The sequence below is a fragment of the Panthera uncia genome, assembly GCF_023721935.1.
Source record: "Panthera uncia isolate 11264 chromosome B2 unlocalized genomic scaffold, Puncia_PCG_1.0 HiC_scaffold_24, whole genome shotgun sequence".
Taxonomy (NCBI): Eukaryota; Metazoa; Chordata; class Mammalia; order Carnivora; family Felidae; genus Panthera; species Panthera uncia.
In genome coordinates this window covers 87,289,856-87,350,803 of record NW_026057580.1, presented here as the reverse complement: position 1 = coordinate 87,350,803, position 60,948 = coordinate 87,289,856, and the positions used below count along the sequence as shown (strand labels likewise).

Genomic DNA, 60,948 nt, shown 5'->3' with positions numbered 1-60,948 from the left:
AGGTGACAGACATCATGTTCACCTAGGTTGCAGGAGGAGCATTTCTCGCTGGCTGCCGTTCCCTGGGCTCCAAGCTTTTTTCCTTCCCAGGAGCCAAAAGCACTAGCCCTGAGCCGGAAGCATCTCCCGCTCCAGCCGGGAGGTGGCGACCTGCAGCCGACGACGCCTCGGGGTACTTAGGTTCAAAGCTCCACTTGGGGGCGCTCTCGTCTGGCTCGCAGGCCGGCCTTCTCCACCGGCGGAACATTTGGCTGGGTCTCTGGTTTCTGCAGGTTTCATAACCCGCACGCACCCGGCACTTCCGGGCTTCCGGGCAGACTCCTGCGGTTTGCTGGGCCTCGAAAGGGGATCCTTTCCGCTGAGCGCTAGAGAAAGCGACTCCTGAGAGCCCAGGTTTCCGGCGGGCGTCTCCGCCCCTCTGCCCCTCAATTCCCGGAGCTCGGGTCAACCCGGGCCGCTCGCTGGGCGTCCTAGGAAGGCAGGGGCGATGGTCCAAATGGAGACGCAACTGCAGAGCATTTTTGAGGACGTGGTGGTGAGTGGAGCCACCAGGGATAAAGGGCAGTGGCCGGGCGAGGGGGACACTCGGTGGCTGACTCAAGGAACCCGGCCCAGGCAACCTGTCCCCTTCCTCTCCTTTGTTGTGACACCGTGCAGGTCCGCAAGGGTTTAGGAATCTCCAACAGCTGTCAACTTCAAAGTCGCCTTTGAAATCCACAATACCCTTCGTGACAGACCAGGCCGGGATTGTTATTTTGTGTGTGTCTCTGATTGAGTTGATTTGTCCTATGTTACATTGTAGTGTTTTTCTCGAGGAGGTCCCTCCTTTTTTCTTCTTCTTTTGTTTGTTTTACATCGTTTACTTTTTGTTTTTTACAGAAAACGGAAATTATAGAAGAGGCTTTTCCTGGGTGAGTATATATGCATGGCAGATTTTTGTGTTTTCACATGAGTGTATTTTTGTAAGATTTTACTTTGGTTTGTCTTGGAGATATGTAAGATCCATAAGATTCTGGTTATGTTGAATTACTGTTTTAGAACTAGTAGCAAATAATCTGACTTTTGTGTTTTAGAATGTTTATGGACACCCCTGAAGATGAAAAAACAAAACTAATTAGCTGTTTGGGGGCCTTCAGACAGTTTTGGGGTGGTCTTTCTCAGGTGAGCACTGCATTTTTACGACATTCAGCTGATGATTTTTGATGCCTTCTTTTTTACATTATTTTGTTGTTGCTGTTAAGGTATTTCTGGAAAGGGAGAAATAAGTTTGTCAATACTTTTTATTTGTATATTCGGGCTTCCATTTGTTTCCATTTGTATTCTTCTAGTGGAGAACCAGTACTGAGAAGTCAAGTTGATAACAGCACAGTGTGAGATGTCTTTAAAAATCTACCCCATGTTAGATTATATAAAACCATTTTCATCCTATTTTGATTTATTTGGTGCAAGGGAAAAGAGCTGTGGTAGAAGTGTAAAAGATACAAATTTCATTCATTTTCTCAACAAAGGAGCTACAAAGCATTGATACAAAGGTACTATGATCAAAGATACTAAAGTAAAGGTACAAAAAAATGCCACAATAAGGATACTATAATAAAGATACTAAGATATTACAATAAAAATGAGGAAAGGAGCAGCAAAACTTAGTAACAAAGAACAGTCACCAGAAAATATGTTCATGAAAAAGACAAAATGTGTGATCCTTAAAGAGCTGCTGTTCCAGTAGTGTATTATCTTCTCATGGTGAATTATTTGTAGGAAAATGAGAACCGTTCCCATTTAAGCCACTGGTGATAAGACTTGCTGCTCAAACATGGGTTACATAATGGCATATATTCTCTTTTTTTTAATTTTTTTTTTTTTTTATTAGAGACCCTGAGAGGAGGAGAGGGGCAGAGGGACAGAGGGGGAGAAAGAGACAGAGAGAGAGTGTCTTAAGCAGGCTCCGTGCTCAGCACACAGCCCGATGCTAAACTTGATTACTTGACCCTGAGATCATGACCTGAGCCAAAATCAAGAGTCGGATGCTCAACTGACTGAGCCACCCAGGCGCCCCGGCATATATTCATTTAAAAAAAAATGTTTTAATTACTTTCTAATAGGTAATATATTCATATGACTCCAAATGCAAAAGGTACCAAAAAGGGGGACCCTACGAATAGTCTGCCTTCTATCTTTCTTAACTTAATCACCTACTTTTTCATGTCAGCAGCCAGTATCCCCAGTTTGTTGCCTTCTGGAAGTATTTTACACATGTAGAATCAATTTTTATAAAACATTCATATAATGTGTACACTGTTCATTAGCACCTTTTTTCCTCTTACTATTAAATTCCGAAAGTAATTCTACATTAATCCATTGAAAGTTACTTCTGCCTTTCATACAGTAGCATAATCCATTATATGACTATACCTTCCTTTATTTAACCAGTCTCCTACTGAGTGACATTTAGGTTATTTCTTAGGTTATTTAAACAATACTAAATGAATAACAATACTTTAAACAGTACTAAAATGAATAATATTCTGCATAGGACACTGTGCAGAATAAATTCCTGAAAGTAGTATTGGTAGGCTAGAGGGTATGTCTATTTATAATTTTTATACAGATTGCCTAATAGCTTTTCCTAAGGGTCATACCAGGCAAGGGGAGAATAAGCGTACCTGTTCCCAGCCTCACAGGAGGGTGTTAATGAATGTTTCTTGATGTTTACCAATCTAAAACAGGAGAAATTATATCTCATCATGGTTTATTTTGCATTTCTCTAATATCGAACATCTTTTCAACATATTTTAATTTTTAAATAATTTATTAAACATTTTATTTTAATTTGGGTTAAGGATGGCCTGTGTGTTCAAGAAGTTTATATTCTAATGGGGGAGCCAGGAAGAAAATAGATATTTCTTTTTTTTTTTTTTTAACGTTTTTTTTATTTATTTATTTATTTTTGAGACAGAGACAGAGCATGAACGGGGGAGGGTCAGAGAGAGGGAGACACAGAATCTGAAACAGGCTCCAGGCTCTGAGCTGTCAGCACAGAGCCCGACGCGGGGCTCGAACTCATGGACTGCGAGATCGTGACCTGAGCCGAAGTCGGCCGCTTAACCAACTGAGCCACCCAGGCGCCCCAGAAAATAGATATTTCTAAATCATCATTATATTTTCAACAATAGAAGTGTGTTTGAGGGACAGTAGTAGTGCAGAAGAGGAGGACATGTAGGTCCCTCTTGAGGGTATCCTAGAAGACAAACTGATATGGGTACTACATTTTGGTATCAGGTTATACAAGTCTAGAAATTTGATATGTCATTGGATTCATAATTAGGCTCTTAGGGATTAGATTTCACACAATTCTCATGAGGCTGATATACTGACTCACAGTGGATCCCCACCCCACCCCCCTCCCCCAGCCCAATGACAGGAATGTTTATATCTGCCATTAAGGGCATTGCTTACAATTTCTTACACAGTACACAGTCTTTGTTAGCGCTTTCTACTGACCATGAAAATACTAAGAAAATCTTACTCCCTCTGGCAGTCTCATGTAATAAAAATAGTGGGAATTTAATCTATAGAATTGTATTGATTTTAAGTTTAATATGACTGAAATACTAAATCTGAATTTTTTCATTTTGTCTTTTTTTTTTAATTGTTTTCATTCATGAATGTTTATAGTGGAGTATTTCATTCATAGTCTTGATATACTCCCAGGTATATTAGCTATTTGTTAGCTCTGTATATGGCTATATATAAAATATCACTTTGGACCTAAAATATAATCATTTTTTAATTTTCCAGGAATCTCATGAACAGTGCATCCAGTGGATTGTTAAATTTATTCATGGCCAGCATAGTCCTAAAAGAATTTCTTTTCTTTATGACTGCTTAGCGATGGCAGTGGAGACTGGTCTCCTTCCACCCAGGTATGTTCACTGATAGAGCAATCCAAAGAGTTTTTTTTTATTAATATTTGGAAATTGATCCAGGTTGTTATAATAGAGTAAAAGAATGAAAAAGGAGGTTAGGCTCAACAAGTAATCCTTCATAAAACGTCAGGTTTTAGTTTCTAGCATATAGTATTCTTAGAATTGTGTACATAAAAGCTCAAAACCAGGCGGGCTTTGCCTTTCAACTCAGGAGCTAGGATCACTTAACTTTTCCTGCACAATGAACTACATGAACACATTGTGACTTAAAACAATAATAATCCTCTTATTAACACTCATGGTTGCAGTGATTGACTGAGTTCAGTAGGCAGTTTTTCTCAGGATCTTGAGATTGCAGTCGGATGGTAGCTATGGCTATAGTTATCACAAAGGTTTCCCCATTCATGTCTGGTGGTTGATGCCTGGCTGTTATCTGAGACTCTAGCTGGGGCTATCATCTGGAATCTACACATGCCCTCTCCTTGTGATCTGGACTTTCTCACAGCATGATGGCACCCAACACAAGCATTCAAAAGAAGGCTAGACAGAAGCTACATTACCTTGCCTTGGATGTCATAAGCGCCCCTTTTGCCATAATCTTAGGCCTGCCCAGATTTTAGGGAAGAGAGTGTAGACCCTTCTCCCACCTCTTCATGGGAGTAGTGTCAGTGTCACACTTTAAAAGAGCGTGTGGGATTGAAAATCTTGTTTCAGTCATCTTGGAAAAATACAATCTACCGCAAACTGATAGATGGTAAGCATTTCATCTATAGTTTCTGGTAGATTTCTGTCTAGCAAGAATATACACAATATTATCGTGTTCAGTTTTGTGTTCTGTCTTTCACTTAAGTGAAAAAAATGTACATAATTTTTTAAAGTACGTTTGAAAAGTAATGTTCCTTTCGCAGAAACGCTATGATAAATACACAGAATACACAGACCTTGGCTGTTAGAGAATTTGAAAAATTCTGTTATGTAACTGGAATGGGTATTCTTATTTTCTAGGATGGTTTGTGAATCCCTGATAAACTCTGACACACTGGAATGGGAAAGAACGCAGCTTTGGGCCTTAACATTTAAACTAGTTCGGAAAATAATTGGGGGAGTGGATTACAAGGTATTTTTTCCTAATTATAAAAAGTAATCACTTTCAGACATGATTGATTTTTAGTGTGTAGATCTTAATTTCAGATGGAATAAATGAAATGGAAGCATTTATTTTTTGTTGTATTTCCTAAAGGAACTTAAAATTGCTCAGTGTTTCCCATAGCTTCTCTGCTCTCCTCCCAACATTCTTTTTATTTTTAAATTAAAAAAAAAATTTTTTTTAATGTTTATTTATTTTTGACAGAGAGAGAGACAGAGCATGAGCAGGGGAGGGCCAGAGAGAGAGAGGGAGACACAGAATCCGAAGCAGGCTCCAGGCTCTGAGCTGTCAGCACAGAGCTCGACGCGGGGCTCGAACTCACGGACCGCGAGATCATGACCTGAGCCGAAGTCGGCCGCTTAACCGACTGAGCCACCCAGGCAGCCCTCTCCTCCCAACATTCTTAAAAATTCCAGTCCTAATATATATGATGAGTAGGGAAGTCACCAGCAGATTCTGTTGCCTTTTCATGTCACAGATCTTACAATGTTGCGCCCCTTTCAAATGAAAGAGCACAGAGCAGGGGCATGTGAAACCATGAAGGGATGTAGTCATCAGCTGCTAAAGGGAGCAAGCCCTGTTTCACCTCTGCTTTGACCTCCTTTGACCATATATGCTTCAGCGCTCTTCTCTTGACCCAGAATAACAGCACACACTCTCACTGTGTCTCGTAATACAACTCAGGGTCTCCCTTGCTGCAAACACCATTCTCCTCCATTCAGACTACCTTTGTTATTGTCCTTTTTGAAAGGATTGCCATTGTCTGACCCTAGGCTTTATCTGTATTATCTGTATTTTCTCTAATCAGAAATGACTTAAACTGCCTAATTATTGATCTGCATCATGATTTCATACAAAATTAATTCTAAGAAACTTTTTTATTTCTTTCTTTCTTTTTTTAATTTTCTCTTTACTTACACTTCACTTTCCTTAGCAGGTTTACTTGGAGTTTTTGCTTTCTTCACTTGATCTTAGCCAAAAAGCCGAGAAACAATGGAGTTTTTGCTTTCTAATTTGTAGGATGCCTTATAATTTTTTTTCTAATTTCTTTCATGTGTATGTTTTGTCTCTTTTTTGCAAGACTGATCACACAGTTTATACTCAATAAGTGCATGTTAAATGAAATTTTTTCTCTATATATCTGATTCTGCTCTGAAATAAGGCAACTAGTAATAGATAGGAGATGACCAATTAACAGAATAGCCTTATTGGATAAGTTTGAGTGATTAGGTATGTGATAGATGAGAAGGGGGAGTAAAGTTAGAATACGACAAAGCGAGTAAGCAGAAGGGATCACCTGCCAGAAAATTTAATATTATGGCCCATGTCTCAGAGTGTTTTCGAGTTCTATTTAAATATATTTTTGTAAGCTCAAATTAAACTTTTTGGACTCTCATAATAATAGAAAGTGTAGTAATGTTGTGAGGGTCCGAAAAACTTAGCAGAGTGTGGACTGATTTTTATTTGTAAGTGACTTTCTTTGTTCATTCATATTGTAGGACATTCTTTAGAATTCTGTTTTGCAACATGACTCTTCTCTTGGGTTAATGTTAGGGACTTAAATGTTAGCTCTGATTCAGAAAAATTGAAAATGTGACATTGAAGGTAACATTTTTTTCTGATTATGTGATGTTGAAATTTTTAGGTGTTTTAACCTAGCACGGGGGGCACTACTTAGTTTTAACCTATGAGTTTTTTCTTATATCAGGGTGTTCGAGATCTCTTAAAAGTGATTTTGGAGAAAATCTTGACAATTCCCAATACAGTGAGCTCAGCTGTTGTACAGCAGCTTCTAGCAGCAAGAGAGGTAATTTAGGACATGTTTGCAATTCATTGATCATAATCTCAAAAAAGTCTATTTTTATATAGATCTGTGCCTTTAAAACATATGGTAGTTTGTGAACTGTTCCATTTGGGTACTTCTACAAAAATCACTTCTAGTTTTACTGTTTATTATATTTTTATGATATGATTAAAATGTATGTTACTTTTATTGTATTTCTAATGAAAATTTTAATTAAGTCATAGCTTTTAATTATGAAAACAATATAGACTTAAAGTATTTTCAGCTGTTACAAGACCATAGCCTGTGGACCACTGAAAGATCTTTGTGCTTAGTGACTAATGTTGCAAGAGTTGTTACTTTGATCTGTTGCTTTCCTCTTAGAGGCTACCAATATTTAAAGCAAGGTTATTTACTAACATCCATTTCATTGTCCATTAATCTTCATTTTTAGAGATTCTTCACGTATAAATGAATTCTTTTATGCTATAGTGTAAGCCCATTAAACCCATAATATCATATCCTTGCTTTTAATATCTTTGTTCTTGTTGCCACTGTTGCATATAAAGGGCTTATCTGTGGAACTAATCAAGAACAATAACATTGTTCTTTTATTTTTCTTAGGTTATAGCATATATCTTGGAAAGAAATGCCTGTCTATTACCAGCCTATTTTGCAGTCACAGAGATCAGGAAACTATATCCTGAGGGAAAACTTCCACACTGGGTAAATCTGATATTTTCTATATTTTTTAATAGAAATTTTGATCAAAAATAGTTATATTAATCTAATTTTTGTGGGTTTTTTTACTTATTTTTTTAAAAATTTACATCCAAATTAGTTAGCATATAGTGCAACAATGATTTCAAGAGTAGATTCCTTAGTGCCCTTACCCATTTAGCCCATCCCCCCTCCCACAACCCCTCCCGTTATATTAATCTAATTTTTGTGTGCTTATTTTCAAAATGGTCACTTTTTTCCTGAGATAAAATGTGCTTTTTTTTTTATCATTATAATGTATTTGTTTTATTTTTCTGCTATCTTCTTGAGACAGTTTCTATATCATGTGTTAAAATATACCAGCTTCATCAAATAGCTAAGGACATGGTGGTATGATTTGGCTTAATTCAGGGACAGATGAACTGGGAAGTAATTCTTTGTAAGGAAGTATAAGAGGACTAACTTTTGAGTCATTTTTATATGCTAGGTATTGTATTAAATCTTAACATATTGTCTCATTTTATATAAATGATGGTTATATTCAGAGCAGTCTTGATTTTATTTTTGTACTTGTTTTTGTTTTGTTTTTAGTTACTTGGAAACTTGGTATCAGACTTTGTGGATACCTTCAGGCCCACAGCAAGGATAAACTCCATTTGTGGTAGGATTATAATTTAAACTACACTAAATAATACCTGGTTTTTAGTCAGCTACTGAACAAAATTTGCAGATGTACCTTACACATGTCCTAGTGGTTTGTTATTTTGATAATTCTGTAGAAGCTTAATAATAGCCATTTCCTTGTTTTCAGGTACTTTTTGTGTTGAGTGTAGGGAGGAAAACACAGGTGTCTGGACTAGGTCTAAGCTTCAGGTGGAATCATTCTAGAAGATGTTTTTCCTGGTGAAAAGAGGGAACTTTTATTAGAGCTAGTAAAGCCCCATGGAATCTCCAGGCAACTAGAAGTCTCATCCGATCTGTCCCTCTGAGGCCATAGTACACAAGACTATCAGGTTCTTTCAGCCCATTCCAATTCACACTTTTGTTCTATACTTCATTTCTTTTGTTTTTCATTTTTTCATGTTTTGTTAGACTCTCGGAATTTTTTTATTTATTTTTTCCTTAGATTGTTCTTTTTGAGAAAAAGAGAGAGAGCAGGGGAGGGGCAGAGAAAGAGAATCTGAAGCAGTCTCCACTATCAGCACTGAGCCTGATGCAGGACTTGATCTCACAACCCTGAGATCATGACCTAACCTGAAACCAAGAGTAGGACATTTAACTGACTTAGCCACCCAGGCACCCCTCAGAATTTTCTTTTAAAAATAATCATGTGATTTGGCAATTTGTGTAGTCCGCAGCAGTGTTTGGGTATATAGACCATTATTTAGTTGATGACCAAATTTTCAGCACTTCTTGTGAGTCAGGTGCTATTCTAGATTGGAAATACAAAAATAAAGCAAACAGACACTAGACAGGTAGTTCTCAGACGTCTAGCTTTTGTAACTGAGTGGATATTGGTACCATTTAATGAATTCTAGAAGTGGTGCAGATTTGAGAAGCATGATGAGTTCAACTTAAGATGTGTTAAGCTTGAGGTGCCTGTGGGACATCCAAGTGACAATATTCATTAGGCAGTCGGGTATCTGAGTTGATGGTCATATGCTACATCTAAGGCCTCTAGGAACATCATGTGTAAAGTGAATCATGTTGACCCTAGACTAGAGATCTGTAAACTTTTTCTATAAATGGTGATATAGTAAATATTTTAGGCTTTAGGAACCATTCAGTCTGTTGGAACTCCTCGGCTCTGTCATTGTGGTGCAAAAGCATCAGTGTTCCAGTAAGACTTTACAAAAACAGGCGGCAAGCTGCATCTGGCCCACGGATTATAGTTTGCTATCTCTAACCTAGATACTTGGACAAATGTAACATTTTTGAATTTGGAATGTCTGTACAATTGGTCTTTGACCATCTGGACTAAAAATAATCAAAGAAAATTCCCGAAATTTAACTACAAGCTTTTTACAATCAGTGTCTGATTCAGCCCAGATATTTATTAAATATTCACAGAATGATCAAAGGACCAGGCATTTCTGTGTTCATGTTTACTTAAAAACATTTTTTTTGTAATACATACAGGCCGCTGCAGCCTTCTGCCAGTTGTAAATAACTCGGGAGCCATTTGTAACTCGTGGAAATTGGATCCTGCAACTCTTCGTTTTCCTTTGAAAGGCCTCTTGCCATATGATAAGGTATGTAGATAAATATAATGGAATTTTCGATCCATCTAACAGCCTTCATCCTGGATTATTTGATGTGTTGTGCTAAATTATCTCTTCATAGGCTGAAGAAGTACATATTTAATGAAAAATTGTGGTTTATCATGTGATTCTAGTATCCAATTATTCCCTGTGGTTTTTGATATTGTGGATGTTTATGCTCCAGTGGACAAAGCACATAGACTAAGAAAACTGAATCTTTAAGTAGAATCCTTGTTTTTATTCTTCCTTTACAAAGTGAGGACCAAAAATGAATTTGTGTGGTTCTTAAAATTCGAAGAGTGAGCCTCTCCTTTGTTAGATTTTTTATTTTTATTTTTTTAAGTTTCTTTAAGTAATCTCTACACCCAACATGGGGCTTGAACTCACAACCCTAAGATCAAGAGTCAGATGCTCTTCTGACTGAGCCAGCCAGGTGCCCTGACTTTTGTTAGATTTTTTAAAGAGGGGATGGAAAGGACAAAAGTGAAATAGAGTATTCTCAAAGGAAAAAAATCTATAAGTATCAATAAAATGAAGCATGACATACAGATACAACACTATACTGAAATTTGATAGATTCATTATAGTATGGTTGAAATGGTTATAGAGCAGGGTATGGGGAAGACTAGATATTTTTCATGTAAATGTTTCGTGTCAAAAATGATGTACAGAGCGATTAGGAAACTTGCTCAGAAGTGAGGAGAGTGAATAGTGAAACTAAGGTCACAATTCTGAGTTCTCGGCATATTATTAGTCAGCAAACTTTGGAATGTGAAAGAGTGGTAAACTACATGGAATTTATAGTTACCATGAGAGCAATGATATTGAAAATAGATAAATAACTTATGCACTTACTGTATGCCCAGCACTAAGAACTTTTTTGCAATAACCCTTATTCTTGACTATCGTCTTAGTGTCTCCATTATACATATGATGCAACTGAGACAGAGTGGGGTAGCAGTTTGGCTAAGGCCCCTTGTTTAGGAAATGGTAGAGTCAGTATTTGAACTCAGACAATCTGATTCCAGAATCTACACTCTTAACCCCTTTACTATCAAGTCATTTTCCTCCAAATTTGGAAGTAGTGTTTATATTAACACTATGAAAGTGATTGGAAACTGCCTCCATTCCTTTGGTTAGATTTCTGAGCAGAAGATTCTTTCCTTACAGTGATGCTTAAGACTTTCATGTGACTGTAACTGAAGTCATTTCAAAATTTAGCCTCTGTATGACCTTGGGCAAGTCCCTTCATCTCAGTTTTATCACCTATGAAATGAGGGGTGGGGTCAGATTAACTGTAAGCACTAAAATCCTATGATTTTTTTCCACTAGATACTGCCTACTGTATGAAGGTAACAAGTGCCTTTAGTGGATTTTTTTTATCCCAATTTCAAATTATTTGAATTAACATTTACTTTGATCTTGAAGCAATAATTTTTTTTATTTTCTTTAAAGGATCTGTTTGAACCACAGACTGCTTTGTTGAGATATGTATTGGAGCAGCCTTATTCCAGGGATATGGTCTGCAATATGCTAGGTTTAAATAAGCAGGTACTGTACTATGCTGGAAACCTAGTAAATTCTGCATAGAATCTGCACTATTCTTTTCTCTTTTCTTTGCTAGAGCTAACTGAGCAAAACAGTTAAGAACTATTTGGTGATTTTTTTTTTTTTTAATATGTGGTTTATTAAACAATGAATTGTTCCTATCATTTATATATTGCTTTAAAAATGTTTAAATTAAAAAGGAGATATTTTAAAAGTTGGTTTATTTTGCATTGCTTTTTTTTCTATAAGGCCAGTTTCAAGTATACCTTTTGCCAGAGAAACCTACACATGACTTAACCATAATTTTTGACTTTTTTGTTGTTTGGGTGCCTATTTTTATAACCCTTGGTATCTTCAGCGTGGCCTGGCTGCTGATTTTTTCCCCCCTTTTTGGTGTATGTTTGTTTTTGGTGGTTTAACATGTGGGAGGGTTTGTGCTGACTCTGGGTTCCTTGAGGCTGGCCTCATAGTCACTGTTTTGTCTTTTCTTTTTTTCTTCCTTTATTTTTGTTCTGTCCTGTCTTGTCCTGCCCATCCTCCAATGCTCTAGACCTTGAACATTGCTCAGGTATGTTCACAACCTTACTGTTGTATTGTGACTAACGATACGCTGGCCGCTTTGTAGCCACTGATTCCATTTAGAGAATACATGTATGGTCGGGGCTTGAAATTGGCAGGACCATGCTGAGACCAAGGCCACTAAAACGAATTTCTTCTTGGGATATGAGAGTTGTTTTTGGTGGATTGTTTTTGGTTTTGGTTTTTGGTGTTTGTTTTTTTATATTCTTTTTTTTTCTTTTTTCTTTTTTCCTTTTTTTTTTTTTTTTTAACAAAAAGAGACAACACCTGGCACACAATAACACCTGTCACTTTTTGATGGGTGGTTTTTCCTTCCCACTCCATTTTCCTTTTTTTTTTTTTTTTTCTTTTTTTATACTTTAGGGCTAAAGCTCGCCTTGTGGAATTTTCAGACATGGAAAGATTTGTGGTGGCCTTTATCTTTCCGGATTATTAAAACATAAATAAATAACATCTATAAAACTATTTACATTGCTTTGCCTTAAAACAAAAACAAATTAAAAACAAAACAAAAAAGAGGGAAAAGCACTTTACTAGAGATACGTTATTTTAAAAGTTGGAGTGGTAAACTTTATGCAGGGAAGGTTTTTTTGGAAACATGGGGATTGACTAAGAAATGTCACACTCTTAGGTGACCCCACACCTGCTTGACAAACACCCTTCTTTGTCAGTCTTTGCCAGAAGTGTCCTCCTCCTAGAGTGGGCTCCTTGCAATTGAAGCTCACCTGTGGTGGGAGAAAAACACTATGGCCAAACTTTACGAACCAAACTCTTATACAGTCCCAAGTCTGTTCCAGGACTTTTCACCTTTGAGATTTTAAGCAAAATAGTGGTTCCAATTATTTTTGTTAAAAATTTTTGAGCCCAACATATTAAAATAGACCAGCTTTTTGATTTTAAAAAGACGTTCTTGTCTAGGTTACATAAAATAGCGTTACTGTTTGCAATACTATAGTGAAGGTTGTGCCAGTGCTTCCATTTATAAAGCCCTATTTTTAAGGACATATAGCTTGGCCATAAAACTTGCTCAGTGTTGAAACTTTGCATGCCAAACCTCACCCTAGTAGCAGTATCTCTTTTATTATTTTAAGTTTTTTCTTCTGAAAAATTTACCAAGTTTCCTTGTTTGGACAAGCCTATGTTCATGTGAAACTGAACTGCCTCACACTACAGTACCTGACAGTCACTTCACACAATCTGTCAATTTAACATCTTAAATAGCAAGTCATTATTTCTGATCAGCTTTCACTTGAGTTAGAGGTAAGTATTCAGCCAACTTTGAAAGAATGCTTCATGCTATGTCTTAAAACTAATTTTTGCAATGAACTTTAAGTCATACTTGACTCAATTTTTTTTTTTACAGTTTGGTGGATAAATGTACCCATGGTCATTTGAGCTGCGAGTACCTTCCCCCAGATAGCCTTGGCTATCATTAGCTTTTTTCTCTTGGGATGCAGCTCTTCTCAGACTAGAAATTGACAAAACAATTCATAGAAGAGTATTTCTGATTTGATTATTTTAATAACAAGTTTCAACCTAAAAAAAGTTTATGACTAAGACATAAATCCGTAAAAAATAAAGTTTATAATGGAAATGCTGACAGAACATTATTAGTATTGGTCCCACTGTAAACATTGTCAAAAGTTCACAATTCATCAGTAATTGTTTGGTACAAAACTCTGTAGTGAATGGACTTGTAGATGGAAGATATATGCTGAACTGACTTGATATATTAATTTTACCACCTGGAAAGTAGAGTAGAAAGTGAGAATACAAAGTATAAGGCATATGATTAAAAATAAACAAGTTATCTTATCACATCTTTTATCATTACAGAACTATATCCTGCACTATACTTTCTTGTCCTTTCTCTAGCAATGCAATAATTTACTCAAAGCTTGAAACTTTTTAAGAGCTGTCCATATTGCATTTTCCAGTAGGAATTGGGCTATATTTTATCCTAAAGTTGGTCACATTCAAAAAGTCGTAAATAGCCCAGTTCTGTGACCAGCAAGGTGGAGTGTTCCCAGTGGAAGAATCCTGTTTTATATGTTCACACAGCTTCATGTTCTTTCTGCCCAAGAAGAACATCATATAACAGATACACCCCTCAAGCTCTTATGTGGTGGTGTGTGAACTCTGGCCACCCTGAGACAGTGATAGACCAATCACTCAATTATCTTTGAAAGGCACCATTGAAAGTGGTATTAACTGGCATAGGGCTGATTGGCAGAGAATATGATAAATAACGTACAAAGGGATTTTTCTTCCCAACTTGTCCTGAATAGGTATTGCTCTAAAATTGATTTCTAGCACTGAAATAATGGTTTGAAATTAACTTAAGCCCACCTAAGTACAATATGTTAAAATTTTGCCACAAAAGCAGTACCAGAACTGTTACATCAAAAGGGTCAGGGGCCACTTAATCTAGGATATGGTTACTTGGACTGAAAAGCATTATCATTTTCCACTTGAAATAGTGGTGGGAAAGAATCAGGGGCATGAGTGGAGGTCAATGTTAGTATTTCTATTAATGCCTTGTGCCTCCTTTTTAGCTTTTACCAAAGCTGAACATTTTAAATAAGTTTCCAATACAGTTTGAACTATCATGCAGAAATTGAAATGGTAAAATATTGAACTTAGATTCTTAATGTTAAAACAAGTTTTAACTAAATATTCATGTAAATATATAAACTAGCTAATTCAACTAAATGCCTAGATCTCGAAGGATTAAATTTACATAAGCTTTCAGAAAGCATGTTGTGAACAGCCATAGAGCATCCATTGGCTTACAGAAGTATCATAGCCTAGTGATTGATAATCTTTATCAGATCATTAAACTGCTTTACAAATTTTCATTTGTTCCACTTTGTAAAATAATATACATGGTGGAGAGTATTAATTTTAATGTACTTATTTTTTAGTAATGAAAACTAAAGCCAAACTTACTATTCTAAAGTAGTTAGTGTAGATCATTTTATATTTCAACAGGGGTTTTTTTTTTTTTTTTTTTTTTTTTTTTTTTGTATTAATAAAATTGGCAAATAAACAGAGGAACTAACCTATCTTGAAACTTGGTTTGAGAAATATCCTTGGCTTTCATCAAAACACCTGGGAAACACAGAGTTAATCCTGATAAATGTTCTGGCACACTCAGACGCCAGGGCATTAGATGTCATAGAGATTCCAGGCTGATTTAATTCTTAACAGAAAACTTAGAGGGAATTTGAATTGTGGTATGTATTGAAAGATCGTCAGCTTTAACTGTAAATTTCCTAGTTGTTCTTACTTTGTCAAAATCTTAATATTTTTGGTTTTCCTCTTTAAGTCATTAACTGTATGACTATTACTACACCCTAAAAATATGTAGGTAAAAGTCTGGTTTTTTAAAGACACACAGCTAATACTAAAAAGGGAAACTCCAAAATGACTCAGGTGCTAAAAACCAATTTTATTTAGTTTGCTCTTTTTTCCCCGAAGCAGACTGATGGAAGACCATCATGGATGGAGGAGTAGATGACAAATTGGTTAGTTTCCAAACTAGAAGGAAATTCCCATCAGTAATGAAAAATTCCTACTGGAAATCCTGGCTTTACTTCTTTTCACAAATTTTTCTGACTCTTGTATACTTTGAATGATTTCACTCTAAATTTGTGTTGTCTGACACATTCCTTAGGTTGTTGGTGGTTGGCAGAACTAGTGAATTTCAAGCCCTGTACACAGTAGTTTTGCATGCTGATTTAAGAAATAGTTCGTAGTGTTGTCTGTTGCACTTTGCTCTGCTTCATAATGATAATTACATTTGGAGGGAAAGTACTGTAGTCCCAACTGGTGGTGTTAATATTGCTATTTGTAAACCTGTAATGTGGTTGAACTGTGATCATGGCATTGTGTTTTGGAAAAAATATGAAACAACCATTGATGCTTACTGTTTCGGATAGATGTTTGTTTTATTTGCATGCTTTAAGAAAGTGCAGCTATATTGGAGCTTTACAAGTTTGGAGCTGGCAAAGAGCATGCAAAAGAGGGGATGCTATTCATTATGTTTTGTTTTTTTCCCAAATCCGTCCCCATTTTGCATTTTTTCCCTAAATTTAAAGAAATCATATCCCTTTTTCATGGCAAAAGACTAATAATCACATCTAAAGCTTAGAAGGAAAGCATCTGTATTAGTAATTGTATTCACTAGAAAGGCTTCCAACTGCCTGGCTATTAAGTCATATAACATATTTTATAAAAGAAATATGAAAATGGCTTAAAATATGGCTTAACATATTTCTTTTGGTAAAAGCATATTTTTTAAATCACTTTAAAAGCATAAATCTTTTTGCCTCTAGAAAGGGAAGTTGCATTTTCATTTTAGTGTTTAAATTCAATTCTTTTTCTTGTTTTAGATTTTAAAATAGTCTAATTTGAAATTAAAGCTGCATTATGTTTGGCTTTTAAGAAGGAAGAGCAGAGATTAACTTTGAGGTCGGTTATTCAGTAGAGGAAGTTTCCATTTCAATATCAGGATCAATACCACACACCGAAAAACAGATACTGAGTGTAATCTGGCAGCTATTTAGATATATCTCTGTGTGTAAAGGTACTGTAAACTTGTGGTGGTTGCTTTAAAATACATAGATTCTCACTGCCTTGTTTGTTCTCCTCACGATATTTGATTCTTGGAAATTCGGGGTTCTTCTATTTTGAGTTAGAATAGAAAATTAATACTACTATCCTCATTTCCTATGCTTTTTAAATTATCTTTTTTTCAAAGGATAAATAACTAAATTTTCTGCCTTGCAGTACCCTTTGTCAAATTGAAGCAGTGATGTCTGATGTCTGTAGTAAAAGTTAAAAGTGAATAGGAAGTCTGTTTTGTGTGAGATCTGAAAAATAATCTTTGTAATGGAACTCATCCTCTATGATAATGTAACGTGATGCAGCTTTAATAGACTAAACCTAACCTTAACTTTCTAAGTTCAACTTCATTCCATGCTTCTCAGCCTCTTGTTACAATTAATGCCCATTAACCGGTAAACTTCTGAAACTAACCGGGAGGCTTTTGGAATACTGTATCTAATCTCTGCCCTACAGCACAAGCAGCGTTGCCCTGTGCTGGAGGACCAGTTGGTGGATCTGGTGGTCTATGCCATGGAGCGGTCCGAGACCGAGGAGAAGTTTGACGATGGGGGCACGAGCCAACTCCTGTGGCAGCACCTCTCGAGTCAGCTCATTTTCTTTGTGCTTTTCCAGTTTGCAAGTTTCCCACATATGGTCCTTTCTCTTCATCAGAAGGTGAGTACCAACTGTCCTGTCGGAGCCACTTCACCTGTCGATTGGTCGGCTTTAGACGGGTATCGACGCTGCCTAGTGGTTTTGGCAGTGGCAGAAGCTCTGAGCCCTGATGGCCGTTTTGTTCAGTGCCTTTATGGCTTCTAAACTTTCCACTTTCTTGTCACTGTAAATATTGGTTTCAGTCATTCATTCCACATATTCATAGTGCGAGGACCAGGGGATACAAAATGAAAAGGCACTACAGTACCCTCAAGGAGCTCCTTACTCGTGGGAAGATATAGCTATAAACAATTTGATTACAATAGTAGTTCGCATAATGGAAGTATGTTTTCCTGCAATGGAAACGAAAGAGAATAATCCCTATTAAAGACATCAGGAATGGCTTTAGCAAAGAGATATTGAAGACAAATAGAAATTTGCCAAGAGGAAAAGATAGGAAAGTGTTTCCATAGCAGTAAGATGATCATTTTGGAAAGGACAAAAGTGTGTGAGAACTGGAGAGAAAAATATAAATGGGGAAGTGTTAGTGAGAACAGAAAGGCAGTAAGGCAAGACCAGACGTGGAAAGCTTTATGTGGACAAACGTATTTGTTCTAATGAGTTTAGATTCTCTTTGGGCGGCAAATGAGGAGGGGAATGACCTCATCATATATACGTTGGAATAATTACTGCTAATTGCCACATGTAGGAAGATGGGGACATAAAGATGGACGGGTCCAAAGTCAGAGGCAAGGATGTTGGTAAGGGAACCTTTGCAGTGATCTGGGTGGGAGATGCTGACGGCCTAAGCCAGAAAAGAGAGGAGGAGCCCAAGACCAGAAAAGCTGAGAGGTGAATAGGACTTGGTAATGGGTAGGTAACAGAGGGAGTAACAGGAGTCTGGCATCACTCACTGGTTTCTACTTTGGCAGTGAATGAAAAAGTGGGACAATGAATCCAAAACAGGGAACACAAATGGACGAGGAAATTTGTAGAAGAGTTGGTTTTATCATAATGTTTTAGACATGTTGAATGCAAATAAATGTTGTTATAACATCTCTACAGCATGATTTTTGGGGGGAAAATTTTTCGTAAGCATTGTTAAAATCCTTCTAACCACCAGTTCCCCCCACTGCCACCCCCACCACCGTTGATTTCTGTTCTAATCTACAGGAAACCAGGAAAAGTGTTTTTTGATACCCACTCCTCAAGGATTTTAAATTAAAGAAAAAAAAATCCTTTTTGTATAATGAAGTATTCCTTGTGTTTTGATGAAAGATTTTTAGCAATTATCTTATATTAAACTTGATTCTCTTGCATACATGATCAACTTAGTTATGCTCTAAAACATTGAACTTTTGATATGTATAGTTGTTTTGGGATCAGGGAGGAACTCTATATATAATATTAAAATAAAACGCTTTGCTTGGTGTGTCTTAAGTTGAGATTAAGTATTGTAAATGCCAAAGTGGGATGCTAACTTCTGGAGAACAGGGTTTCTCCTGTTTTTTGTGGGGGTTTTGTTTTGGTTTTTTTCCCTTTAAACTTTACTACATCCATCTCTTTAACCAGCTGTGTAGATCTGTATTTAAACATCTTTTACAGTTAGCAGGGAGAGGACTGATTAAAGGCAGAGATCATCTAATGTGGGTTCTCCTGCAATTCATTTCTGGAAGTATTCAGAAAAATGCACTCGCTGATTTTCTCCCTGTCATGAAGCTCTTTGACCTTCTGTATCCAGAAAAAGAAGTAAGTTTTACAAATTGTTAACAGTGTGATGAGGGGAGTATGTCTAATTTATATGTAAGGATTTTTGTGTGATTTTGTGAACAGGTTACCAGATTTGGAAGCTGAAAACCTGGGTTCTTTCCCAATTCTGTGACTAAAAATCATGAGATGGTACATTAGTCTCTCTTGATATTAGTTTACTCATGGAAAGTGAAGAAATTGAACTAGATTAGTTCTGAAGCTTATCTTAAATTGAACATCTATAGCAAGCTCTTTCTCTTTTTTTTTTTTTTTTTTTTTTTTTTTTTTTTGAGAGGGAGCATGAACAGGGGAGGGGAGGAGGGAGAGGAAGAGCAAGTATCTTCAACAGGCCCTATGCCCAGCACGGAGTCCAACATGGGGCTCGATCTCACAGTCATGAGATCATGACCTGAAACGAAATCAAAAGTGGTATACTTAACCAACTGAGCCAGCCAGGTGTATTTCTCTGTATTCTAAGTAGGTTTACAATTTTTTAAAAGCATTAAGCTGTTTTGATCTATACAAATCATTGAATGATCAAATAACGTCAGTGTCTGTTAATGTCTGTTTTTGTTTGTTTGTGAGTTTAGTATGTTCCCCCATTGTTCTGTTAGATGAGGTATTTGGGTAAAATATGGTATATATTGACGATTGCCATTTCTTTAAACACATGTTATTATGGAAATTTTTAAATGCACAAAAAAGGTAGGGTGAATAAAAAAATAAACCCCTGTGTACTCATCACCAAAAAATATTTTCTAAGTTTTTCATTAGTCTCGGGTATACAGTATAGTGATTCAACAATTCTGTATGTTAGTGCTCATCAAGATAAGCGTACTCTTATCCCCATCACCTATTTTACCCATCCCCCTACCCACCCACCTCCCCTCTGGTAGCCATCACTTTGTTCTTTATAATTAAAAGTCTATTTCTTGGTTTGTCTCTCCCTTTTTTTTTTCTTTGCTCATTTGTTTTGTTTCTTAAATTCCACATATGAGTGAAATCATATGGTATTTGTCTTTCCCTAACTGCCTTATTTCACTTAACATACTCTTTAGCTCCAACCATGTTGCAAATGACAAGATTTCATTCTTTTTTGTGACTAATATTCCATCGTGTGTGTGTGTGTGTGTGTGTGTGTGTGTGTACGCCATATCTTCATTCATTCATTCATCAATGTACACTTGGGCTGCTTCCATAATTTGGCTGTTGTAAATAATGTTGCAGTAAGCACAGGGGTGTGTGTATCTCTTTGAATTCATGTTTTTCTGTTTTGGGGGTAAATACCTAGTAGCGTGATTACTGGATTGTAGAGTAGTTCTAACTTTTAAGGAACTTTTTGAGGAACCTCCATGATGTCTTCCACAGTTTGCATTCCCACCAACAGTGCACAAGGTTCCTTTTTCTCCACATCCTCACCAACACTTGTTTCTTGTGTTTTCTATTTTGGCCATTCTGACAGGTGTGAGGTGATACATCATTGTAGTTTTAAGAAACATCCTTGCTTCATCTTTCCACTTATCTTTTTTTGTTAATACTAGACAATTTTAAAGCAAATTCCACATGTCCATATCATTTCCCCCATCAGTATTCAATATGTATAGTGTGTGTGATAATATATATTGAATACAGTACTTATTTAGATTGCATATTTCTTAATTTTTCTATGTTCTTGAAAACCATATATGTGACCTTTAGAAATTCTGAGTTTACAGTATATTTATCACATTCAGTAAAATTTCATAATGTGTCTGTTTTTTAAAGAATGTAAATTTTTGAATGATTGTGAGTGCTCTGTGACAGCACCTGTGAATTTCTGTTAATTCCTTGGCAAGTAAACAATCTTGTAATAGTTTTAATTTTTTATAGCTGTTAGATCTTCTGATTTATATTATTAAAGAGTCAAAGAACAATTGAAGCTGAATTAATACAGGGTATTTTAAAAAGTTATATCAACAATGAATTATTAGAATACATATTTATTAAAATATTTACAATTTGTTAATTCTTCTCTTTCTTATAATATGCAAATTGTTTTCCAGTATATCCCAGTTCCTGATATTAACAAACCCCAGTCAACTCATGCCTTTGCAATGACTTGCATTTGGATTCATCTCAATAGAAAAGCCCAAAATGACAACTCCAAGTTACAGATTCCAATACCTCATTCTCTAAAGCTTCACCATGAGTAAGTAATTTGTAGCTTAACAGTTCATTTTTTAAAATTACTGTTTTAAAAAATAGCAATGACATTAGCCTAATATTATAGGCTAATGTCAGTCTCGGTATTTGTATGAAGTATAGAAATCTCCCCACACCCACTGGAGGTAAAGGTGAATATTTAATTGCATGTCCTGCCAAGAGAGACTGACCAATAACCTGCATCAGAAAACAATTAGAAAATTAATTCTGTTTATATGTATGCAGATATATAATTTTTAATTTCCAGGTCTAATCTTTGCTTTTACATGTTTTACCTTAATTAAAGTTTTTAATTTCCAAAAGTATGTGAAAATGTTTCCAAATTTCCTAAGCACTCAGGATTTGAGCATGATCTGACAGATCTCTTTCACTCCCTGGCTGCCAGGACTGTTTGAGCTTTTCTGGCTGGTGTGCTCCCTTACATCATTTCCAGAGCTGTGATAACTCAAAGAAGATGCTCTTAAAAAGAGCATAAGACTTGGCTTTAGATAGTCACGGATATTAGGAATATCTGAACTTCCCACCTAGAACTTCTGAAAAGGATCCCCAGATCTCTTCATAGGAGACTGTAGGGGAGTCAGACTTCACATTCCATTTGGCTGTCCCTTTATGAGACATTCCTCAATCATCTTTTCACAGTGACATCTATAATGAAGGCACATTGTTATACTTAGCCAGATGGATAATAAATAGAATTTGTAAGTTACTTGTTCATTATTTGAATCTTAGTGCTGTGTATGTAGTAATACTTAACACATATTCATTAACTGGTAGCTTATTATTATTTAAGTTCTTGTTGATATGCTACTTAAACTTTTGTACGTTAACCACTCTATATTTTGAGCAGAAACTATTATACCTGTAGGAATAAAGATAGTATTGGTAAATCATTTCATGAAAGTAAATGTTTTTTAAAACACAAAGCTAACTTTCTGGAAGTTACTTGCGTTTTTTACTGTTTGATGGTACTTGAAATTGTAGGTTCCTACAGCAGAGTCTTAGAAATAAAAGTTTACAGATGAATGACTATAAGATCGCCCTGCTGTGTAATGCATACTCTACAAATTCAGAATGTTTTACATTACCCATGGGAGCTCTGGTAGAAACTATTTATGGGAATGGAATTATGAGAGTACCTCTTCCTGGAACGAGCTGCTTGGCTTCCGCGTCTATTACTCCCTTACCCATGAACCTCCTGGACTCACTGACGGTTCATGCCAAAATGAGGTATGTTCTTTTTATTTATTTGGTCCTGTGTTGGGGAATTGATATCGGTGTAGTACAGACATGATTTCATGATTATGTGTGTGTTTTTTATGGTCAATTGCATTTTTTTCATGATTTGGTTTATTATAAAAGTTATTTATTATAGGAACTCTAGAATATAAAATAAACCTGAAGAAAATAACTGCTATAATCTCATCATAACAAATAAGCATTGTAAAATTTTTTGGTATATGTTCTGAGTCTTTTTTTCTATGTATAAATATATAAATTTATGGGCTAGGTTTTTTGTTTTTTTTTTTAATAAAATGTGTTCTTACAGTAACACTTTGTTATAATCACCTTTTCCCCATAATAATCTGTCAAACACCTCTTTAGGTTTAGTGTTTTTCAGAAACATCTGTTTTAATTGCTACAAAGAAGTCTTTGGTGTGGCCATATATAATTATTTAGCCAGTTCTGCATTGTTGGGCATGAGTTATTCATGGTGTCTTACTATTATAATGATGGCTAGAAGACTATTTTTATGTCTTTACATCTACCCATAGTACATTTTTATCAAGTAATTTGCTGGAAATAGCTGAGTCCAGGAATGTTAAAATTATAATGCCTTTGCTGTATTGATTACAAATAGGATGCTCTTAGAATTGACATTATGGTTTCCAAAAGACAGAAAATGCTCTGTTGGGTGTGATTCTTGAACCTTAAGTACCCCTTAAGAGCCAAGCTGATAATGTAAATGAGTGACACATTCTGCTGAGTGGAAGAGAGTCAGATATTAGTGCACATGGAAGTGTGTGTATATAGAAGGAATTGAGGCTGACTGAAGCTTTCCTCATGGTGCTGCCATTTTAGCTAATTTCTATAATGTAAGAACGTAAGCTAATGTAACTAAATCTTCTAAATTTTTTTTGAGAAGGAGTAGAAATCCAGATTTTTATTTCTAGTCTTTCAGCTCTTAAGTACTGGCTCAAACATCAGACACTGTGGGTGAAAGAGAATGTATCTGTGGGACATCAGTTCTAGAAAAGCCATGCTCTTTTTCTCATGGTAAACATTGTCATAAAATTATACATGTGCTTTACCTGCTTGGGTGACAGAGTTGAGGGAAGCCCTGTTAGAACCCAACATTTGGATCTTAGCAGTGATTTTTTTTTTTAAGTAATTCCATAATAAAAGTTGTTTACTTTCTCAAACAGTTTTAGTTACATATTTGAAAGAGAAAAACAGACTAAAGCCATTCATGCATGTTCTTTTATTAAAATTATTTTTGAGGTTTGGGTTTCTTTTTGTGTTTTAGTTTTTGTTTCAGTCTTTTTTTAAAAAAAAAATATGTATTTTGAGAGTGCACAGGGGAGGGGCAGAGAGAGAGGGAGAGAGAGAATCCCAAGTGGGCTGTAAGCCGTCAGTGCAGAACCTGACGCAGTGCTTGATCTTATGAACCGTGAGAGCATGACCTGAGCCAAAATCGAGTTGGACGCTTAACCAACTGAGCCACCCAGCTGCCCCTGGTCTTTTTATTTATTTTTTTTTCAATTCAAGTGTATTATGAGTTGTCCCCAAATTTTGCTTTTTGCATGAGCAGAGGGATCCTGATGCACATTGAAAACACCATGGAAACCAGAATTCGTCTCAGGTTATACAGTGCATCACTACCAGGTGTCCTGCATGGCTGAAATGATTAAAATGGAGCTCATTCATTTTTGAACTTAGATTTATACCAAGTTTCCTATAAATACACTAATCCTATGTTTATGTCAAAAATATGGATTTTTCTTTTCTTTTGTTTCTCCTCAGCCTTATCCATAGCATTGCTACCAGAGTGATAAAACTTGCTCATGCAAAATCCAGTGTGGCCTTGGCTCCAGCCCTAGTGGAAACGTACAGTCGTTTATTGGTCTATATGGAAATAGAGTCTTTGGGCATCAAAGGATTTATCAGTAAGACGGGACTTTCTGGTGTTTGTACCCATTAACCCATTCATTCATTCAACAGGTATTCTTTTAGGTGCTGGGGATACAACAGCGTAAAGATGTCACTGCCATCATAGAGATTACCTGCTAATGAGGGAGACAAGTAAATAAATGAAGTATAGAATATGTCAGATGATATGTCTTATGGAGAAAAATAAAGCAAAAAAGGGGGGTAGGAAGTGTGAGAATCAGGAGAGTAAGCTGCATTTTTAAGTAAAGTTATTATGATAAGAAAGGGGTATTATGTTAAGTGCTTGGGATACAATGAGCTAAACAGACATGGTCCCTGTACTCATGCAAGAATCTGTGGTCTCATATGCTTCTTTTGCTAGTTTGCCCCTGGGGCTAAGTCTGGCAATAGGAAAGGAGTTTTCCTGCATTTTAGAAGACAGCTTGTAATGTTTATTAGTTGTTACATAGTTCTAAATAATATATACTTTGTAATATAGAAGTTTTTTTCTGATTCATGGTAATTGTAACTTTTCACTAATATGGTATAATTTTAGTTTTAACCATAATTACTCTTCTTCCCAGATAATCAAGGGTTCAATAAAACTTTTTGGGGAGAGAGGAGGGAATAGGGGTGGGTGTAATGCAATCTGTATATTAAAAAGTGATCCTCATGCTTCAAAAGACTGGAAACATTAACTTTATAAAAGTAATTTGAAAGAACTGAGAAGTGAGGAAGGGTAATTTTTTTTTTCATTTAATGTCTCTTATTTTTCTAGATGAACTTGAGTCTCATTTGTCAAATTCCAGGGGGAAAAAAAAGGGCAAACTTGGTATTATTATTAGGATCTGGACTTTTTTCATTACCATTAAGGGAGAAATTATGGAGAAAATTTGGAAAGTGTGTGTGTGTGTGTGTGTGTGTGTGTGTGTGTGTGTGTGTGTTCATGATCAAATCTTTACGTAGATTTTACTCCATGTGACTCTTGAAATGTTTTTAATTCATAACTTTTATAATTGGTGCCTTAAATTGTCTTATTCCTCAAGGTCAACTTTTGCCAACTGTTTTCAAGTCACATGCCTGGGGGATCTTGCACACACTTCTTGAGATGTTCAGCTACCGGATGCACCACATTCAGCCTCATTACCGAGTGCAGCTCCTGAGCCATCTTCATACTTTAGCTGCAGTTGCACAAACAAACCAGAACCAGCTCCATCTCTGGTGAGTTCTTTGATGACTGTCTTCCCTTAAGATTTATTAGAAACTTTGTTGGAGATGGGAACTTAATCCTTGATAGTATTTTTATTCATTTGTCATAAAACTCTTCTTCTAGAGCATCTTATTTCCAATATAGAAGTAGAGTACAGCTTTTAAATAGAAAGTTATTAAGATAGTTGAGTCCTTGCCTAGTGATCTTTGGACTGAGAAAAAGTACTTTCAAGGCCTTTGATGATATGTTCTAATTTAGCCCTTTAGAATATTGGATTTAGGAGGCGCTTGGGTGGCTCAATCGGTTAAGCGTCAGACTTGGGCTCATGTCATGATCTCACAGTTCGTGGGTTGGAGCCCCGCACTGGACTCTGTGCTGATGGCGCAGAGCCTGGAGCCTGCTTGAGTTCTTTGTCTCCCTCTCTACCCCTCCCTCCCTCCCTCCCTCTCTCTCTCTCTCTCTCTCTCTCTCTCTCTCAAAAATTAAACATTAAAAATATTTAGAATATTGGATTTTTTTTTAATTTTTTTTAATGTTTTTTATTTATTTTTGAGACAGAGAGACACAGAGCATGAACGGGGGAGGGGCAGAGAGAGAGGGAGACACAGAATCGGAAGCAGGCTCCAGGCTCTGAGCCGTCAGCCCAGAGCCCGACGCGGGGCTTGAACTCGCAGACCGCGAGATCGTGACCTGAGCCGAAGTCGGACGCTTAACCGACTGAGCCACCCAGGCGCCCCTAGAATATTGGATTTATTTATTTATTTATTTATTTTTTTAAATTTTTTTTTTTAACGTTTATTTATTTTTGAGACAGAGAGAGACAGAGCATGAACGGGGGAGGGTCAGAGAGAGAGGGAGACACAGAATAGGAAGCAGGCTCCAGGCTCTGAGCCATCAGCCCAGAGCCCGATGCGGGGCTCGAACTCACGGACCATGAGATCGTGACCTGAGCTGAAGTCGGAGGCTTAACCGACTGAGCCACCCAGGCGCCCAAGATTTAAATATACTTTAGATTATGGTTAAATTGTCATGTCATTTTGATTTTGTTTTAAGTGAAAATATATTTGAGATTTAAAAATATAAATTTTTTTTAAGGGGCACTTGGGTTCTAATTTAGCCCTTTAGAATGGTTGGTTGAGCATCCAACTTCTGCTCAGGTCATGATCATCGTTCAGTTTGTGAGTTCCAGCCCTGCATTGGCCACTCTGCTGTCAGCACCCACCCTGCTTTAGATCCTTTGTCCCTCTCTCTCTCTCTGCCCCTCCCATGCCTTTGTGCGTGCACGTTCTCTGAATGAATAAACATTAATAAAATAAAATAAAATTTTTTTAAATATAATTTTTTTAAGTAAGAGGCTACTTTAACATTTATTTATTTTGAGAGACAGAGAGTACAAGCAGGGGAGGGGCAGAGAGAGAGGGAGAGAGACTCCCAAATGGGCTCCATACAGTACAGAGCCCAACGTGGAGCTTGAACCCACAAACTGTGAGATCATGACCTGAGCGGAAATCAAGAGTTGGATGCTTAAGCGACTGAGCCACCCACACACCCCTAAAAAATGTAATTTTTGAAATCCTATATATCCAGGTGAAATTGTTTAGTCCTATAAGCTGCAGGCTATCTTTTTCAAATATGTAAAAAATGTCAGATGGTGTTTGCTATAACATTTGGTATCTCAGGTTTTTAAGACAAAGTTCATTCTTACTCAAAGGAGGAAGGTTTTTTTTTTTTTTTAATCAAAGAAGAGGAATTCAAAGTTTGCATATTTTTCAATTGTAATTAACCTAGAACTAGATTCAATTCTATAATTCTGAAATTTTATATGCCACTTAACTTTTTCACATTTCTTTTTGTTCTCTCACCTTTTAGTGTTGAGAGTACCGCACTTAGGCTTATAACAGCATTAGGTAGTTCGGAGGTACAGCCACAGTTCACACGCTTCCTGAGTGATCCCAAAACGGTGCTGTCCGCGGAATCTGAGGAGCTGAACCGAGCCTTGATATTGACCTTAGCTAGAGCAACTCATGTAACAGGTACAGTGAATGTGCGACCATCAATAGGGAAAACAAATGAATTAAAGCGTGCTGTGTCCTTAGCGATTATTAAAGAAGCATCGCAAAAAGACCCTTTTCATATGTTTAAAAAAAAAGTTGTTTTAATACCTTCACCATTTCAATCATTAATGTAGGTTCTTCTGTGTGCTCTCATTTTTTAACTAGGTTGAGCTTCAGTTTCCAGCCATTTTACATCATTTTTAAGTAGTGGTTCTTGACCTTTTTGGTCTCAGGACCACTTAACATTTGTAAATTTTTTTTAATGTTTACTTTTTCAGAGAGAGAGGGAGACAGAGTGTGAGTGGGGAAGGGGGAGGAGGGGCAGAGAGAGAGGGAGACACACAATCTGAAGCAGGCTCCAGACTCTGAGCTGTCAGCACAGAGCCTGAGGCAGAGCTTGAACTCATGGACTGTGAGATCATGACCAGAGCCAAGGTGGAACGTTCAACCGACTGAGCCATCCAGGCACCGCAGGACCATTTAACATTCTTAAAAACATACAAATTCCCAAAGATTTTCCATTTATATGGATTTTACCAACATTTATTATTTTATCAATATTTACCTTATAGATATTAAGATAGATGCTTTTTTAGTATTTGTTTGATTCCCTTAAAAATAATAAACATATATTAACATTGTAATTTTTTATGAAAAATAAATTATATATTCTCTAAAACAAAACTTTAGTGAGAAGAGGTGCCATTTTTTCACATTTTTTACATCTCTCTTTAATATCTGATGTAAAGAAAGCTTTGCTAGATTCTCAGATTTACTTCTGCATTTCACCTATCTCAATATGTTATTTTAGAAATGAAGAAAATATGGCCTCACCCAGGTAACAGGTTGGAAAGGAGAGGAGTATTTTAATAGCCTTTCCGATAATTGTGAATACTCTTTGATGTCACACAAAATTGGACAAGTGATGGTTTCTTAAATGTTTGGTGCAATGTAGAATGCAATCCAAAATTCTATCAGTGAACTTTTTTTACTCTATTACATTATAACCCATTGGTCTGTTTTGCACATTTAATGGATTTTTTTAATCCATATTTTGTAGCTTCATGAATTAGTGTTTTGGAAGACATTGGTTCAGTGAATTATATAGATCTTATAAATGTTCACACACTTCATTATACAGTATCATAAAATTACATTTGTTTATATCACTACAAATTTCTTTAGGAAAATCTTTAAGTTTTATAAAACTATTAGGTTTATAGTAGTAGATACAAGTTTTCCAAAATTTTGATTTTTCACTTGAAGTGTCAAATTTTATCACTGGCAAAAGATGTGGTCATTTGTTTTCCTTGAAGTAACAGGCTCCCTTTGTTAATTTTCAAGAAAATGTGTGCTTAGTGCCCAAGTCTGAATAACTGTGGTTTTCTGTCAGATGTTCTTTTAAGTAAAAATGGAATTCCATTTTTAAAAAAAGAGCTAATTTCACTCAGTATTCAAACAATTGCACAAGTACTTTTCCTTAAGATACCCATCATACTTTGATGTATAATAGTAGCTAGAACACTATTCATACCTCCGTTTTTATCACACAGAATATTAAAATGAGATGTACTTAAGGGCTGAGATACAGTCTTTTTCACTACTTCAAGGATATTCTTAAGTAAAACTGACTCCTTCTCCCCACCCCTGACCCCCAGCCAAGAGCATAGTGAAGATTACAATGGCTGTTAGTATAGTTTGGTGCCACAGTTTGATTTGTTCTACAGGCCAGCAGTTTTACCTATCATTACCTTTGCACTATTGGTGCACATGTTAACACAGTAAAAAGGTCAATGCTGTCTTATTGTAATTATTTTAGTAGTTTTTACCTCATCAAATCCGTGAAAGGATATTGGGGACCCACAGACTCCACAGACCACACTTGGAGAACTGCTGTTTTAAAGAAATAGTTACTGGATTTAGCAGCCTGAAATAACATCTGTGTGGACTATCTTATTTTATATAAATTAACCTTCTTGATTTAGAGAGTTATAGTCTGTAGCTGTTTCAACCACTAGAAAATATAGCTGCTTTTGTAATTATATTTCCTTGGCTCAGTGAAGTGCTGACTCCTTATTGTCAGAGTCAACTACATGAGCATTCGTGGTGGGCCTGTATCACTGTTGTATCATTGGTGCTCTGTAACCTTAAAAAAACTTAGATTGCAATGTCTTTTGTCTTCTTTCCACTAATTGTGTTCTTACTTACTAATGCGATCATTCAAAACACTCACATAGACTAAAAAAACTTAGGTCCTAAACTGAATGTAACTAGTTAAGCAGTGAGCGTATTGCAGTGAAATTCCTTGGGTGTGCATAATTGTTTGTTGCTTTCTCTGTGATATTTAAGAATTGTGGGTATGATCATTTATATCTGGATTACATTTTTTGTTTATGTTTAGATTTTTTTACAGGCTCTGATTCAATTCAGGGAACTTGGTGTAAAGATATACTTCAGACCATCATGAGTTTTACTCCTCATAATTGGGCATCACACACTCTTAGCTGTTTTCCAGGCCCGCTACAGGTAATCTGGTCTTGAATTACATGTTGAATATGTAAAAATCATTCTTCCATTTAATATATATAAAGTCATTTTTTCCCATTTAGTGTTGTACTAGAGACTTTGTTTTAGTGATATCCAAAGGAAATTAGCTTTTATTTCTTTTTCAAAAAATCTTTGCTATTCCAAGTGTCTTGACTTGTTCCTTGTCGTACTCTAGGACTGTATATATTCCTAAAAATTTAATTATGATCTCATATTATTAACAGTTTTACAATCTTGTGAGAATTAACACGTTACCTAAAAAATTCTTTCTCTTAGAACTGAAATGGGGAGAAATACAAGTTAATGGAGCTGCACAGAATACACATTGGTGCACTTGACTGAATTTTTTCTTAATCACACAGAGAGAAAAACTATAAGCTTGGCTTTTATAATATGGAGAAAAGAAAACTTCATCTGTCCTCTACTTTGCAAAGAAAAGTTTAAGCATAATGAACATCTGCTTTCTATAACTTCTAATAGGGCTAAAGCATTAGTTCTCAAATTTACCAGAATCACCTAGAGGGCTTGTTCGGATACCGACTGCTGGGCCCTAGGGGCAGAACTTCCAATTCAGTAGGTCTGGAATGGGGTCCAAGACTGCATTTCTTACAGGTCCCAGGTGGTGTCATTACTGATGGTCTGAGACCCATTTGGCTGTGTAATAGATTTTCCTTACAGAGATGCTAAAATATGTAACCAAAGGATACATAAATTTCTTTTTTTTTTTTTCTTTTTAATGATGAACAGAAGTATCAACAGATGATTGAAGAAGCTTTGAATTCAGCCTTGCTTGGAATTTCTGTTTAGGAAATCTAGAAAGGGAATCTTAGAGATACCAAATTAAGCCTGTGTATTTTCCCATTATAGAAATTCAAGGCTTGATTACTAAGTTGCTTGAGGTTGCCTAGAGTTTATTAGTGTCATAATCAAGCCTAGAACTGGCTTCTTAACTCTGTAGCCAGTGTTCTTTCTAGTATAACCCTTGAAGTAAACTTCTCATCTTCCTTTTAGGCATTCTTCAAACAAAATAACGTACCTCAGGAAAGCCGTTTTAATCTGAAAAAAAATGTGGAAGAGGAGTATAGGAAGTGGAAGTCGATGACCAATGAAAATGACATCATTACCCACTTTTCTATGCAAGGCTCTCCTCCTCTCTTCCTTTGTCTTCTCTGGAAAATGCTCTTGGAAACAGATCATATAAATCAGATTGGCTATAGGTAAGCCAAAAACCTAGATCTGCATTCCATTTGACAATCCATTATTACCATACAGCAATATAACTTATTTTTTACTCTCTGATTTCCAGAGTATTAGAAAGAATTGGAGCCAGGGCCTTGGTTGCCCATGTGAGAACATTTGCAGATTTCCTAGTATATGAGTTCTCTACATCAGCTGGGGGTCAGCAACTCAACAAATGCATTGAAATTCTTAATGACATGGTATGGAAGTACAACATTGTTACATTGGACAGATTAATTCTCTGCCTGGTAAGAATATGCTTACTTAGGAATAAGTTTCTAAGCCGCCTCATTCTGTTTTGGATCAGTGTGTGTGACTGATAGACCTTGTGCTGATCAAACTATATTGCCTATAATCAAGTCTTACTATCAATTCCCTAAGGAACTAGAGATTTCCCAGTGTATTTATTCATTCATTCATTCAGTAAGCATGTATTGAATATCTGCTATGTTTGATGCACAGAAAGTATAGAAGTAAGTAAGACAGACATGATCCTGATCTTGTGATGCTGTGAAAGTATAAACAGTTAGTTAAACCCTGAGTTGATTCCCAAAGGCTCCCACTAGAGGCAGGAGTGGTAAAAAGCTATCGTATTTCTTTGCAGAGTGTTAATAATCATTTCTGTACACTTTGGTAGCCACAGTCAGAACTGAATGTTTCACATAGCCACCCAATATTCCTCAAATTATTTTTTTCTCAACTTTGATGTCTATTTCAGCAAAAAACTTTAAAAAAATTTTTTTAACATTTATTTATTTATTTTTGAGAGAGAGAGACAGGGCGTGAGCCGGGAAGGGGCAGAGGGAGAGGGAGACACAGAATCCGAAGCAGGCTCCAGGCTCTGAGCTGTCAGCACAGAGCCCTATGTGGGACTCAAACTCACGAACCGTGAGATCATGAGCTGAGCTGAAGTTGGATGTTTAATTGACTAAGCCATGCAGGCACCCCTATTTCAGCAAGATTTTAAGAGAAGACACTGAACAAGGCTGGAAAATACTTATTTTTTTTAACACTGTAGTGTTGGGGCACCTGGGTGGCTCAGTTGGTTAAGTGTCCGACTTCGGCTCAGGTCATGATCTCATGCTTCATGAGTTTAAGCCCCACGTCGGGCTCTGTGCTGACAGCTCAGAGCTTAGAGCCTGCTTCGGATTCTGTGTCTCCATCTCTCTCTGCCTGTCCCTCAATCACTCTGTCTCTCTCTCTCTCTCTCAAAAATAAATAAACATTAAAAAAAATACTGCAGTGTTGATATTTGGGGTGGCTTAGTTGGTTAACATTAACCTCTTAGCTGCAGAACATAAATATGGTTATGATATAGTAGGGGAAGTAAGCTAAGTCTATAAATCAATAAGATAGAAGGATCAGATAGAGGTGTGAGTGAGGAAAATATCGCCAGGCAGTAATGAGAGCACATCTACCCAGGTGATATATCTTGAAAAATGGGTTAAATTTCAACAAAAGAAAAAAGAGTGATACTTTAGACAGAAGGAATGGTGAGAACCAAAAATGAGTAAGAAAGTTAAATGCGCTTAGGGAATTCTGAACAGTTGGTTAGGGGTAGACTCCACATATGTTGAAACTGTAATGATAGTGAGGTATTACTATATTCCAATTTAGACTATCTAGTGGAGGGGCCATGCTTTTGCACAGGTCAGACATTTTAATATCATTTTTCTGTTTTTCTCCAAAGGCCATGCGTAGTCATGAAGGAAATGAAGCCCAGGTTTGTTATTTCATAATTCAGTTGCTGTTACTCAAACCAAATGATTTTAGAAATCGAGTGAGTGACTTCGTGAAGGAAAATTCTCCAGAGCACTGGCTACAGAACGACTGGCACACCAAGCACATGAATTATCACAAGGTACTCATTCAAATCAGTGCTTCTGTGACTCCTTCTTAAGCCAGACTTAGGTATTTGGCTAATTGATTTGGCTGTTTTCTCTGTGGTTCCACTGTTTTCTCTCTAATCTGTACAGAAGTAAATTAGCTCTCTAAACTTCCTCGAGGTTCTAGAATATCTCTACTGTTAAGAATATATTGAAACTGCAATTTTAGTAGATGTGAGTACTTACATACAAAATGAAAGGGTTATCACAAATTTTCTATACATAAATCTTTTTCGATATACCTTTGGGATAATAGAGATTTTTGTCAAGTGAAGGACTCTAGATTTCATTGCGCTGCAAAACAAAAATGTTTTCATATTCTTTTAAAAATGACAAGTTTATTTAGCTCTATTTTTTAAGAGAATTTAAAAAAAGATGTCCTAAACATTTCCCATTTTCTCACTTCCACAGAAGTACCCCGAGAAACTGTATTTTGAGGGCCTCGCGGAGCAGGTCGACCCTCCTGTGCAGATTCAGTCTCCCTACCTCCCCATCTATTTTGGAAATGTGTGTCTTCGATTTCTCCCAGTATTTGATATAGTAATCCACAGGTTTTTAGAGCTGCTTCCAGTTTCCAAGTCACTGGAGACTCTACTAGATCACCTTGGTGGCTTATATAAATTTCATGGTGAGCTTTTTCAAATTTTAATTGTTTTTCAATAAAAATGTTTTGGGAGTAAGTGCTATATAGTGATGCCATGAAGTATAAAGTAGGTGACATAAAAATATGAATAGGTAGGTCATAGCAGATGTACTAAATAGCAGAAATAAAAGTGATATGCAGGAGAGGCCCCCTTTTACATAGTGTGTGATTAATTGCCAAATGTGTAGGGAAAGAGAAGCGTTATGAGTTCAGAGCAGACTGATGTTACTGTGAACTTAAGGGTCTTGGCAGGCTTCCTGGATGATAGGATTTGAGCTGTGATGTATGTGATTTATCTAAACAGGAAGAAGAGAACATTCTAGGCAGAAGGAATCTTTTGGAAAAATCACAGCATTTTAACAACAGTGTCCTCATCGGCTAACTTGAGAATTTAAACATTGTACCCAACAATGTAGATCACCTTTAAGTGCCAGGCTCAGAAGTTTTGATTTTATAACATGCAGATAATCAAGAGTCAACTAGATGTTATTGAGTAAGGTCATGGCATAGAGAGCATTATTTTAGAAAGTTAAATCTAGTTGTAGTCAGTAGCATGTTTTGGAAGGAGGAAGCCATTTCAAAAACAATGTCAAAAAATTTCAGGTGTAGGATTAGTATCTAAACAACTGTAATGGCATTGGGAATGCGAAAGAAGGGACAGATAGTCCAGGGAGAAGGAACAGGCCTTGACTGCTGCTTGTAGGGAGAATATAGAAAGAAAAGAAGAGAACTACAAAGTTTGAAACCATGTGACTAGAGAATGGTGGAGTCAGTGACAGGAGCATGAAAGTCCTAGAGCAGCCACTGTGGGGACAAAGTATATTTCTCTGGGGTGGCGGGGTGGGGGGCAGTTCTTCTTAGTCCTTTATCTAAGATGTTTTCCTCCTAACCAGAAGTCTGAATTGCATGTTAGCATTACAGAGTAAGTATGAAGTTCAAGTGAGCATTCCTGTAAAAACATTTTGTTTTTGTTTTTGTTTTTTTGGATTAGGTAACATGCGCATGGTAGAGAAGGGTACGCAGGGAAGAATAGTTAGTCCCATCCCTGATCTCCAGCTAGCCAGTTTCTTTCTCTGTGGGCAACGACTGTTACCAGTTCCTTGTGCTTCCTTCCTTAGCTATTGTGTAGTTAGGGTTGTTTTTTTTTTTCCCCCACAAATAATATATAATACACACATTGTTCTGCACCTTGTTTTAATACCTGTATAGTGTGTTAGGATGGATTATTTTTATCAGTGCATAAAAAGCCCGTTAATCCGTACATGCCATGATTTACCCTGTTTTTGACCATTGAGGCTCTTCTGATCTTTTTGCTAGTATCAACAGCGCCACAGCAGTTATTCATTTACATACCATGTATATATTATTCGAAGCCTTCTGCCTTGTTTTGAAATAAAAATATTCATCGTACGCAACTTCCCAGCATGTGAAATAGTTTCATTGGCTTCTGAGCTATCTTTTGGTAATCTTGAACACAGAGGGTTAGTTTTTCACAGTTGTTGGTAACTGGATAAACTTCGTGATGATTGTTTTCTTCTTGGCAGATCGGCCAGTGACTTATTTGTATAATACTCTGCACTATTATGAAATGCACCTGAGAGACCGCCCACATCTCAAGCGAAAACTTGTCCATGCCATCATTGGCTCACTCAAGGATAATCGACCCCAAGGCTGGTGTCTAAGTGACACGTACCTGAAGTGTGGCATGAATGCACGAGAAGAAAATCCTTGGATCCCTGATGACTCCTACTATTGCAGATTGATTGGCAGACTAGTAGATAATATCCTTTTCATTGTGATTTTTCCAGACCTTTCAGAAATAACTATATGTTGATTTGTGAGGACACATACTACCTTTTCAAGGTAATATATATTTTTTTAAGTTTATTTATTCATTTTGAGAGAGACAGAGACAGCACGAGCTGGAGAGGGGCAGAGAGAGAGGGACTGACAGAATCCCAAGCAGGCGCCCCGCTGTCAGCACAGAGCCCAACACAGGGCTCAAACTCACAAACTGTGAGATCATGACCCAAGCCAAAACCAAGAGTCGGATGCTTAATGACTGAGCCACCCAGGCACCCCTCAAGGTAATATTTTTATACATGCCAAGGCTTCAGTTCTTTTAAGATTATTTTTGTTTTTACTTTTGTAAAGGTTTTGACATCTTAAATTAGCAACATCAACTTAGCTGCCAAATAGGCAGAAATTCACTCCATTAAAATTTAAATCTTAAAAACAGACCTTACAAGGTTTGTTTCAAAGAAAAAAAAATTGATCTCCAAAAAAATATACTATGTATTGTAGTAAATGCATCTGTTTGCTACTGGAGAATATAGAATTTTGTTACTTCACTTTATTATTTTTTTAATATGAAATGTATTGTCAAATTGGTTTCCATACAACACCCAGTGCTCATCCCAACAGGTCCCCTCCTCAATGCCCATCACCCACTTTCCCCTCCCTCCCACCCCTAGAATTTTGTTGCTTTAAACAAATCCTTGGATGCTTTTAAAATAGATTAATAGATAATAATAAAACTTGTTTTTCCCTCCTTTTTAATGAAAAAGCTGATTTACTTATATTTTGATTTCTTTTTTTGATTTCATGTTTTAAGTTATAAGCACACCATGTTTAATATGTTTGTATACCATATCACTATTTACTAGGTAGAGCAATTTTACGTAAATGGGCACGATTTATTTTCTTACACAAAGAGATTTATTTCCTGAAGTAAAAGAATTACTCATTATAATGTTCTTACTACCTGCCTTACAACTATTGAAAGAAATAGGTAGATGAAGCCTAGGGCTACTTTGGTTGCATCTATGGCTGTCATGTCACAGTTATAAAAGCACACCTATAGAAGACCAGCTATTTCTACCTTGTGATTATGCATTTCAGTTATGTCAAACGTATTAGTGTATTTGGTTCATGGTATTTGCCTCTTAATTTCTGCTCACTTATTGAGGCCTCATAATCATAAATTGATAATCAAATGAGATGCTTACATGTGAAACATTGGAAAACTGTAAAGCACTCTACAAATATGAGCCATTAATTTCAAAACAAGCAAACAGTTATTGCTTTAATCATCTGCACCGATGGCTGGCAAATCTCCCGGTCCATTCCCAAACTGCGACTGGAGATTCAATGAGTTTCCCAACCCAGCTGCCCATGCACTGCATGTTACTTGTGTGGAGCTCATGGCCTTGGCCGTTTCAGGTGAAGATGTTGGAAATGCTCTTCTAAATGTCGTCCTGAAAAGGTGTGTATCCTGTTTCATGCAGTAAGATTCATTGTTTTTTGTAAAGAGAATGGTATTTTATTAGGAGCTGTTAGACAAATCTGTTGTCCCAAGGCTGATGCACTTGGGACGGTAACTGTCTTTTGGTCCCAGATTTTGTCTTTGTGATATAGATATAATGGAGGGAGCCCTGGACAGGGTCAGAAGACCTGGGTTTGTTCCCACGTCTACTATTTTTTTTTTAATTAAAAACAAATTTTTTTTTTTAACATTTATTCATTTTCTAGAGAGACAGAGCACAAGTGGGGGAGGGGCAGAGAGAGGGAGACACAGAATCTGAAGCAGGCTCCAGGCTCCGAGCTGTCAGCACAGAACCTGACACAGGGTTCGAACTCACAGACAGCGAGATCTTGACCTGAGCCAAAGTCAGACGCTTAACCAACTGAGCCACTCAGGCGCCCCCCACCCCAACCTCTACTCTTTAGTAGCTGTTTGACATTTAAGTTAGGAATAAGGTTATCATCTCACTAAAGATAATCTCTCAAGATTCCTTTCTTGAAGATCAGCATGAAGTGGGGGATAATGATTGGAGAAGTGGAAATAAGTGGCAATAGTCTTAACATCCCAGCAACCGCTGTTAAAGGAGACAACCAAAAAAAAAGCTTTTGGATATTTAAATTTTTACTCAATGAAAATCCATTGTAGTTTTATTGGAGTAGATCAGTTGTTAGCCCCAATTTATATATGTTGTCAAAATAAGATCCATTATTAACCGTATAAGGGTGTTTTTGTAATTTCACATTTTTCATATTTTTCTTCTGTTTTCTTCACTTATAGTCAGCCTTTAGTGCCAAGAGAGAATATTACAGCATGGATGAATGCAATTGGACTCATCATCACTGCACTGCCAGTGAGTTAATCATTTTGATTTGTACCAGAATACAGTTGTTCGCTGTCAGCCAAAAGAATAAGATGCATGGAAAAAAAAAAAAAAAAAAAAAAAGATGCATGTAAGATGCCCTTGTATAAGGACGTCATGCAATTAAGGAAGTGGTTCATATTTTTCAAGTTTTCATATCATTGTTGCTTCAGACACCTACAGTGACTATTTTGTTTGCCTTCTTCAGATCTAAAAATCTGCCTGACCAATGGGTCTCGGTATCCTTTGTCTGACCAACTTTAGTTCTTACATTATCTATCCAACCTTAGTTCTGATCTGCTTTTGACCACTTAACATGCTACATATCTAGAGCCTTTCACTCATGCAAATAACACTTGTTGAGATATGTCTGAGGTACTTCTGATGTGTTATAGAATGAGACATTATGCAGAGCCCATCTTCCTTCTGTCAGCTTCTCTGAAGCCTGTTCATTCTTTGCCAGCTTAGGTTCTGCTTCTTCAGTGAACCCTTCCTGGACCTCCCCTCATGTGAAGTCTCCCTTCTGTGACCTCACATGTGTCTACTTAGCACTATTCAGTTGTCTATTATGATACCTTTCGATGTCAATGACATTATCTAACTCTGTGCTCTCCAAACTTGTTTGATTATGCACATCTATGAATCATTTTTTCCTTGCACACCTCCAAAATATCTATATTTATCTGTGAGTTATATATGTGTACCAGTGTTGTCTGTATAATAGGTATTGGTAAGGGCAATTTTCCATACACTAGTATCAGATACTAGCCCTCTAACTCACAGACACTTATCCCCAGGTTCTTAACTGTATTTGACTTACTGTGAAACCACTCACTTTTGATTTCAAAATCTCCATTACACAAAAACACAAGCTAGGTAAGTAAAAAATTTTAAAGAATGAGAATGTGCCATTATGTTAGGCTTTGGAGTGGAATATTAGAAATGGGGTGGAATACTGGATAAGTGATCATTTTCATCAGGCTTTCCTCTCATTTTAAAGGAGCCATATTGGATTGTTCTTCATGATCGAATTGTGAGTGTTATCAGCAGTCCCAGCTTGACCTCTGAGTCAGAGTGGGTTGGCTATCCATTCCGCCTCTTTGATTTCACTGCTTGTCATCAGTCCTACTCCGAGATGAGCTGCAGCTATACATTAGCTCTCGCACATGCTGTGTGGCACCATTCCAGCATTGGGCAACTTTCTCTCATTCCCAAGTAGGTATTATGATTTCTTAAATAAATTGGACTCTTTTTGTTTTGTGTGTTTTTTAACTCATTTACACATGAGGTATGCATCTCATTCAATAGAACAACTTGCAAAGTGAATTTTAATTACATAGAGTTTCTAAATAATGAGGAAGCTCTTTAATTTCAGAATTTTCTGTAAAAATTAATTTGTATATGCAAGAAATAATCTGATATCTAGTTTTCCATCACAGTTTCGGGAGACTTCGTCAAATGCATGCTTTTTCCAGAATATATCTCACAAGTTGTATTTTGAACTGTATAACTCATATTAGCCTGTTTTCTGATTATTTTTTCTTGACTATACAATTGGTATTACTTAAATTCACATTTCTTGAGTATGGCATTTATATTAGATTGGCCATTCTCTTTTTATTTCAGATACATGTTTTTCCTACTATTCAAAAGTAGAACATTACTGTGAAACCTTCCATAAGCCAAAATGGCGTAAAGTGAAGCATATCCCACTCTTTCTAAAAGTTCATGTTACGCCACTTCGCTTTTATGGAAGACCTATATTAGTACCTATTTTTGCAAACCAAAAGAAGACCAAAGAGAATTTTTGCTTTTACAAAAAAAAAAAAACCATCGCTATAATAATGTAGGTCTTTTGTAAAAGCAAAGTGGCATGATGCAAACTTTCAGAAAGCACTCAGGGGATCCGGGGGTACCTGTAATTCCCCTGTCACTTAGTAATTGTACTGTTGAGAATGACTCCTAAATCTGAAGTAATTTATTTTGATAATCAAATGAAAATAATAGCCAGTGAGAAATGTAAGATTAATTAGAAAGAGAAACTTTAAAAAATATTACAAATTTTACAAATGCTTGGGTAGGCTACATCAACAAAGTTCAAATAATTCAAATGATTAAAAGTCACAGGAAATTTTTATTTTTAATCTTCGAATTTTAGGTTTCTCACTGAAGTCCTTCTTCCTATAGTGAAAACTGAATTCCAGTTGCTTTATGTGTATCATCTTGTGGGACCATTTTTACAAAGATTTCAGCAAGAGAGAACTCGATGTATGATAGAGGTAAAATATAATCTGGCTTTTCTGTGATAAGATTAAGTCCTAAAAGATCTATGTAAGTTTATTTCCCAGTGTTTTCCAACCTGCATATCGTAACCATTAGTAGTGAAATTAGTTTAATAGGCTCTAAAAGCAATTTTAGAGGATTTAGCGTGCCTGTAACTTAGAATGCGTATAATGAGTTTGGTGCGGGATGTACTGAATTGGAAATATAGGGGAAATAACCATTATCAAGCTTGAGAAGAAAGTTAAGATGGAGAAGTGCATTTGAGAGCCTGCACTATAGTGCAGAGGAATTGATTAAAATCATGGAAATGGATGAAGTCAGTCAGTCTTACAAGAGTACAGAGAAAAGAAAATGAGACAGGAATAGAACCTTAAAGTATGAGCCACCAAATGGAACTAAGAAGGTACAATCTGAAGTATCTCTGAGACTGTGGTTATCTCAGACACTGAGAAGTGGTTTCTACAAAAGAGATTGTCTACCTCTTAATTTTAAGCGACATTCCTGAGTTACGAAGAGAAACTACGTTTAAGCCCTACTGGGGGGGGAGTTTTGTAGCACTCTGGATTCCATTATTAATGCAGACCGTATATATCCCATGCACATAGAGGTTTGTATGATCAGCGACAATTCTTCAACAAACATGTTATCCCTCTGTGTTTGTCTTGTAATGGAGTCCAGCTGCATCATTCTAAATTACTGAATATTTTTGCCCATTTAAGTAATTTTATATTATTTGTTAAATAGATCGGTGTGGCATTTTATGACATGTTGCTGAATGTAGACCAGTGCAGCGCCCACTTAAATTACATGGACCCCATCTGTGACTTCCTGTATCATATGAAGTATATGTTTACTGGTGACAGCGTAAAAGAACAAGTAAGTTAATTTTATCTTTTAATGATGTTTAGTTTAGACAACTTGACTATGTGATGATATACTTTTGTTTGAGATTTTTAAATTTTTTTCTTTTAAGAGGAGACGGCTGATGTTATTAGACCTTTTAGGCTATATGAACACATTATTCTGCATGTATAAAGTAATAGTAAATACATGTTATCATTTCTCAAACTTTCCCCCCTTGATATTTGCAGCAGGGCATCTGAAAAAGACCGAGGTTGTTGATTAATAGTAATCTCATTAGAAAGAAACAGTATGGTATGACTACTTTTTGAAAAGACCAGGGAGGTGTGGTGTAAAGAGTAAAGGAGGTCCTGCTTTTCCCCCACAGTGATTAGGGTACACTCTGGGGACATTGGACATATTGCAGCATGACTAGAAAACTGAAGCCAGGGGGATCACGAGAATAATTCGGAAAGGGTATTTGAAGGAACTGGAGGAACTTAACATGAATTGTCAAAGTCCCAGGGAATTGTTCATGTTCTCACTATTTGGAGGATTGCCATTTTGAATAGGCATTTAGATTTGTTCTGTGTCACTTCAAAGGGCACACAAACTCCAGTGGAGTTAAAGGGAAGCACGTTCTGAGTCAACATATAAAGAGCTACTTTCTAGTAAAGTCACTGGAAAGTGGCAAGGACGTCCTTGAATCAGAACTGAGTTTCCTTATCTGTAGGAAACAGAATCTTGGCTCTTTTAGAAGGATGGAGGTAGGGCAGGTAGGTGAAGGCAGGTGAACTCCTCTCCATACCTTAATGTTATTCTTTCTCTGGTAGGAAAGGAAGGTAAGTTGATATATAAACACATGAATCCTAGTCTACTGGATTGTTTCCTTGGACCTAGGGACATGGGGTAGGGAGGATGTTGATTCCTTTATGCCTCAGCAAGATTGTCAAGGAGATTTGAGTGGGAACCAATACAGAAATGTTTTATTTAGCATATCCTTTATATTTAGGCCTGAAAAATATGTATATTTGGGACACCAGGGAATACAGAAAGGAAAAATTATTAATGGGCTGATTTTTCCTGGTAAGATCAAAGAGCATTTGAATGAAGCTAAGAAAGCCATGGAACTGCTTGATGTTTTTATTTCCAAGTAAAAGTAGATTTTTTTTTTTTAAGTTTATTTCTTTATTTATTTTGAGAGAGGGTGTGAGCACGGGAGGGGGAGAGACACGGAGAGAGAGAGAATCCCAAGTAGGCCCCATGCTGTCAGCTCAGAGCCCGATGGTGGGGCTTGATCCCACAAACCGTGAGATCATGACCTGAGGCAAAACCAAGTTGGAGGCCCCTAAGTAAAAGCAGATATAATGTTATTTTGTTTCAATTCCAAGTATAAATCAAAACCAAAAAATTAGCTGTGTTGATAAATGTTACAGATATAAGTTATTCAAAGAACTTCAAAGTATAATCATGCTTCACGCTTCTGTGATGGTGGCATTTTAAAAGGATGAAGAACGCGTAATGTACGCTATACTAGCTTTTGACAGTGAGATGACTGGCTAGCTAGGTAAGTGGGTATGTTTTTGTAAGTGTATGCATGTATAGATATATGCACACACACATATACACACATATATAATATATAATGTGTGTGAGGGCGAATGCAGTTTTTTCCTCGTGTACGAGAATTTTATTTGCTTTTGTTAAAACCTGAAACACATAAGAAACTCTTCATCCAGCCCACTCTACTCCCTAGTTTATCATCTCCAGATATGCATAAGTCACTTCTTTCAAGGTGGGAAATTGAAGTTCTCTGGTTAAAATATTTTTTAATGTGTTTATTTCGCAGGTAGAGAAGATTATCTGTAACTTAAAACCAGCTTTAAAACTCCGTCTTCGATTCATCACACACATTAGCAAGATGGAACCAGCTGCAGTGCCCCCACAAGCCATAAATAGTGGGTCTCCAGCACCTCAGTCTAATCAGGTGCCAGTGTCTTTACCGGTCACTCAGTGAGGGCAGGGTGTACCGCGGTGAAAAGGAAGACACATCTGTCTTTGGAAGTGGACTCAAATCTATTAAATCTGAACATGATCCTGCTACATAGAGAGAGATACAGTAGAAGCAGTGATGTTCAGATTGTTTTATTTTGATTCAAATGATGAATCTGTTGATACTTTACAACTCCCATCTCCCTACCGGTATTTTTGTCTCTAAGAGATAAACTACATGTTGCTCATATCCATCACAATTTATTAGAGCTACCTAGGAATACTGAGGTATCTATGATCAAATGACTCTTACTAGATCCTTTCGATCTTTCCTATCTAGTCCCCGGTTTTATTTTTAATTTTTATTATTAATGACTTCTGCTTTCAAATACATTGTTTTAAAGGCAACACACATGTGAAATAGTTATTACAAATCATTTTATACATAAATCTCTCTTGGTGTATCTTTGGGATAGGAGATTTTTGTCAAGTAAGGGACTCGAATTTTCACTTCATTGCAGGAGCAAACACAGTTTCCTATTCTTTTAAAAATGGCTTAAAATTTTTACCATAGATTTCCAAAGAAATGGGCTAACATTTCTATTAAGGCAGATTGGCAAGTTTTTGCTTTTGCTATGGACTTGAACTTACTGTATGAAATGAGTTTCAAAGCCATGTAAAAAAATAACACAGAAAGGCATAAACTTAATAAAATAATACTTAAATGGTGATTCTCCAATCTCTGTTTCTAAAAGTAAAGTAATTGCTTTTCCAGGTTGACACTCTCACCTGGCCAATGATGTGATTCTTTAAGTTTTTATACTCTTGAAATTCTTAAGTTAATGTATTTTTAATTATAGCATACATTGTGGTTCTTTATGGTTTATCAGATTTTAAGAGGCAAACTTAATTTGGGGAGGGTGGGGCAATGGCGTTAAGATTGTAAGATTTGAAAATAATTAGTAAAATCTGTTGAATGAGCAAACTGTCTGATTAATTACTCAGTCTGAACGGGTGTCTGCTGTGTTCCAGGCAGTATGCTGGCTAGGTTGTAACAAGAGAACTGGGCTGTTTCTACAGGTTGTACACTGCATTTGGTGACTGACACTGACCTAATAAACTGTAGCTTACTCTCATTTATTTTCTCCACTTTCCTGACATTGACCTAGGAACTAAGAGTTACTGATTTTTTTTTTAAGGAATCAGAAATGTGGCCAACTGTATTTTAGATTTTTATTTCTGAATACATTTCTCTTAGATCTCTCCTTGTGGTTCATATTATTGTAATCACTAAATCTTTATTTGCCATGCAAGTCTGGCTTAAAATGTATGTAATGGTATAAGTAATTTTTCTAGGTTAATAATTTCCTTAAAATTCTCCAGAAATGTTATGCTAGAAATGATTTCAAGTGTTCCCTTTGGCATAGTTTCACTTACTCTTACTGACTTGAAGAATATATTGCTTTGAGATCCTAGAATGGAATAATTGTGACTCTGGTATTACACAAACAGAATAAAGGAAGTGAAAATCAGTGTGACTGTCTCAAGGACAAATACATTCCAGTTAATTTATTAAAAATTCCATTTGTTTCCTCTCTAGCTAAAAATAAGGGGATATGATTTTCCCAAAATAGGCTTTTAAAAGAATTGTTAATCAGAGACAATAGAAGAAGATAGAAGCTTTATTTGGGTTTAGAATGCACCTGAGGGAAAAACATCGCCTTTATATTCATTTCATCCTCAAAGTTTTTCTTTCTGAAAATGAATAGTAATCTAGAGTGGCTCTATCCCATAGGACTTTCTGCAGTGGTGAAAATATTCTGTATCTGTGCTGTCCAGTACAAGACTCAGAAGGTCCGTGTACTGAGCACCTGAAGTGTAGAGCTGCATTTTTAATTTTATTAAGCTTTAAATAATTTAAATAACCCCACGTGGCTATTGTATTGAACATTATACTTTACAGTAAGATGTATCATAATTGCTTTGACCTAAAAGTAATTCAGTAAAATACGTATCTGACAGAGTCTATAATGTCAACAGTTAGATTTAAAATTCTGGATTGCTTGTGAAAAATCAGGTGATAGGGGCTCTTTAACATATAGCTGTTACAACAACAATAAAAATCCTTTCATGGGACCTGCTTCATCACAGAGTCCATTTGAGTTTCTATGTAAGTTGGGGAGAGGGGGAAGAGTTTGCTTCCCTGGTTTTAATTATATACCTGACCCTTGAACAACACAGGGGTTAGGGGTGCTGACCCCCACACATAGTCGAAAGTTTGTAACTTTTGACTTCCCAAGAGTTTAACCACTGATAGTTTACTGTTGACTAGAAGCCTTACTGATAACATTAGCAGTCAATTAACACACGTTTTGTCTGTTACGTATATAATATACTGAACTCTTACAATGAAGCTAGAGAGAAGAAAATGTTATTAAGAAAATCCTAAGGACAAGAAAATACATTTACAGTACCGTATGTATCAAAAAATTGTGTATAAGTGGACCCATGCAGTTCAAACCCATGTTGTTCAAGGGTCAACTGTAGTTTACTCTCATTTATTTTCTCCACTTTCCTCACTATATTCCATAGCCAAGATGAGTTTTCAGGGTGTTTAAGGATTTCAGCTAATGAGATACACTCTGATTGCAATGAGTAAAAGTAAGAAGTTTGGAAGTCACAGATCATTTTAAGTGAAATTCCTATCCGAGTTAGATCTTAGAAACAATAGCAATTTGATTTCTTTTTTCTACCTCCAGGGTAGGCCTCCAGAAAGCCTACGTGAATAGAAGCTTTGCTTAAAATATAAACCAACACCATGTCTGAGGTTTTTACAAAAGTAAAACATGATCGTCAAACATTAATGAATGTGGAGATTCCCCAGGGCCTATCATTGCCCATTTTGCAGTTGAAGAAACCAGAGCCAGAGTTTCATTTCACCAGGCTTACAGAATTTTGAGGATGATTTCACTGTGGCTTTTTAAATCCTTAGCAATTCCATGTATTTAGAAACATGTAGACATGAGAGAACCTTAATATAGAGAGTTTATTATAAAAATCACATCTTTTGAACAACATAAGAATATGATCCCTTTCAGGTGGGGTAAGCTTAATCTGCTGACATCAGGAGTCCCATTCTACATGTGTGGGCTTAAACAGGTGTGTGTTTGTTTTAAAGGCCAGCAAATTTTATTTGGAAGTTAACGTATCCTTCTCTAAGGATGTCTTTTGCCAAAATGAGAAATACAAACTTTTCAGTTTCACAGAAGTTAGAATGTCCAAGTCTTGAATTTCATACCAGAGGGAATTGATAGTTTATACTAATTTTAATAATAATTACCAAGGCAGAAGATTTTTTGGGAAGATCAAATCATTGGGGCAATAGCTGTAAGCTTAAGTAAGTTATTAGATTGGCGAATTATGACATTAGCTATGAGATTTTTACATGGCATGTCCACATTTACTTAGGTGGGTTAAGGTAGTCAATGGGCTTATGATTACCCTCCCGAGCAACTCCAAAGCAAGCCAAGGTTACTGTTACTGCTGTGTTCACTGTTCGAGTTACTTCTTCCGGTGTCTTCCCCAGAGATGGGTTCACTTCCATTATATCTAATCCTGAGAGTAGCCCTGTAATAACAAATGAAAATAATGTAATTTGTTAAATAGTTGACGTTTTTAGTTCATAACCTGACTTGAAATATTATCCAGGAGTGTAAAGAGGTGGGGATTGCATCATGAGATGGGCATTCTGGAAATGTCCAATGGGCCTTGACTTTGAGATCAGGGGGTATAAATCTATATTGGCCATGTGTACACTTGCTTCTTTATTCACCCCAGTTTTTACCTACCTGTTTTGTAAATTTCTTCTGTAATGTAGAGACCTTCTCTGTAAGTCAGACCTCCCGGGACTGGTGTGCCAGTAGCTGGTGTGAAGGATGGGTCCAGTCCATCAACATCGAAGCTCAAATGAATTGGCCTTTTCTTTCTTTTAAGAGGTGGGAAGGACACTCAGCTTAATATTTTTTTTTAATTTTTTAATGTTTACTTATTTTTTGAGAGAGAGAGAGACAGAGTGTGAGTGGGGGAGGGGCAGAGAGAGAGAGGGAGTCACAGAATCTGAAGCAGGCTCCAGGCTCTGAGCTGTCAGCACAGAGCCCGATGTGGGGCTCAAACTATGAACCGTGAGACCGTAACCTGAGCTGAAGTCGGACGCTTAACCAACTGAGCCACCCAAGGCACCCCAGGAAACTCAGTTTAAAGTTAGTGGTTTAATATGTAGTACAGAAATACAGTTCTTACCTTGTTTCATCAAAAGTAACAATCCAGTGAAGTTCTATGATTTTATATAGAGTCCTTATTAATAACTTAACATCTATTAACATCAGTAGTAAGTCTTTTTAATAATATTTACAAGGATCATACCTTCCTAGTAGGTAGCTGAGTGCTTCTTCCATCACCTTGCCAATGCCCAGTTTATCCACTTCAGTCATTGAAAAATACTTAATACCCAGAGTTTTCAAAATATAGCTATGAAAGAGGAAATATTAATATAACCTACAATTAATAAAGAGTCTAGTTCTATGCACTACTGTTTCCTTTTAAAGAAAAGATCGTTGTGGTATGATACATAAAATATTTGAGTTCTGTGACCTATATGTATATATCAATGTATTTTTAACAGCAAGCCAATATAAAATTCACCTGAGTTATATACATAAATACTTATATGGATATATAGATATCGATATAATGCTTGGTACTTAAAACAATTTTTGTGTCACAGGTTTGACCAGCATGCATGCAAAAGGGAGAAAGCGAAGGTAAATCGCATCAAGGAATTAAACTTACTGTTCCCCAGGGTCCACGTCTCTCAGGCCAATATACACAATATCTTTGGCGGATATGCAGGGAGTCACCCACGAGAATCCTGGTACATCAGGGATCTAAAATTGCAATGTTTCCATTTGGTTAACATGTATGATTCTTGAGCAGATCTTACCTTAGAAGTAAAGTGCACTTATTGGACTGCGTATATCTTACATTTAGAACACGAGTTTCGAGGAAATCATTAAAGACAGCACAAAATTCAGAAGAGAATGCCTGCCTCCCCTTGTGGCACTCTAGATTTGCTTACCCACCCTCACCCTGTGGCCCAGACCTGACCTGAATCATTTGTCAGCATTTACCTGCTCTGTGCCCCATTCCACTGGACCCTGTTTTCCCAAAACTCTGCCATAAAGAAATCAGTGTGCTTTCATTACTTTTGTAGCTTCCTTCTTTCTCTCATCAGTAAGGACTTAATCCCAGAGGATGGTTTAGAGAGACTGGGGGAATTTTCAGGCAACCCTTTGGTTGCTTTCCAGATGTCCCAGAGCCAGGGATGGCTGTTCCCATGTAAGTTTATAAACCTATCACTTGGTCATCAGTTCTGAGCCTTTAACAAGGGGATTTGCATCCCCAAGGATCATCATAAAGACCAACATACTAAAACTATATCAATAAAAATTGTTTTATTGATATGCTACAGAATATCAATGAAAATTATGAACCACAGTGTTAAATCTGGAATGTCATATGTGTTAGAAAAGAAGTTTCTAGGGAACAGGAGGTAGTTCTTCCTCTTGCGATGTAGATATGAACTTCTCACAGTAAAGATGTTAAATAATAAGCCATTGTAATACACATTTTAAAACACTTTTGAAAATTCCCATGACATGGAGGGGACACTCGGTAAGAATGAGAGGCTGTGTGGCATGCAGTAGGAAGACGTAGGTTGTCGGAGACCAGTTTTGGCCCTTGCCTTGCCATGTACTTGGCATGTGATCTTGAGCAAGTTATAACCTCTGAACCTCTGCTAACTTGCTTATATAAAGGATCACTTTCTGCCCCACCTACAAAAAAGGGTAGTTTAAAAATCAAAAGGGAAGATATTTGTAAGGTCAGTTTGCAAACTACCATGTACAGCAGAGGCACAGAGCCTCACTACTCTTATCCACTACCCCCTTTGCTTATTGACTGCTGACAAAATGGATTGAGATCACACCACAAATAAGATGGCACAGGGTTCTTCTTTCCTTTCTATCTCCTGAACTTCTGCTAAAGCGATGATTGTTCTGTAATAGAATACCAACCAGCCTTTTACCTTTCCTTTTAGTTCCTTCAGGAGGAAAGACACAGGTTGTCCGTGCAAGTTCCCACTTGTGGTTGTCAATGGAGTGTTGATATCAGTGTGAGCATCCACCCAAATGACGCAGAGATCTGGGTGGACCCTGGCATGGCCAGAGATGCTTCCAATCGCCATACTACACAGGAAAAAAAAAAGTTTGTGTAAACATCAGCTTTGCAGTTTATGACATCCATCATATTATTAACTCAGTGCTCTCACTTGGTTTTCCTTTAAGTCAAAATGGCTGCTATTTCTGACAGATTTTTAATTAGAGCTGCCAATTAAAAGAGAAATCATAGCTTATGTTAATTGCTAGCAAGTTATGTTTGCATCAATGGCCTTGCTAAAAAACTTGTGATTTTTTTGTTTTTTGGAAACCACCTTCTAATAAAATTGCAAATTATTATTTTAAGCAAAAAAATCTGTATAAAACACTAACCACATGAATCCCTTAGCATGAGACACTATTTAATTCTCAATATTGTATCAGGCTGATTTTCTGTACTCTCGATTCTCTCAGTAAATACTTCATTCTCTCAAGTGAATTACCACAGAATCCTTCCATTTTTCCTAAAATCCAATTATTTTACAATGGGAGAGTATCACTCAGAAATCCTTGTATTCATTTCAGCCAGGATATCCTGGGTGCTTACTCACTGTTCAACACTCAGATCCTCTGCTTGAAGTTTGAGTATTGATTACTCAGCTTGATGTTTGTTTTCCCTTCAGATTTCTTGTCTTGAGGCTATTTGCCACTCTTAAAATTTCCACTTACAAATGTTTCCACTTAAAAAGAAAGTGAACCCCAGTTTCTCAGCTGAGTTTTAGGGGAAACCAAGGAGCTGAGGTGATTGACTCTTACATCAAGAGTGATTGTAATGTTGTACTTTCTGACCTGATCAGACTTCTGATAACGTCTACCCTCAAGGTCGCTGGATACATTAAGAAGGTTGATGCACAAAAATATTTTTGCCACATTTATAATTGTGAAAATTTGAAAATTACCTGAGTATCTGACAATATGGATATGTATAGTGATTTTTAATACCTTGATGAAAAATAATGGACAATAAAAATTATGCCTATCTATATCATGAAGTAACATAAGGAAATCTGTGCTTTAGGTTAAGAATAACATATAGGATAACACACGCACTTGGTAAACAAAATCAGGTACAATAAAAACAGTACGGCAGGAAAGAAATATGCCAGAATTTCAGTTTCATTTGAAATGGTTGTTAGGAAGCTAAAATTACTACAATCTTATTTACGTGTGTGTATGTTTCAAGAATTTGAAAATATTACCTTTATAATGGGCAGCATAGACTTTAAATATTGACTTTAATAAGTTGTTCCTATTACCCTATTATTGTATCAAGTACAATGAGCTGGCTGTGACTTCCTCATGCTTATTTATTTCGGAATGTAAGTTTGTGTGGAATTGTTTACAGAAATCCATTCATGTCATGTATTTTCTGCTGTAATAAAGATAATGCAAGACTTCAAATAGAGGGGAGTCTGTGTTTCCAAAAGAAAGTAGCAACCAATGCAATTAAAAGGAAAAAAGGCAGAAAATTTGGTATAAAGTATTGATCAGTGCTTTCCCTTTCATATTTTCTCTCTCCTCATGGTTTTGGTCATCCTCCCTCATGCCATTTGTGCCAGACTTCATGGAGAAAAGCATTAAACAAGACCTGTGATCTCCGCCCAGCACCAGGCTGGTCCTTCCATTCTTCTTCACCTCTGCCACCACACCAGCCAGCTGCTCATTCGCTTTTCCCACAGACCTTGGATTCTTCACAATTTCAAAGGGAGGATCATTAGGGACGTCAACAAAGGGCAGGTCCCCGTAATCTTTCACATCACACCCTATAATTAACACCAAAAGTTTCAGGTTACTACATAAAAAAAGACAGTCTGTGTACGATGATTCCAAATTTACAAAACAGTGCACTTTTTTAAGCAAAGAAAGCATCTGGAAGGACTGCAAAAGTTGCAAAGGCAGAAGAATCCATGTCTACTTTTGCCTGACGTCATCCTCTCAGCTGTACACCGGGGTCTCGGTCAATACTTGTGGAATCAATCCAGTTAGGTTGGACACTAAAGTATGACAGCGATAATCTTCTGGTTTGGGCTTAACGAGTGGCTTCGCTCTCTTGATCTCTGTGTGGCCCTCTCTCTGCCTATGTTCTTTCCACCTTTGCAATAAGTGTGTCTTGTATTTATAATAAAAAATAGTTTTTTTAGAAGAATATGTGTGTGTGTGTGTGTGTGTGTGCATTTATGCCCAGAAGGAAATACACTAGTATTTTCTAAGTTTCCTGACTCTGTAATTAACAGTCCTTGGTTTCAATCCAATCTGTCACTTGCTGAAGTAGCTCAGCTCTGTCCTCTGTGCATTGGATCTGCCTCAGTAATGGTATCAAAATTCAATAAGTATATTATCAGCAATGAGCCTAACACTTCAGTGAACTCAGGAAATAAAGGCTTTATTATTATACTTTTATAATAGGGAGAAATTGCAGGTAACCCAAAGTTCCTAAGGACATGGGTGCATTTGCTAGAAAGCCTTGCCTTAAGCTTCAAGGTACAGAGAGCTTCATGTAAAACCGACATGGGACCAGTTCAGTGTTCTGATCTAACTAGTCATTGTATATTGTATTTATTTTATGCTTGCGCATATCCATGATTCAGTAACACCTTTAAGAGATTTAACTTGATATAAAATCTGACCAAATGATGCTTGTTTACTGAGACACTAGTCCAGTCCATTTACCCAACATTTCTGTTCTCTAGCTCCCTCCTTTTTTCAGCTTCATGAGGTGTAATTCTTATTTACTATTTTATTCTTATTTAATTAATTCTTATTTACTATTTTATTCTTATTTAATTAATTCTTATTTATCATTTACTAAAATTCACTCATTTTAAGTGTACAGGTCAACGAGTTCTAGAAATCTATAGTCTTGTAACCAGCACCATAATCAAGATTTAGAACACTTCCCCTATGCCCCCCAAACTCCCCCATGCCCCTTTGCAGTCATGCCCTGCGCCCACCCCAAGGTAGGCCCCCCTGCTGATCATCTTGCTGTTGCTGTGCTTTTGTCTTTTCTAGAATTTCACGTAAAAGCGGTCATACAGTAGGTAGTCTTTTGCGTCTGGTCTCTTTCACTTAGCATGTTGTCTTTGAAGTTCATCCATGTCCTTGCTTGTGTCAGTGGTCTGTTCCTTTTTATTGTTGGGTACTATCTTATAGTACAGATGTACTACTTGTCATTTATCCATTCACCAGTTGATGGGCATTTTGTTTTTTGTTTTTGTTTTTTTTTTTTTTGGCTATATAAATAATGCTGCTAGAAACATTCAAGTGCAAGTCTTTGTGGGGATGTGTTTTCACTTCTCTTGGATAAATACCTAGGAGTAGATTTGATGGGTGAAAAGGCAAATGTATGTTTTTTGGAGAAACTGCCAAACCGCTTTCCAAAGTGGCTCTATCATTATACATTCCCACTGGAAACGGGAGGGTTCCAGTTGCCCTGTGTCCTCTCCGATACTTCATCAGGATGTTATATGCAAAGACAACATCTGCTTTAGCCTGTACTTTTAAATTCTATATCATTTTTTCCTTTGTCTGCTCACGTATGTGTATGTGAATGTATATGTACGTGTATACGCACATACACACTATGCAAACACCAGGTGCTATCGTCATCATCATCATCCTCGACATCATCATTTACTTCCTTTTACAAACAGGGGTCCTCTTGCTAGCATTGTACTTCCTGCTGCCCCTTACTTTTCATTTGCAAATCCCCCACCTCCCTTACCACCCACCCAACCCCAGTTCTTGCACACAGATTCTTATACAGTAAAAAGTTTGGCTGGAAAGACAAAATACCTGAGTGAAGACATTCATCCAACAATACTTACTGAGCATTTTCTCCACACACTGCCATATATATATATATATATATATACACACATACACACACACACACACACATATATATATATGTGTATGATATATATATATATGATTGTACTTCTAAAGTTATCACTAGTGCTGCAATTCTGTGCGATAAATGTCATTCCAGATATACCCCATTCCAGCAGGAGCCTCTACCTTTTTTTTTTTTTTTTTTTTTTTTTTGAGAGCACATGAGCACACAAGTTGGGGAGGGGGTAGAGGGAGAAAGAGAGAATCGTAAGCAGGTGGCACACTCAGCGTGGAGCCCAGCTCGGGTCTTGATCCCATGACTCTGGGATCATGACCTGAGCGAAATCAAGAGTCAGCACTTAACCAGCTAAGCCACCCAGGTACCCCAGGCTGATCGTCTTTCAATGGAAAAATTACCTTGTTCTTTAAGTTTCTCAAGCAGGCCAGCCTTTCTCAATACTGTAGGGCCTTCTTCCACGCCTCCTTGTGGCTGAACAATTAAACAATAAAATAATTCAGATGTGATCAGCTGCCCACAATAGAAACTCTTCTCATTATTTAATCAGTTGAGTTCCTACAGAGCTGGGAATTTACACCATCTCATTTAGTCATCACAGCAAGGCAGACTGAATTAGTCCTATGTTAAAAATGAGGATCTAGAATCAGAGAGGTTATAGAGTTCTCCTATGGGCACACAGCTAACAAGTGGCAGAGCCTTATTTCACATCCAAGTTCTTTGGATTCCAGAACTTGCATCGCCTCTCCCCATGACAGACACCATGTTATCAACAAGGTGAGCACGTATTTTGTGCGAAAGCACTCTGATAGAAAATCATGAAAAAGAGAGGGCTTCTTTCTTGGGGTAACTCATAAGCTAATATGGAATTCATATATTGAACCCCAATTACGGTACTAGGAGAGTTACTTCAATGCAGATACAAGATGCTTTAACGACAAAAACAGGCTGCTCCTAGCTCAGCTGGGGACAGAGCATGTGTCAGGTAAGGCTACATGCAGTAGGTGACATTTCAGCAGAGTCTTGCAACACAAGTAGGTTTTCAGGAAAATGGATGGTGGGATGGAAAAATACTGCAAACCCAGGGGAAAACTTGGGTAAAAGCATAAGGGAAAAAAAAAAGCAAGGCAGGAGAGCCCTACGTGCATGTCCTCATGGCAGTGAGTTAGCGAGCTCCTGGGGAGAAAGCAGGCAGCAGAACGTCATCACTTGGGAGCTGAATCCACAAAGACCAGCCCGGTATTTCAGGTTTTGACCTGGTTAGGCACCATGGACAAGAATTCTCCTCTTGTTTTTACATCAGAAAATCGAACACACTTCCTTCTTGCAATAAATCCTCTCTAGACTCCTGGCAGAATAGAAGTCTTAAGAAACAATTTTCTTATGCACCTCTCTGATTCTAATTTCCAACAAGGCTTTTAGACACAGAACGTTATTTTGCATTGTCCCATGAGATGTGCCAAAAGGCTCATGTGTCTATATCCCTGGGATTGGGGCTATGGCACCAAACGAAGCAAATATTTCTACCTAATTCCAGATGACTCACCCTGGCTGCTAAGCAAATCCTCAATGTCAAATTCCTGTTCCTGACACATGTTGCTCCTTTTCTCCATTCCCTTCTTGAATGACTACCCTCCCCGCCCCCCGCCCCCCACACACAACCTTCATCAAGCAGATATAATTTCCCTTTCTTTAAACCTCAATAGAGTGCTGCTTGGCTCAAGTTTTGCCTCTGGTTTTGTACTTGCTTGCTTTGTCTTTCCTCCTTATTAGATTTCAGTCCAATGTTCTTTCCACTTGCGGCGCTGTGTGTTGTAGTTAGGGCTGACACTTACTAGGTGCTCACAGATTGTCACCTTGAGAAAACTCCCTGGTCTTTTCCCCTTTCCTTTCAAGCTTTAGAACAAGTCTTACAGACGCCTTGGTTGACACTATATCTGCTCTAACACAGTGGTTACATTTCCCAGAGTGACTCTTTCCATCATTCTTTATTTGTTTGAGTCAAAATGCTTCTCACGATTGGTATCTCCTCGTTGCTTGGTTTATCCGCCCAGTTTGGAAATCATTTTGTTAACTCTACTGACTCTGAAGCTGGGTCCAGATCCCTAAATGCCCACAAGTGTGAAGTATGCTGTGGCTCTACAGGCATCGACACAAGGCAGGTGCATAGGCTTTGAATCATACAATCCTGTCTGGAACCACACAGCCAAGGCTAGCAACTTAGCAAATTACTAAACCTCTCTGATCCTCAGTTAACTATAAAATAAATATAATACCTCATTTTTTGCCATCGCCTCTCCCCCACCCCTCACTGCCTTGAGAGGGAGTGAGGCAGGGGATGGAGGCTTTTCTCAGACTCAACCTTCTCCTCATCCTAATCCTCTAATCCTCTCCTTTGCCTGTTTGTCAGCCTTCTACCTCTTTTAGGTGAGGAGAGATGCTAATATGCTGGCCACCATTTCCCTCTATGCTATGGCTTAGTGCAAAGATATCTCTGCGTCCTTACTACCACGAGACAGTAAGCTTCATTCTCATGGGGCCATTAATAGGGGAAGAGCTGTAGGGAAAAAACAAAAAAAAGAAATACCAAGAATGGAAAATGCATCAGGCTGTATTTCAAAATACTATCCCTTTGAAGGGCTATCCCTATCAGCATAAGGTCCTCTGCCGAGGTCCAGGGGCCAGAGTATGCTCAGGCTGTTACCTCCCTCCCTCGCTCCCTCCCTTCTGCCTCCCTTCCTTCCTTCTGAAATTTTTTGTTTTCCTCCCTCCTTTCCTTCCTTTTAGTCAGCTATTTTAATTCTGTCTTTGTTAAAACCTGTCCCAAGAATAGGTGAGTACATTGTGGGTTTTGCGATTAACCCCAGCACTAGAAGAAACATTTCTCCGTCAGCCAAATGTCCCCATGATTCGGGAGAGGGCTTTAAAGGACTAGGAGGGAAGTGCTGCCGTATTTACTGACAGTCCAAATGCAGTTTGGGTCTCTACCCTCTGACCTCTCCCAATCTGTTCTGCAATAAAATGCCAGAGTGCCAAGTGCAGGTTCAAAACTAAGAGGAGCGAAGTACGGCCTACATGGGCAAAGAGACAAAGAAGACCCCGTTTGAAATAACAACAGTGACAAAAGTTTCACCCCTAGGAGTTTCAATTCGCTTTGTCAGGTTGCCTTTGTTTTTGTTCTTTATTTCCCCCTTTAAGCACAGATGCATCCTGGAGCCTAAGGTGTCCATAATCACATTCTATCTGCCAGAATGAGTGTGCCCAGGCAGAAGACCATGTAATGAAATGTTCCTGGCATGTGTTGGCAATCAGGGAATTTCATAAATGCATCGGTCCTTTCAATACTGCCAACTTCCAGTTGGATTTTCTTTTCTTTCTTTTTTCCTCCCTCAAAAAGGGCTACACAAAGGGTTCTGCCCAGCCCATGAACTAACACTTTCACAGAAGCATTAAAGCCCTCAAATGATGTGAATCAGTCATAAAGTTGCATAAAGCAATAACATTTAGGTTATGCAAATTACAAGAAGTCTGAAAATTGCTGCCAATCTATGAAATGGCTCTAGGCATTAACACATCCCTAAACCAATGTGTTTTCTTAAAATCCTCTTGCCCTCTATGTATGCACTGTAAAACCCAAAACCACAAGAACATGGAAATCTCAGTGAATAGCTATAATACAAAAATAGTCCATTTCCATTCAAATAAAAATATGTTCTCTTAAACAATAAGAAGAAAAACTTAGTAGGTTCAAATAGAACTGGCTGTGGCTGAGATTAGGAACCACCAGGATAGGTGACATGGTGATCATAATTCTACAATGTTGCAAAAGGGTAAGAAGACTTTAAAATATATATTTCAGGCCCAGTTGCACCAGGGAACTAAACTAACCAGACATGAACACTTTCCTAATTCTAAAGTCTGAAACTCTGTGATAAATTCCAGTTATTCAAAGCCGAGTGTTTTACTCACCTGGCCCTTTGAGAAAGGCACTCCGATGATCCCAATGGATTTTGACTTGGAACTCATGCTCTGCCCCTTTTCTCCGCTGCACTGAGTTCTCCAGCCAGGCACCGCTCTCTACAACCCTCAGTGACAGAGGACACACATTTTTTCCCCCCATTTATAACTGGGTCGAATCTGTTTACCTTATTCTAATGAGGAAGACTGGCTCCACCCGCTGCACCAAAGCATGACAGGCAAACCGGGATGTCTTGCGAATTCTTCATACCTGGAATCACCACGAGTCTTTGGAGTCCAGGTCTCTAATTAGGTGAGATTATTCATGTCACCGGTTCATCCCATTTTACAAAGTCAGCTGAATGACTGGACTCTTTCCTGACCACAACCTTGATTTCCTAATCATGATAATCTTTTTTAATCACAACCAATTAATCATAACCACACAAGTAGCACCACGGTTTTAGCTGTGGCAACTCGGGGCAGGGCACTTGCCTCCTCCAGGCCTTTGAATCCTCCTGTGTGGGACAGGGCTGGGCCTGGTGAGTCGGTCTCTCACTTCCCCTCCAGTCCTGCAATGCTGAGTTCAGGTGTCACACAGGAGGATTAATGTTTAACCCATGGGACACGCCTCAGACACCACCAGGGTACAGAGGCAGGGAAAGCATATGATTTGCTTTTCTGGTCATTACTTAAAAGGAAAACGAATTACCTGATTCATAACCCGAAGATGTTACCGTACTCATTTTGAAATACGGTGTGCAGGAAAATAACAATTTTTGGAAGCGTAAGGTCCTAATCAAGACATAGAAGTAAAAAGAGCCAACATTAAGTTTTTATCATGTGCCAGATGCTGTCCTGTTTTATATTATATCATTTAATCCTTTACCGATTTCACAGCAAGTCTGACCATTAGTTCCATTTTATGATAAAGACACTGAAGCTCAGAGAAGTTGCCAAATACTATGCATAGGTGATAGGGAAGAGCCATGATTCAGCCTTAGGCATTCTGGGTCCACCCAAACACTAGGCTTTACACTCCAAACACGGGTGAAGCGTCAGCTTTCTGTGCCTGTCAAACCTGTGTGTCCTTGGAAGTTATTTATCATCATGCAGAAGTATGAATTTAAAAGAAATGCACCCTAAAAATTCCTCACAATTCAAACTGATACCATTGACATTTAAAAGGAAATTTCATTTAGTAGAAACTAATGTCTTTTTCCTATTAACGGAAGAGAATATTGTGGAGTATTTAAATGCCATAAGGGCAGGAAGCGTTGTCTGCTCTATCCCCAGTGCCTGGAACAGTGCTGATATGTGATAGCCACTCAATAAGTATTCATTGAATGAGCAAATGAGGAAACCAAGGTCTCACAAGTCTATCTTGATAGGACCTTTTCTAATTAGGCTTCTTTTTTTTCAGAGTTTTATTTATTTCTTTTGAGAGAGAGAGAGAGAATGCAGGGGAGGGCGAGAGAGAGGGAGAGAATCCCAAGCAGGCTCTGTGTTGTCAGTGCAGAACCTGATGCAGGGCTTGATCTCACAAACTGTGAGATCATGACCTGAGCTGAAGTCAAGAGTTGGATGCTCGACCGACTGAGCCAGCCAGGTGCCCCGTAACTAGGCTTCTTATCTTTCCCTTGTGAATTGGTCTATGTATCCTAGATATTTACTTGTGGTGTTTTGCACAGCTAGGGATTCACTTCTCATGGTGTTCATGTTGCAAATAGCTATTTCCAATCTATCACTGTTTACTCTGATAACTTTGCATAGGTTATCACTGAAAAATCTTTCAGTTTGAAATAGACAGTTGAATATTTCCCCCTTAGGGCTTTGTGTTTTGGCAATTTCATTTAAGTCCTTCCTACTCCAAAATCACAAAATGTATCTCTATATTTTTTTCTGTTTGCTTTAGAGTTTCCTTCACATCTAGTTCTACATCCACTTTTACACTAGTTCTTCCATCTATATTTTTCCCCGCATAGTCCACCAGTTTCCTCAACAGCACCCATTGAACAATCCATTTGTTCGCCACTGAGTTGTACCTCCAACGTGCACTAGGTTGCCCTAATGGCGTAAGTCTGTCACTGAGTTCTTCTTTTCCATTGGCTTGTTTCCCTGTGGCCGCACCGGCTCCCCCCTGTTTTATTATCATGGCTGTGTGGTATACCTTACCATTCTTTGGGCAAGAATAACATTTTTGCTCTTCTTTTTCAAAGGTGATTTAGCTACTGCTGTGTCTGGGTGGCTCAGTCGGTTGAGCATCTGACTTAGGCTCAGATCATGATCTCACAGCTCGTGGGTTTGAGCCCTATGTCAGGCTCTGTGCTGACATCTCAGAGCCTGGAGCCTGCTTCAGATTCTGTTTCTCTTTCTCTGCCTCTCCCCCACTTGGACTCTGTCTCTTTCTCTCTCAAAAATAAATAAATTAAAAAAAATTATTTAGCTACTTATAGGCCTCTATTCTTCTACATATTTAGACCAAGTTATTAGATTCCTAAAAAAGAACCCTCCTGGAGTTTTTACTAAATTTATAGATTAATCCATAGAGATTTGCTTTCTTTCAAATGTTGTTGTCAGCATTTTTTATTTTACTCTAACATCCTGAAAGCTCCTTTTATGCCAAGTGGAGGTCGCCTCCCTACTGTTTGATCCATTGATTACAACCCTTCAAACCAAGTAAAACTATCTCTTGACTGCCATGTCTTTCTTGGGTCCTCCATTGTTTAGCCTCAATATCCCCAAATACTTCACTTGGGGTGTGTGTGTGTGCGTGTGTGCATGTGTGTGTGTGTGTGTGTGTGTGTGTGTGTGTGTGTGTGTTACATAACTACTACTGTTTTCCAGGTTACTAACCTAGTCACTCTTCAAAACACTTTCTGGCTTCCCTGTGCCCTTCTTAAGTAAGTGGCTCCATCCAGAACCACATGCATACCTCTAGATATAGATGGAGTCATCTGGCCCATCAAAGAAAAAAATGGCAATGCTTGAATCTTCCAGGTCACTGATAAAAATGTGGAAAATGGCAGCACTTACGTAAGAGCTTCTTGGCATTCCACTGGAAACCTCAACTCAGGCTGGCATAGCTCCATTAATTAATCACCAATCCATAGGTATAGCTGTCCTAAATCCCCAACTTAACCACTTCATCTTGTTCGTAAGGACATCATAAGGAAAACTGCCAAGTGTGTCTAATTCTTGCTATGCTTTGTCTGCTACCTTTTGTCATCTACCAGTCTGACTTCCCAGTCAAAAGTAATGAATTGACTTTGATGCATACTGTTCTTGGAAAATATGCCAACATCTGGTGATCCCTGCTTCCCTCTGCCCATAAACACAAACCATGTTTTCAGTCTCCAAAGTTGTCATCTCAGGACTTCCAAAGGAAGAAGACAGAGGCTATCTTACCTGTGTCATCCCATCAGGGCTCCACTTTTTCCAGGCCAACTCTTTTATTTATTGTAGAGTGTGTGTACAATACATGCATATCTCTCTCTATAGATATATAGATATATAGATATATAATAGATATAGATATAGATATAGATATAGATATACATATACATATACATATACATATACATATACATATACAGTGTTGTTAAAGCCCTTTTCCTAACAATACAAACCTCTTAACCAATCTCTTTCTCTCTCTCTTTTTTAAATCCTGTCTGGTATTTTCCTGAGAATG

At 37.4% G+C, this 60,948-nt stretch overlaps 2 protein-coding genes across 5 annotated transcripts; one reads left to right on the top strand and one right to left on the bottom strand.

The window, feature by feature from the left end:
• Positions 1-317: 317 nt before the first annotated feature.
• MED23 (mediator complex subunit 23) lies at positions 318-46,145 on the top strand. Of its 4 annotated transcripts, XM_049654377.1 has the most exons (30): positions 318-535; positions 880-911; positions 1,074-1,161; positions 3,799-3,923; positions 4,932-5,043; positions 6,782-6,880; positions 7,481-7,582; positions 8,168-8,237; positions 9,716-9,828; positions 11,293-11,388; positions 11,936-11,953; positions 17,047-17,247; positions 18,832-18,975; positions 21,018-21,163; positions 22,159-22,404; positions 24,199-24,341; positions 25,371-25,545; positions 27,404-27,567; positions 29,990-30,114; positions 31,147-31,352; positions 31,442-31,622; positions 33,065-33,235; positions 33,672-33,888; positions 35,448-35,684; positions 37,003-37,168; positions 37,985-38,057; positions 39,067-39,281; positions 40,225-40,345; positions 41,094-41,225; positions 43,039-46,145. In XM_049654377.1, the coding sequence occupies exons 1-30, from the start codon at positions 488-490 to the stop codon at positions 43,204-43,206; spliced, it is 4,134 nt and encodes a 1,377-aa protein (XP_049510334.1). In that variant the 5' UTR covers positions 318-487; the 3' UTR covers positions 43,207-46,145. The 4 variants fall into 4 exon arrangements, with proteins under 4 accessions (XP_049510334.1, XP_049510335.1, XP_049510337.1 ...); XM_049654378.1 differs by lacking the exon at positions 11,936-11,953; XM_049654380.1 differs by lacking the exon at positions 1,074-1,161 and having other exon boundaries at positions 479-535.
• A 147-nt stretch (positions 46,146-46,292) lies between these two features.
• On the bottom strand, positions 46,293-57,414 carry ARG1 (arginase 1). The gene is made up of 8 exons (XM_049654381.1): positions 57,270-57,414; positions 53,702-53,774; positions 51,042-51,216; positions 49,324-49,483; positions 48,030-48,124; positions 47,604-47,708; positions 47,030-47,166; positions 46,293-46,808 (listed from the first exon to the last, which is right to left on the bottom strand). The coding sequence occupies exons 1-8, from the start codon at positions 57,324-57,326 to the stop codon at positions 46,642-46,644; spliced, it is 969 nt and encodes a 322-aa protein (XP_049510338.1). The 5' UTR covers positions 57,327-57,414; the 3' UTR covers positions 46,293-46,641.
• Positions 57,415-60,948: the final 3,534 nt, after the last annotated feature.

What these genes read in the sequence shown, in the direction of transcription:
- MED23 (XM_049654377.1), top strand. Translation starts at nt 488, where the DNA reads ATGGTCCAAATGGAGACGCAACTGCAGAGCATTTTTGAGGACGTGGTG. An exon ending in ATAGAAGAGGCTTTTCCTGG is followed by an intron (nt 912 to 1,073) that starts GTGAGTATATAT and finishes TTTGTGTTTTAG; the next exon opens with AATGTTTATGGACACCCCTG. An exon ending in GTGACAGCGTAAAAGAACAA is followed by an intron (nt 41,226 to 43,038) that starts GTAAGTTAATTT and finishes TTTATTTCGCAG; the next exon opens with GTAGAGAAGATTATCTGTAA.
- ARG1 (XM_049654381.1), bottom strand. Translation starts at nt 57,326, where the DNA reads ATGAGTTCCAAGTCAAAATCCATTGGGATCATCGGAGTGCCTTTCTCA. An exon ending in TGAGAAACTTAAAGAACAAG is followed by an intron (nt 51,217 to 53,701) that starts GTAATTTTTCCA and finishes TGTTAATTATAG; the next exon opens with GGTGTGATGTGAAAGATTAC. An exon ending in TGAAGGAACTAAAAGGAAAG is followed by an intron (nt 48,125 to 49,323) that starts GTAAAAGGCTGG and finishes TTGCAATTTTAG; the next exon opens with ATCCCTGATGTACCAGGATT.